Below are 60,948 nucleotides of genomic sequence, written 5' to 3' on the forward strand. Positions count from 1 at the left end.
CTGAGGTGCAGCAAGTTAATGTGTGCCAAGGAGTAACATACTACGAGGCAGTTAAGATCCATATCAACATCCAAATCAGTTTACAGAGAGAGAAGTGATAAGGTGATAATAAATGAAGATACTGTCATAGTGAGCAAGAGTGACTATATTGTTTATGGTGGATGTGATAAACTGCTCAGCACAAACTGAAAGGAAAGCTTAAAAGATTAAAATCATAGTAAGCTCAGTAGAAAAATACCTTGGTGTGAAAGGACTAAGCTGGGAAACAGTGGGACTTTTAACAGGGGTGGTTGACTTTCTGTTTGGTAGGACCATAGAAGTCAAAGTAGGGACAGAATATTCTAGTAGATATCCGGTAGAGAATGGAACTCCACAAGGTAGTGTGTGCAGTCCATTACTCTTTAACATAACGATCAATGACCTTTTTGAAGAGACTGAACAGAATATAGGGAAATCACTTTACGCTAATGACGGGGCACTGTGGGTCAGGGGTCATAATCTGGAGTACATCAGTAAGAAAATGCAAGCAGCAATAAACAAATTGGAGGAATGGTCAGACAAATGGGGTTTTAAATTGTCAATAACTAAGTCACAAGTTATATGCTTCGCAAAGCAACACAAGACAGTAAACATAAAGCTCTATGGCCAAGTACTCGAGCAAGTAAGGGTGGTCAGGTTCCTTGGACTTCTGTTTGATGAAAAGCAAAAGCAAAACAGCACTGCTAAACATCTATCGGGCACTTATGACAGCAGCCCTAGATTATGGTTTAATCGCCTATATGTCTGCAGCAGAAACTCACTTCAAAAAGCTTGACGTGGAACAGGCTCAGGCTCTCAGAATTTGAAGAACAAGAACACTGGGATTCGAGCGACACAGGGAGACATCTCTACAAAATACAAAAACATGTCGGGGTTGGCGGAGTCAGGAGCAGGAACACAAAAGAGGAGATGGCCATCTCACGCTTTAGGATCGGACACATGATTAAACCAAACACTCCATAGAATAGGCAAGCACCCTACAGGGCTTTGCAGCCACTGCAATGAACCAGAAACAGTCAAACATGTGCTGATAGAATGTAAGATGTATGTGAGTGAAAGAAAGAGACTTGTAGAGGATGGGAAACACAGCAACACCGTGGAAAGTCTTCTTGGGAAAAAATCAGGCAAATAAAACAAGCCCCTATTTAATTATCTGAGGGAAACAGGACTTATAGAGAGAACTTAGTTATGTATTTAAGTATTTATATTTGTATTGTAATATGCTGTTATTTACACTATTACACTTCCCCCTTTTCCCGTTAAATAATTTATTTATCTTAATATTGTTATTAGCATTTTTATTATTACTTATTTTAGTTTTTTTTTCCTTATTATTATTTTTTTATTAGTGTTATTATTTTCTCTCCTTATTTTCCTGTCTATCTACTGCTCCACACACCAGTCCAGTAGGTGGCGGTAATGCACCTGTACGTTGGTCTGCCAACCGCCAATAAAACTCAAAAGAAGAAGAAGAACATACAAACGCAGTTTGCAAATAATGACAGTCGTAACAGTGATTGATTTGCATTTGATTTGCCTATACTGCCTTTACCACGGGCCGGCTCTGACCGGGTGGAGCACAAGCTCTGGGGACAGTAGTGGAAAGCAGGCTTGTTAGTCCATCTGAGGAAAGATGATCGGTGGATAAGGACACATGACAACTGATGAGCAAGAAGGGGAGGAAGAGGAGGAGGGATCAAAGGTAAAGAGATAATAAAACAGCAATAAGGCTAATTAGTATGGACACTCTTGAGGAAAAAGTGTCACACCAAAGCAAGGGGGAGATATGTTGGGACAGCCTTTGAGGTCACTATACTATTTGTTTTTCACTTCATTGTGTCTGGGGACCGTGCTGACCATTCTCATCTGGCACACGAGCAACAACAAGTAAGTTTGTAACTATTTTTCCCAGTCAGAAAGGAGTGTGCTGCTGACAGGACGACAGGCAAGAGTCGCAGATGACAAGGACATAGCAGTTGAGGAAATAGTAATCGAGTCATGAGTCATGTCAAAAGATACAAAGCTGTGAAAATGTGTAGTAAGTGTGAACTGATGGTGTGGATGTGTCTTATACGACACCATGTGTATTCAATTAAATGTTTTTTTCATCTTCATTTAATTTATACAGCCAAAAACCAGTCTGTACAGAATATGACACCTTCTGTCCCTTAACCCTCACTTCGACAAGGCAAAACTCTTTTAAAAACAACCCAAACCTTTAACAGGGAAAATCTGTGCCTGTATCTGTAATTTACCCCCAATAAATACGGGCATGTTATTGCCTTTGTAAGCAAATTTATGAATCTGGTTGCTTAGAACTTCGACTAACACACAGACACACACACATTCATCTGACGACGTCACACTTGCCTGGTGTGTTGAGAAACCAAGGAAGTGCAGTGCTGATTGTGAAAATTAGAAAAGCTTATCTTGTGGCTAAAATATTTTTTTTACATTTTTGCTATGGCACTATACATCTCAATGAAGTAGGCTGATTTTGTACGTACATAGTTTTATGGCTATAAGTTTAACTTTTTCCTTGTTAACAACACAGCAAAAAGAATGGCCACCCCTGCTCCAGATACCATTCACAGGCCATATGATGGAAGTTGAGACAAAATAAAAATAGCAAGAGGTACGAGATTGTAGATTAGAGGCTTAATATTGTTAGAGCGTAAAGCTTTTACAGCTTCTACCTCTCACCCGGGTTCTTTTTTCTAAACTTGGTCTTACGAAACACTCAGAACAAATGAATAAATTTAACCATTTATTGAAAGAATCATAGCCAAATGCAATGCTCAGCGCTGGACTCTGCCATGTGATGGCACCACAGGGCAGAGTGATTACAAAAAACCTTGATGTTACACACAGCTTCTTGGATTTTGGCGAAATCCCGTACAATGGGTGGGCTCTTTAACGCAATTGGTCAATTTGTAAGTGATATGCATTGGTTACCACCCCTGAACCAAGCATCTGGGGATTGAACATCTCACTGATCCTTCAAACTTTATGTGTGTGTCTGTTGCCCGCTGACGCCTCCACATCCTATCCTCTGCTCCACCATGCATACCTTTCCCTGAAACTCTGACCTCTCCTAACCGTAAATGACCAGTCCTGTCAGTGAATGACCAAGGTAAGAATTTTAGTCTCAGGCAACCTGAGTATCCCCCGCTCCCACAATATCACATGTGAAATTGTTTGGTTGAGCACTTCTGCACAAAACTGCACATTGCACCTGCCCAAACGGGCACTGCAATTATATAGTATAATGACAATCTGTCATAGGTTTTTAGTCCCACAGGTGCAGACATGAGGGAAAACTGGGACTCATACAATACAAGACTCCAACTGGACTACATCAGAGTTCTTTTACAAAAAATTAATTTCGTTCTCATGTGATGCTGACAATATAATGTAATACTAAAATATCCACTTGTTCCGTCCACAGCAATGTGGAACCTTACAGACCACCTCGTCATAAGAAAAGTCCTCCTCGACTTTCTGAACTCTGCAAAGGCTGCAGGTGAAAGCAGACATGCTTCCCCTGTTGTTACTGTCACTATTTCTCTTATTAAAAAATTTTATTTTTTTTTGCTGGTATCTGTATTTGAATGTGTGTGTGTGTGTGTGTGTGTGTGTGTCACAGGGAGGTCATTGCCAAAGTAAAAGAGCGTTACTCTCAAAACTGGATGAAGCAGGAAAACAATTACACAAAGTTCAGGTAAAAAAAAAAAAAGTTTTGATTTTTTATGAATACATTTTTTTATTTAGTGAAGCTAATTGTCCTTGCTTGAACATGGATATGCTGTTCCTCCAGTGTTCATAGTCCATGCAGGCAGGAATTACATACAGTTCATGAACAATTACATTATTTAAGAGGTTTTTAAATACATCTGAAATTCTGATATGAAAGAAGAAACTTTTTATTTATTATTATTATTTTATTTAAATAACTATTTATTTGGCAACTTACATTTTGAAGGTCAGTCAACACTCTTGACCATCTTGTCTTATTAAATAAAGTCCTTGTGGTTCCTCAGATCTGAGCTGAGCAGCAAGTGTAATGGTTTTGACAAGGCCATCATTACCCAGGCCAACACTCCAGTGGGTTCCAAGATTGTGTACGATGGAGAAAAGAAGAGCCTCGAGGTGACCCCGGAGATTTTCAGCACCTTTGCAAAGGTCTGTTGTGTCTTATTCATTGATATTTCCATAATTAACATCTGTCACTATTTTGGTATCATGATTCTTCCTCAGATGTTTTACCACAGACATTATTTCACTGCTTTGCTCTTGTAACTTCTGCTACAAGTCAAGCAGGTTACATTTCTTTAATCCAATATAATGTGACTTCAATACAGTGACCTACTTTTAATGACATAAATATTGATCAAAAGGAGCAAAAACTATTGACTTCTTAAATTTATTGGTCAGGAAATGGTGGCAGATTTATGTATGATTTATGGTAGAACCCTGAACTCACTGAACAAAGTGTGGCTAAGGTGGACAGGGTTTAACAGGACATTCTTTATGACTTTGTACACTTGGAGAGGTCAATTAAATTCAAATTAAAAGTACATGTGCTGATGATCCTTTGCCAATTCAGCATCAGTATAAGGTTAACTTTTCAACAAATATTATTGAAAGCTTAGTTAATAACTGCAGGTAAATTATGAGGAGGGTTCCTTTTAAAATCAATGAATAACTGAAGAATGAATGAAAGAATGACTAATGATTAAATGTGGGTTACAATTGCTAATTGTCGAAAGAATAATCACGTAACCACATGCACCGGATTTGGATATAACATAAAATAAAGATATTATACATTTCTTTTTCCTAATAAGGCTCTTTAAGAAAGCATATTTTCATAAATGTTTTCTGTTGCTGTTGATTCCAGGAGCATCCACTCCCAAATCAAATGTTGGACACATGTGCTGTTGTTGGGAACGGAGGGATCCTGACCGACAGCGGCTGTGGAAAGATGATCGATTCAGCTCAGTTTGTTTTCAGGTGAGAAAGTTGTCCAATGTAGTGGCTTGACAGGCGGTCGCAATTCCATATAACATTCTCTTTATCTTCTTCTTGTTCAGGTGCAACCTTCCTCCTTTGGAAGACGAAGATGTGGGCACCAAGACTGACCTCGTGACAGCAAACCCAAGCATCCTCACAGATAAGTGAGCGAGATCACAAATCTCACTGCACCTTAAAATATTTCTTTAGCTTTGTTACAACACATCTGCTGTTTATTTTCAGGTACGGGGCTCTACAGGGGCGTCGCCGTCCGTTTGTGGAGAGCCTGGGAATCTATGGCAACTCTCTTCTTCTCCTTCCCGCCTTCTCATATGGCCAAGACACTTCTGTGTGCCAGCGGGCTGTCTACAGCATTGAGGAATTTGAAAGCCCCATCCGACCTGTTTTCTTTAACCCTGAATACCTCCAGAAACTGGCCATCTTCTGGCGCTCCCACAGCGTAAAAGCAGCACGGCTCAGCACCGGCATAATGATGACTAGCCTGGCACTGGAACTCTGTTCTAACGTGCATCTGTACGGGTTCTGGCCCTTCAGTAATCACCCACTTGGACTCTATGCCCTGACTAACCACTACTACGACGATGTAAAAGCTAAGGCAGGAGTCCATGTCATGACGGTTGAGTTTGACCTCTTGTTGCAGCTGCACAGCCAGGGGGTGCTCAGGCTTCACCTGGAAGATTGTCAGCCAGGTAAAACGTAGTTCCAGGAACTAATGGAAGCGGACGGGACAGGAGAAAAGTGGTTTGTCCAGTCACTCATGAAGTCTGCCATACTTTTGAATGAATCGACAGATGTATTTTGGTTGATGACACAGATTAAATGTGTCCAAGCAAGGTGCTCAGACTTACAGTGAATACTGAGTTGGCCAATCAGCAGCCAAAGTGTCTGCACTGAAACTGAAATCATGCATTTTGCATTTGCATCAAGTTTTTGGTGGGTCTTGTGTAACTGGGAGTATTGTTATTCATATTTCTAAAGTCTTAACAGTGATCTTTTTCATCTAGAGAAATGTGTACAAGCTGTAAATGACCAAACTTGATTACTCAAGTGAGCCAATTTTAAAATTCCATTAATGTTTGTGTTTTTTTTATTGTTTTTTTTTTTTTACTTGTGAACAGCGTCAATGTAAACAAATTACATACAAGTCTTTGTATGTAATTTGTGGCTGGAGTGGAATTCTAAAGCTTTCCCTGACCCATCCCTTTTTTATTGATTTAGTGTCTTTAAGCCACTAAGTGTCCTAAAACCTACCATGATAATGCATCGACAAAGTAAAAGATTATAATATTGAAACTATTTGAGACTAACATAAGGTTTGAAAATCAAAAACAGTTTTGATGTTGGTTGTAATCACATAGCATCAACATAGTATGTCTGGTTGGTAAAAAAAATAAAAAAATAAGACAGCTTTACATGTATGCTACAACTTTATTTGACTGAGATGTCTGTGTTCTTGGTACTACAACTAGATGGTGCCAAGGGCAAAACAGGTCAAATACTTCTCAGTGCTTTTAATGTCACAGAAAGAATATTAGGTCCAATCGTGGATTCTTGGTTGGGGGGCATTTGTTTCTAGCATGGTGTCCCCATGTTAGAAACAAATTGGAGGCCCCTAAATAGTGAAGAGTTGATGTAATGCCGTAGAACAGCAGTTCCCAAACGTTTTTAGCCGGGCATCCCCTTCTATGTCCCAACCGTGTTGACGCACCCCCAATCCCCCACACCTTCAAAAAAAACAAAATGCAATAAGCTTTTTTATAGCCATATTTAAGGCGGCATGTTTAATCATGCTTAAATGAGAACACAGACAATAAAATAATCACCATCACAACAATGCGGTCTCGCATTTGAATTAACCTGAACACAGTTTCAATATAATGCAACAAAGTTATGCGCAAGCTTACACTTTTAAGAGCAAAGGGGATGATGACAGGCTCAGGATCAGAGGCAGAAAGCACATAAGTTGGGGAAAATGTTATAATATTTTGAGCCGCGTTGAACAAAAATTGCAGCAAGTTTAAATGAGTGTGGAGCTAAACAACCCGTCATAATCGTATCATCATCATAATCATCAATCATAACACAGGTTGAAAAAATGGAAGAAGATAACTTCTTCTACGCTTCATTTGAAGATGAAGTGCATTTTGAATAGCCTGCATTTATTTATTAATTAGGGCCTCTGGGCAATCGCACCGAGCACTGGTCCCATACAGCAATAGCTGTATGTGCTCGGGGCACTGCCCAAAATTTTGCATTGGAATGAATGGAACAGCTGATAAAAAATGAGCGAAAAAGAACACTAATTGGAGATTTTTAAATGTCTACTTCTCCGGCATAATTGCACCTAGAGACTCCATTTAAACTTTAAACAGTAGACACAAGTCTTGTGTATTGGTGTATTAATCCACGTTTCGATAGGTCATATAGTTTTTTATCAATCCCTGTTCAATGACCATGATCATTTTTGGAGAAATTCTGAGAATATAATGGGTTTGTATTACACTGAATGTTCGTGTCACAGTGTGTGACATCATCGCCAGAGTGTAGAGGGAGAGAAAAAATTGTCAAAAAATAAATTTGAAAACTGCGCTCCAGGCCGCAAATTCCACTCTACAGAAATAATTTATACATAGAAATGTAGGAAAATTGGACTTCTCACTCGCAATCCTCTGGTAAAGCTGTCAGAGTTTTAGTTTGGGCGTACGACGCACAGATGCGGCACCAACACCACCAACAGCCTCATTGGGTCCCATATTAAAAACGCAGAAAGATTTCGGAAAAAAGGAAGATGGAACAGTTTTTTTAGATCGCTCTAACAAAGCTATTTTTTTTAATTTTCTCAAAAAAAAATCATATGTAGACGTTCAGGAAGAGCTCGGGACGCTCAAAGTGAAGTTGGATCTATTATAGGCATTATGGATTTGCCAAAAATGCTTTCTGTTCGAGGCCAGAAATTCCACCATTCCATCAGTGTTCCGGGACATTAACAGGTGCCAGTTAATTCTGTTGATTGCTTTGATCTGATTGCCTTTGATCTTTTTTTTTTTTTTAAATGTATTTTTTTGGGCTTTTTTTCATGCCTTTAGTGGACAGGATAGTTGAAGAGTGACAGGAAACAGAGAGAGGGGAATGACATGCAGTAAAGGGCCGTCCGATGCGGGACTCGAACCGGGGGCAGCTGCAGCGAGGACTGTAGCCTCTCCCCTTGATGTGATCACAGTTACAGATACACATACACACACACACATGCGCGTAAGCACGCACACTCCTCACACATGCATACACATGCTTCAAACGCACGCATGTACACGCATGCACACACACACACACACACACACACACACACACACAGTAACTTTATGTGATTTTAATTACACACACACACACATTTTGAGGTTAAAGGGCATAGTTTGAAATCTCTGAAGAATCTCATCATAGTGTACACACATCGGCAGTAGCCCCCGTGGCCCTTTCAAAATTTCCCCAGAGGAAATTTTCTAGTTAATATTACAGTTTTTGATTTTACATTTTACAAAGGAAATGTTAATTTACACTTATTTATTGTGTGGGGGGAAAAAATTTAATTGTGTTATTATCAGACCGCCATTACATTTATCATCTCACGCACCCCCTAGCGGCAGCTCATGCACCCCCAGGGGTGCATGCACCACACTTTGGGAATCCCTGCCGTAAATGCCCTTCCTGTAGACAAAATGTTATAAAGTGGCACCTTGGTTCATACCCTTACATAGGGTGCTCCAGGAATGAGTTCTTAAACCCTGAAGTATGTTAGCATTTTAGCACACTAGGGTCTATCCTCAATTTGCAAACACCACCATTACCTGTTTCCTTCTCTTTTGGATCTCATAATAACAATTGTTATTGTTGTTGTTGTTGTTGTTGTTGTTGTTGTTGTCGCTGTTGCTGTTGTTATTACCAAACATGTCACCTTCACATGTGACTTTATATTAATTGTGGAGTCTGAGGTTTTGTATCTTCATGAACCCCAAATGCAGATAGATTCCTCATTAAACAAGAACAAGAAGGAACAATATTGGGAATTCTGAGCCAATGACTCTGCTGTGAAACCTGCACTTAAAGTTCACTTGCTTTAGATTTTACAAACCATGCTTCCCATGTTATAGATGTGTAAAATTAACCAGTAATCATTCACACTGCAATACCATCATCACATTTGGAGACAATCTTATTATGAGATCCAATGAGATACACCAACTCCCTCAGCTCCCTCATCCACTCGCATGGCTTCTCCTATCATAGCTATGTCGACGACACCCAGCTAATCCTCTCATTTCCCCAGTCTGAAACATAGGCAGTAGCACGTATTTCTGCATGTCTGGCCGATATCTCCCAGTGGATGTCCTCGCACCACCTCAAACTCAACCTGGGAAAGACTGAGCTACTCTACCTCCCAGGGAAGGGCTCTCCCACCACTGACCTCCACATCACTGTCCAGAACACAGTGGTTGTCTCCAAAAAAAACGCCAAAAACTTTGGCGTGACTCTTGACAACCAACTGTCCCTCTCCACAAACATCACCGCTACCACCAGATCTTGCAGATTCTTGCTGCATAACATCAGGAGAATCCGCCTGTTTCTCACTCAGAAGGCAGCTCAGGTCCTTGTTCAGGCACTGGTCATCTCACGCCTGGACTATTGCAACTCCCTCGTGGCAGGTCTGACTGCCAAAGCCATCCGACCTCAGCAACTCATCCAGAATGCAGCTGCTCGATTGGTCTTCAATCTTCCTAAATTTTGACACACAACACCCCTCCTCCGCTCCCTTCATTGGCCACCGGTGGCTGCATGGATACGCTTCAAGACTCTAGCTCTGGCGTACTCCGCTGCTAATGGTTCAGGTCCTACTTACATCCAGGACCTTGTCAAACCCTACACCCCTGCCCGTCCTCTCCGCATCAACCAAACAGCTGGCGACTCCCACCCAGTGTCAGTCAACTCGCCTCAAAACCACCTCCAGACTTTTCTCTGTCCTGGCACCCAAATGGTGGAACGAGCTCCCCACCGACATCAGGACCTCAGACAGCCTGGACATCTTCCGCCGCAGGCTGAAGACCTATCTCTTCCAACAATACCTCGGTTAAGTCATATATATATATATATATATTTTAAAAATGCTCTTCTTCTTTTCTCTTCTTCTCTTCTTTTCTTCTTTAACATATAGCTGTAGCGATGACAGTTATGTACTTACTTGATTCCTGTGGTCTAAGTCTAGTACCATCAGGTTGAATGCACTTATTGTAAGTCGCTTTGGACAAAAGCATCAGCTTAATGACATGTAATGTAATGTAATGTAACTCATTTTGACAAGTACATTTAATCAATGTGACAGCCCCCTCTGGTGGATATATATGAAAACCTCAAACAGTTCCTTCTGGAGTTCCCGAAAGCGCCGGAGTATGACTTCTTCATGACGTAAAAACGAAGCAGCATGGATCCTGCTGTCAGCTTCCCTCTAAAGTTTTGGCTTTTCCAGAAGTTTCCATGTCCAATTTAGCATGTCAACTCTTTTTCAGCAAAGGTAAAAATCACCACAACCAAGTGTAACATGCTTTTACTTTTTATACAGAGATTTTCCAGATTTTGCAATGTGTGTTTCAACATTTTTAATGCAATCTTTTGTGTTGACTGTTATTTTGTGTGATTTTGGGCCATTTTTTGTGTTTTTTGTAATTTTTGTGTGTGTTTTTATGTGTGTTCTGTGTGTCTTTATGTTGGGTTTTTTTGTGTGTTTCTGTGTTTTTGTGGGGTTTTTTTTGTAAAAATAAAAAAAAATTTGTTTTTTGTATTTTTTTGTGTGTCAAAATGTTCATCCAGTAAGTAAAAAATGACAAAATAATAATCAGGTGAGGTTGTGTTGAAAAAGATGATACCAGCATGGCATGGTGATCATTATTTAAGTTGCAAATACAGGCAGAATGAAAAAGAGTCGAAAACAAAATAGCCCCAAACTCCAAAGGGTTAATAGCAGTAGTTTGAAATTGTCCTTGGTTTACCCTGTTTTTATGAGTTCCTTTATTCTGTGTTAATCAATAAATAAATTATTTTGGTTATTGCCATTTAACTGTTATTTGGTTTTCAAAAAAGTCACAGTTAATCAAATAAACCATGGCACCATTTGATTCATATCACAGTTGGATTTAAAGTGTCTTTACTGAATTATTAGGAAGGACTGAACAGCTACTCAGTAATGCAAGGCCAAAAAATATTTGCAGAGAGATTTGCACCCCCTCCTTTCTCAGACCAGATGAGTGTATGAAACTCAGCCTGTCCAGTCAAAACAGCCCAACATATCAGCTGGAAACAGTGTTCCTCAAGATCCTCAAGTGGCTGAAAAAAATTGGGATCACACATATACACAGGAGCCTGATCATTAATTAAAAAAAAAGTAGTCTTTGTAAAAAAAAGAATAAGTGAGATTAAAGTGTACAGCTTCATACCTACAAACACTCCATCCTAGCATTGTGCTCACACTGCAAAAAAGGTGTGTCTAAAAACCAGATAAAAACACTAAATCTGATGGAAATGATCTTGCTGCATGGACAGATAATTTCACTTGACAAGATTTCTTAAATTAAGATTGTGAAATCTAGAAATGCATGAAAAAAGCATGTTGAATGCTTAAAATAAGAAATTAACTCTTAAAACAAGATAAATTATCTAACACTTCTAAATCTAAAGTTGTTTTTTTTTATCTTGGTAAGAAACAAATAATTTTCACTGCACTTTGCTCGGGCCAGTTCATCGCTGCTTGCAGCTTTAATTTATCTTGATTTTTTATTCTGACTTACTGGATCAACGTTTTGAACCAAAAAGAAACAAAGACGATCCAACATAAATGTGATCTTGTGATTGTGTGTGATCCTGTCATCCAACTCTGGTTTTTATTTGACTCTTTTTTATTTGTGTCTTGTGTGTTTAGCGTAGCAATTTCGGTCATTTTGTGTCTTTTTTAATCATTTTGTGTCTTCTTCTGTTTTTTTTTTTTTTTAGTCAATCTGTCTTCGCATTTTGTGTCTTTTTTGGTCATTTTGTGCCTTTTTTTGGTCTTTTTGTGTCTTTTTTTGATAATTTTGTGTCCTTTTTTTTTTGTCATTCTGTGTCACTTTTTGGTCCTTTTGTGTCTTTTTTAGTCTGTTAGTCCAACATAAAATGTGATTTTGAATCTTTTTTTAACTTTCAAAACACAAACACTTAAAAATTGAAATGTTGCAAATGTGAACAAAGGTTGCAAATACAACATATGAGAGGGTAACATCCAGGGACCCCAGGAAGACTAGCAGTCGCCAAGGTGTCAACTAATGGGGATCCATTCAACAAACAATAAACAATAAACATCCAGTTCTATCATTTGATACTAAATATATTTGAGCTTGTCTCCAGTTTTACTTGGTATATCGTCATCAAACTGAAACTGGCCTCATGGAGTTTACAGCCAGAACTTTAGAGGTAAATTTACAGTAGGGCTCCACGCTGCTTTGTTTTCTTGTCTGGATGTGATGAAGAAGTCATGATTTGGTGCTTTTGGAGACTCCAGAGGGGGCCTTCCCTGCAAGAGACGTTGTCGAAGTTGTCTGGATGGGAGCATGTTGCTCTAAAACCTCAATGTACCTGCCCGCATTGATGGTGCCTTTCCAGATGTGTCAGCTGACCACACCATAGGCACTATTGCAAAACCATACCATCAGAGATGCATGCTACCACAAACAGAATGAAAAAAGAAATAAGCCATGAGGAAAAAAAGGAAGGATTTCTCACCCGAGGCCCCCAGTGAGGTCCTCTGGTTAGCCAGCAGATCTCAGTGTGACAGACACAATCACATCCATCCCTCTTCTGCACAATGAAGCCACACTGGGGAGTGTGCATTGCCTTTCCTGACTGCACAAGAGTCTGTTTGTGAGACAAAGAATGAGTTTATGTTTTATCTAACATGTGGAACTCAAATACACTGTAAAAAATATCTGTAGATTTTACGGTGAAAAACTGCTAAACCATGACAGTAAAAGACCGTAAAATGATAAATGGGTTAATTCATGTTTAGTAACAATGAAACACAGTAAATGTATATATCAGCCAAAACAGTATTTTTTAATTTAATTTTAAATACATTACTCCACTATATAATACACTGGCACCGTGTTTGTAGCAACAATATACTGTAATATATACAAGCCATCATTTTTGCATTTATTTTTTGTAAAAATACTTTTTCTCACTGTTAAATGTACTAAACACCATATCTCTAACCAAAATATACTGTAATATTTAATTCATGCAGCATTTATAAATAATTACCTTTTCAATTATATGGCGGAATAGCATTTCTTTTGATGGAAAAACTTTTTATTTTTACAGTAAAATATGTAATAAAATGGCAATCTTAAACGTGAAATCAAAAGTGCTAATATCCTTTCACCATAATATTAGAAAAAGTTGCACCGGTAAAGTTCTGGCAACCACAGCTGCTGGTTTTTTATTGTAAAAACAACAGTTGTTTTTTTAGTGTACAGGTAATACTAATAATAATATGTACCAGTAGCTCCAAACACAGCCTAATTGACAGCTTCGAGGATGTTTCTGTTTCCTCCTCACTGCATACACATAAACATTATTGTATAAGAGCTCGTCTTGAGTAGATGTGTCGTCCTCCAGGCAACAGAGTCATTTATAGCATGATTATCATGGTACTGCTTACAGTTTATTCCCTCATGGATAGACTGAGGAGAGAGGAAGAATAGAAACAGGGACAGAACAAGAACATCAGTGAACATCTATGATGTATAAAGATAGAAACATTTCTGTCTTCAAAGAGCAGTTAGCTGGAGGGGACCAGATCATTTTAAAACATGTGAATCTTGTGATGTGTGTTTATGTTATTAACTTATTTTTTTAAATACATTTTTATTTCTTTTATTAAAATTATTATTTTCAGGCCAAGCAAGAAAACAACAAACTGTACGTGAATGCATAGAGTTTAAGTACACTGAGACAATTTCCTAAAAATGATCAGAGTAAATTTACCTAAAGCTGTTATTATTTGTGTATATACTTGTATACATTGCAAACAATAATTAAAATATGCAATGAATAAGATTATTGTATATGATGGAATAGTGTTATTAGAGTGTGCGAGAGGCCACAAAATTTGGGCTTTTACAGCTAAAATTACTCAAGGGGGGCATGCACGCGGATCCCACTAGCTACTTTTCCCCACTGGCTGGCTGCTCCATGTCTGGAAAGCATGTTGACGGCAATTAAAAATGTCACATTATGATAACAATAAAGATTATAAAATACTGTATATTTAACTTAGAAAATGTTATGTGAGGTGTTTGCTCACATTTAGCTCTAAGATTTGTATTTTACTTTAAATTTACACATTTTCTGTTCCACGTACCTGTCTGAAAACACGTGGTGATCCATAATTTGAATATGTGACATCCAAACTTTGGAACTCTCTGCCTCTCTCCCTTCGGTCTGCTGTTTCTGTGGACTCTTTTAAAAATCACCTTAAGACCAGATATCTTTTTAGACAGGCAATTGGATGACCACCATGCATAGTACATATTATTTTATAATTTTTATGTTTCATTGTGTTTTAACTGTGTTTTAATTGTCTTATATTCCCTGATCTTATTACTTTATTTTTATCTTCTGTAAAGCACTTTGTGATTTTATCTGTGAAAAGTGCTGTATAAGTAAACTTTACTAGTCAGTAAAGTTTACTTATACAGCACTTTTCACAGATAAAATTATAAACTAGGACTGCGCGCAGTACTAAACGGGCCCTCGCAGTACACGCGTGTCGGGGCATGCTGCCATCGGGGTTTGTGCATTACAGGGGCCAGTCTATACCACCCCTATGAATTTCATTGCATTAAGTCTTATGATCTGGGCACAGTGGCACTCATTAAATTAAACTGCCGCCAGAGCGCCACCTAGGGGCCGGTCAATAAAATCTTCAAGGGTTATCCTCAGGAGGACATTGACAATGAGTATACCAAGTTTGGTGTTAATCTGACCAACCGACTTGGAGATATAAAATATTTCAATTGAAAGAGCGCCACCTAGTGGTCATCGCCCAAAATTTTGCAGAGAGCCTCAGGGGCTCATGGGGAAGTAGTAACCTGAGTTTCATGTCATTCAGACACACTGTTGTGTCAAAGTCCAATATTCACAAAACACAAAAACAAAATGCACTCCAGACCTGCAGAGGGCAACCACACACAAGAGGTAGTAGGAACCAAAATAGCAGGAAGTGATCCCAGGGGGACCATATTCTGCTGCACACCAACTGGGAAGGCATGATACAAAATGTTTGGTGGTGGTTCAGTTGGCCCTTTCACCTGCTGCTGGAAAGAACAGAAGACCACAACTCCTTATCTGATCAGAGATGCAACTGGTAGGAGAAACCCACTTTAAATTGTGAACAATATGTTCAGGTCATGCTTTTTGATGACTGTTTTGATTTTTTTGATTTACAAAAAATGTAAAGTTTGTTTAAGTAAACCTTATGGTTGAGTATGTAAATCATTACTTTAATTGTTTACTTGGTTGATTTTGAATGACTTTGTTTGTTTTAAAGTAATGGTAAAAATTATTTTCTAGAAAAACTGTTTAGTTAAATGTTTAGTGTTTTGCTTTCAAGACTAATGCCTGTTTTTCTGTTTCTTTAAGGTTATCAACCTATTTCTAAACTATTTCACACCACTCTGTTTAACCATAAATCACCAACCATCTGCAAGAAAATAAAAAACCAAAGAAAAGTGGAAAATGAGTTGTTCCTTTGTATCCTTCGAAAACTGATAAGGCCGTTTTTCAAGTTTGGGCAAAGTTGTGGTGAAAAAAGAAGACAGAACTTGACAGTTGATAACCAACGTGGCAGTGAAGACTAGGATCAAAGGCCTGAAGTCAAGCTGTCGACGCAAAGGAAGAAGAATTGACTGAAAACTCTTCACCATGGCTAAGGAAACTCTTGGGAAAACAGTCAAGCAACTGAAGCAAGAGAGGACCTTAGCTAAAACTGCCTTCACCAAGCAAGCCAACTACCTGAGCAGAGCTGCAGATGGCATGATCAAGCATGAGCTACAAGAGGAGTTCATCAAGCTTAGTTCCCTGGCAAGGCATGTCAGCGACACGAATGATGAATACAGGGCTGGTCTACTGGCAGACAGTGAAGCTGAAACTGATGAAGGCGAAGAAGTCAAGCTTGGCAAGCACCAACAGGATGAGCTTGAAAAGACAATTGAAGAGTGTGACGCGAGACTGGATGAAGTCCGGAAAGCAGTCCAATCCAACCTCTGGCAAAGGTATGGTGAAAATGAGGTAACCTCTGCAATCCAGGAAGCAGGGAACGCCTGTGAAAGAGCTCATGCAAGCCCCATCACTGCTGTCAATAGAGATGGCTATGAACTGCAGCTGGAAGGAGTGAGGAGGCTTGTCCATGATGCAATTGCAAGCCTGAAAGACTGGGAAAGATGGATCCCACCTGATGAGACGGCACACCTGGAGGGCAGAGTAAAGGACCTGAGAGGGTTTGGCAACAACCTCGAAGCCAGAAGGTCAGAATTCCTCACAGCACAAAGAATCGCAGAGGAGGAAAGAAGAGGAAGAGAGCCTCAACTGATGACAGTTCCACAACCAGTGCTGAGAATAAAGCCAACCAGTCTACCTAAATTCACTGGGTTCAAGAGGAATTTCCACAGATGGAGGAGAGACTGGGAAAGCCTGCAAAGACAGGGAGAACCGACTGGCTCAGTGGAAGTGAAGAAGTTCCAACTCCTGGACAGTGTGGACGAGAGAATATGCGGAGACCTGCGCTTGTCAACCTACAACAGTGCTGAAGACATATTTAGAGTACTTCAAAACAGGTATGGAAACAAGGCAACAATCACCTTGGAAATAATTGAGGACCTGGAGAGGATCCCTCCTTCACACCAGCCAAGGAAGGTGATTGACCTAATTCAAGCTGTAGAAAAGGCCCTGGATGACCTCACCGAGCTTGAAAGCACTGGAGCCATCAAGAATCCCCTGGTGATCAGATCCATAGAGAGCAAACTGCCAGACAATATGAAGAGAGACTGGCTCACATTCATGGTCAATCCAAGAAACGGTGTCACACCTGACAATCACTTCGACAGCCTTCTGACATTCTTAAAGACCCAAGAGGACATTCTAGAGAAACTAGACCAACTGGGTGTAAGTGGAAAATCTGAAAAAAAGCCTACTTACCTGGAAAAGAAGTATGCCTCCACAAAGTCCACAAGGAAAGGAGGATGTGTTGTCTGTGGGGATGAAAAGCATCGTGAGAAGATCTTCTTCTGCAAGCGGTTCAAAGAACTAAAACCTGGCGAGAAGCTAAATGCTGTTGAAAAGCTTGGAGCATGCAGAAGATGCCTCGTATGTCATACAGAGGATGAGGAATGTGTGGACACTTACCTGTGCAGGAACAGAGACTGCAAGAGAGGAACCTCTTCAGACCACCATTTCTTTCTTTGCCTGAAAGGAGGATTCAAAGGGAAAGAACCTGAGAAAGTGGGAAAACCCAGCACCAGCAGGCAAGCGCTCACAGAGGAACAGGAGAAATTAATATCTGAACTCACCCCAGGCATGGCAGAAAAATTCAGGAGAGCTTTCACCAACATGGCTGCAAAATCACACTGCACTGAAAAGGACTTACCTGGAGTGATGGACTCAAATACACGTGAGTTACCAGTTATTCTTATGCTTCTGGAAGTAACTGCCAATGCAGGACAGAAAATTGGAACTCTTATTGACTTGGCGTCAGATACCAACTACATCACTCACAGAGCTGCCAGAAGACTGAAGCTGCGGAGTGAAAAGATCACGCTTGTTGTCCATGGAGTCGGAGGCATGGCCATGAAGGTAAAGACAAAGAGATACTCACTCAAGGTGAGAGTCAAGACACCTCGAGGCACAGAGAGAGCTCATGAGCTTATCTGCTATGGCTTGGATGAAATTGCAAAAGTTCACAGAGTAATCAAACCACAACAGCTCAAGAAGTTCTTCCCTGACACCAACCTGGAAGACCTTCAAAGACCAGAGCATGTTGAGCTTCTCATCAGCCATCGTGAAGGAAGACTCGCTCCACAAAGAGTAAAGGTAGTAGGAGATCTCGTCCTTTGGGAAAGCCCTTTAGGAAAGACCGTTGGCGGAGCACATCCGGATCTCTGTGAAGAAGTGGACATGGCTCTGCACAATTCTGAGACTCACTTTGCACGATCGATGAGAACCACAGCAGTGAAGTATCAAGAAATTGCTGAGATGCAAGAAATCAAAGCTGAAACCAAAAGCACAGTTGCTGGCAGGGAGTTCTTAGACTGGTGGAAATGGGACAGCATTGGAGCAGCCTGCGAACCCATGTGTGGAGGATGCCGATGCGGCAATTGTCAACCAGGAGGCAAAGACATGACTCTGAGTGAGGAAAGAGAGCTGGAGATTATCAGGCAAGGCCTCACCTATGTGAAAGCGGATGCTCACAGTCAGGAACCCCACTGGGACACAAAATATCCCTGGATTGAAGATCCAAGTTCCCTGCCCAACAACAGGAATGCAGTGGAGGCCACCTTTCTGAGGACAGAGAAAAGACTCAAGAAAGAACCAGAGTGGCGTGTGGCATACACGACTCAGGTCCATGAGATGGTGGAGAGGAAAGCAGCAAAGAAACTGACCAAGGAAACCATCGCCAACTGGAAAGGCCCAGTATGGTACGTCAGCCACTTGGTGGCACCAAACCCACACTCCATAACAACACCTGTGCGACTGGTTTGGAACAGCAGCCAGAAGTTTAAAGGGCTCAGTATGAATGACCTCCTCCTGAAAGGGCCTGATGTCCTCAATCCCATCAGAGCAGTGCTACTAAGGTTCAGAAGAGGAGTCCATGCTGCCCTTGGCGACATCAAGAAAATGTACAATTCTGTGTGGCTTGAAGACCTGGAGATGCACCTCCACAGATTTCTCTGGAGAGACGGTGAAGATGGAGAAATTGAGGAATACGCCATCACCAGAGTCAACATTGGCGATCGACCAGCAGGGTGCATCGCGCAACTAGCCATGAGAGAGACAGCAAAGCTGCCCATGTTCACTCACCTGGAGGAGGAGCGTAGAATCCTTGAAGAGGACTCCTATGTAGATGATATCCTGACATCCCATAATGACCTGGAAAAACTAGACAAAACCACCAGAACAGTTGAAGAGATCCTGAAGGCAGGTGGATTCTTCCTCAAGCCGTGGGTCCGGTCAAGCCAAAGTGGGAGGCAGAAGGATGCATCAGAAAATCCAGCATCACCAGATCAGGTCCTCATTCTTCCCAACCAAATGAGAGAAGGAGACAACAAAGCCCTTGGAGTTGGCTACCTGGTCGAATCAGACAAACTATACCTCATGACCTCGATCAACTTCTCAAAGAGAAAAAAGAAGATGAGAATGAGCCAAAATCTCCTTGGAGAAGAGGTGAGAGGAAAAACTCCAAACCCACTGACAAGGAGACAACTGCTTAGCCAAGTAGCTAGCTTGTATGACCCAATAGGCCTCGCAACACCTGCCAAACAGAAGGGGGCCATTCTGGTCAGAAAAGCTTTTCAAGAAGCTGGAGGCAAAACTCTGACCCGAGATACATGGGACAAACCTCTGTCTGAAAGACTGAGGGAAGAAGCCATCCACTTGTTTGAGGAATACACACGCCTCAACCAAATAACCTTCCACAGAAGCCTCACACCAGTCAAAAGGATTGGAGGACCCTGTGGAATAACATTCTCTGATGGAAGTGACCAGAGCTATGGAGCTGTTGCATACTTCAGGTGGGAAACCGAACAAGGCATCCTGGTCCGGCTTGTTGAGTCCAAAGCAAAGCTCACACCACTTGACCAGAAGGGAGAAGCAGTGAAGGCTGAAGTCTGTGGTGCTGTCTTTGCCGCAAGACTCAGACGATACATCGAAAAGCACAGTCGGATGCAAGTTGAACGTTGGCTCCATCTCCTGGACAGTCAAACCGTGCTGGGAGCAATCCAAAGAGACAGCTATGGGTACCAGACCTTTTTCGCAAACAGAGTTGGAGAGATCCAGAAGTCCACATCTGTTGAAGACTGGAGATGGATTCCAGGTGAGCAGAACATTGCTGACCTCATAACAAGAGGAGCAACCCCAGAAGACCTTAAAGAGGACTCTGTGTGGCAAAATGGACCAGCGTTTCTGAAGCAACCTGTGGAAGAGTGGCCGACAAAATCAGCCAAAGAGATTGCTGCGTATGCCAAAGAAGGTATAAACAAGCTCCAAAGGAAATGTTTCACCGCAGCACTGACCCGAGCACAGGTCAAAATGGTTCCAACCTCCACTCCAGCTAAAACTGACCAAAGCAAGGACCTGCAAGGCAGCCTGGGTGGAGAAGAACACCAAATCCAAGTCCGGAGACCTGCTGGTTCTGCTGTGAGGAAAATCCTTGACATCAGCAAGTTCAGCAGTTTAACCAAGCTGACCAGAGTCATTGCCTGGGTGTGGAGAGCTGCCACAAAATGGAGAAAAGTGCTGGCCAAAACCTCATCCACAAGTAAGACAAAGGGGGAGGGAATTCCTTCAGCCCAAAAGATCAGGTCCAGAGCCAAAGAAGCTGCACTTACCGTCAGGGAGTGTGAAGATGCGCTCAGGGATCTCTTCCTTGCGGCTCAAGAGGAGGTAACCTTTCCAGACACCACACTCAACCGACTTGCTGTGTTCAGGGATGAAAACACTGGACTTGTGCTCTGTGGAGGAAGGTTTCAAATCTTTAATGAGGATAAAACTGCAGTACCAATCTTGCCTTTCACATCATGGATATCCACTCTTCTAGCTCAAGAAGCCCACAATGCAAATCATGAAGGAATTGCAGGTACACTCCTCCGGATGAGAAGGAAAGCCTGGGTGGTAAGAGGCCGGAAACTAGCTCAAAAGATTATTGACAACTGTGTGACATGCAAAAAAGCCAAGGCCAGAAGATGTCAGCAGATCATGGGTGACCTACCATCTGAGCGAATAACACCAGCCAATCCATTCGAGTACACAACAGTGGACTTATTTGGACCTTACGAAGTGAAGGATGAGGTGAGAAAGAAAGTGAGGCTCAAAGTGTGGGGAATTGTCTTCTGCTGCATGGCATCCAGAGCTATGCACACAGACCTTGTCAGTGACCAGTCAGCTGAAGGCTTCCTGTTGGCCTACCAACGATTCACAGCACTGAGAGGGCATCCAAAGAAAATGTGGTCGGATCCTGGAAAGAACTTTGTTGGAGCCAGGCCTGCCCTCAAAGAGCTCTACCTGTTTCTGGACCAGCTAGAAAAGTCAAAGCTTGAAAATGAAGCCTCAAAACACGGCACAGAATGGAGCTGGAAAATCCATCCAGCAGACTCGCCTCACAGGAACGGAGCTGCCGAAGCTGCTGTCCGCACCGTGAAGCGGGCTTTGCACAATCTGGGAGGTAATGGAGTCTTCACATGGGGTGAGTTTCAAACCTTCCTTTATATGGCTTCCAACCTCGCCAATGAAAGACCTATTAATGCCAGGGATCAAAGCGGGGAGGACTGCGTAGAATACATCAGCCCAAATTCACTTCTGCTTGGAAGAACTGGACCCACCGGAGATCCAGGGACCTTTGACTTTGAAGGCTACTCTTACAAGAGGCTAAGAGCCATCCAAACAGAAGTTGACCGGTTTTGGAGGAAATGGAGCCAGTTAGCAGGACCAAACTTGTTTGTCAGGACCAAATGGCACACAGCACACAGGAATGTGGCCATTGGAGATGTTGTCTGGCTGGCTGACCAAAACACCCTGAGAGGTCAGCTTAGGCTTGCCAGAGTCGTTGATGCCAACACTGACAAGAAAGGAGTTGTAAGGGATGTGCATGTCAGAACCTTCCCCAGCTACCCAGTCTCAACTGTGAAGCCCACTCAAAAGGTGAAGAAGCCAGCAACCAAAATACCTGCAACAGTTCTTCACAGGGATGTCAGACGGATAGTTGTCCTGCTTCCAGTTGAAGAGCAACAACAAAATTGAAAATGGAACAGATTAGTACATTACGAACTGGTGTGACCTCCTTGGGTTGGAGAACCAGGAGGTCAAGTGGGAGGTGTTGTGTCAAAGTCCAATATTCACAAAACACAAAAACAAAATGCACTCCAGACCTGCAGAGGGCAACCACACACAAGAGGTAGTAGGAACCAAAATAGCAGGAAGTGATCCCAGGGGGACCATATTCTGCTGCACACCAACTGGGAAGGCATGATACAAAATGTTTGGTGGTGGTTCAGTTGGCCCTTTCACCTGCTGCTGGAAAGAACAGAAGACCACAACTCCTTATCAGATCAGAGATGCAACTGGTAGGAGAAACCCACTTTAAATTGTGAACAATATGTTCAGGTCATGCTTTTTGATGACTGTTTTGATTTTTTTGATTTACAAAAAATGTAAAGTTTGTTTAAGTAAACCTTATGGTTGAGTATGTAAATCATTACTTTAATTGTTTACTTGGTTGATTTTGAATGACTTTGTTTGTTTTAAAGTAATGGTAAAAATTATTTTCTAGAAAAACTGTTTAGTTAAATGTTTAGTGTTTTGCTTTCAAGACTAATGCCTGTTTTTCTGTTTCTTTAAGGTTATCAACCTATTTCTAAACTATTTCACACCACTCTGTTTAACCATAAATCACCAACCATCTGCAAGAAAATAAAAAACCAAAGAAAAGTGGAAAATGAGTTGTTCCTTTGTATCCTTCGAAAACTGATAAGGCCGTTTTTCAAGTTTGGGCAAAGTTGTGGTGAAAAAAGAAGACAGAACTTGACACACACCAATGTGGAGATATGCAACACTTTGTGTTTTGTGTTGATAATAGCGCCACCTGCAGGAAGTTGTTATTTAATAACTTGAGTATTCTTTGGGTAATCAAAATTCTTTTAATAACTTTTTGTCATGAGGGTCCATAGATGCTGTGTGCAAAGTTTGGTGCAAAATGATGAAATTGCCTTGGAGGAGTTCGAAAAAGTAGGTTTGCGACATTTTGCGAATTTGCGGAAAAAAACAGTAGACGAAAATGGGCGTATATCACGAGATTCAGCACAACTCAGTGAACGCGTGGATATAAGTTTTTTGAATGTGCGATAAAGTATGTGGGAGTTATTAGCCTAAACGCACTTTCCTTTATTATAGCGCCACCTAGTGGTGAAAATTCAGGATGACAATAGATTATAAAATTTTTCGCCATGTGTGACTTATATTTAAAGTTTCATGAGTTTTGGGGTATGTTCAGGCAGTGAAATATGCGATCATTTGGGAAGAAGAAAAATAATTTAAAAAAAAATTAAAAAAAATAAATAATCATTCGAAATACAATAGGGACCTCGCAGGTCGTTGCCTGCTCGGGCCCTAAAAATACTGACTTACCATAGCAGCAGCATCACTATTCCCATTAAAGACCATAGACTGTATATAAATAGACAACAGCAGCCTCTCTCCACACGTACAGCTTCTAGAATGAAAAAAGAGATAAAGAAAGGGACCACTAGATGGCCCCATCATCCTGCAGGTTGGCTGGTTAGATTAAACAAAGAGCAGCTGGGATGAGATCATCCAGTAGACCAGTGCACACTTCTCAACATAATAATGTTTCAACTCTAAAACCTACACATAACAACAAAAAGACATTAAATGTAGTCAGTACAAGCATGTGCATGCCAGTGTGTGATGCTACATTTGACATCAGATCAAATAAACTGACACTGAAACAGACTGATAAACAGACAGAAACACAAACACTTACATTTACATGATTAGGCTGCTAATAAATATATTTTGAGACACTGTAGAAAATAAAGAACGAGAAAGAAAAAAAGGGAATACAATGTGGCTTTTTCCGTAGTAGGCGACACTCCAGTTTTTTAAGGGTTAATATGGGTATAAATAGAAAAAACTTTTTTTTAATGTTCGAGCGTTCTGTGTGAATTCCGGCCTAATGAATAAAGTCATTACAAAAGAAGCATCTCAGGAATGTACGTTATTATGTATGTTATGGCACATCTCATTGTGCCTCCCTGCTATTTAGAGAGAAAAAAACACACATGAGTCAGTTATATAATTTGTGGACTTCCGAAGCATTCATTCAGTGATTTTCCTCTCTCCACTGCGTACGAGAGGCGCGCGTCCGCTGCTGCTGCTGCTGAAGCCTTTTTTTTTTTCATTTAAAGAACTTTATTGAAAAAGGTTGCACATACACACAATTATATATAGAACAACGGACAGTGCTCCAATATATATGTATCATGAGAAATAAATAAATAATAAATAAATCATAGTACATCAAGGTTATTATTAGTAATGCCAGTAAACTTAAAAAAGTAGAGAATATACATAAAATGACAGGAAAAAAAGGGAAGAGAATGTAAATACATTATTCTTCTTTGAAAAACCTCTCGTATATATCTGTAGATGTAGTGCTTTGTTTAGTGTCAATTAATGTAAGGGATTTCATGTACTCTTTAAATCAGGGATGGGCAACTTAAATACTGGAGGGGGCCCACAATATTTCATAGACACTACCTATACTACTCACTATGACGAAACTGCAATTTTAAATATGTTTACAGTGCAGTAATTTAACTCAAATGCATGTATAACAGTATAAATAGGAATACAAAAGCAAATAAAAAATAACCACTTACTGTGATTTCTTTTTTTTTTCCAGTGCAAGAACAGCAGACCAACATTAATTGCAAGAAGGAATTTTGTGCATTTTTACACTTCACTTTTAAGATTTCATGCTCAAATGCAAGTGGTTGTACTGAGGTCCACTTCAAGAGAGGGTGCGGGCCGTATGCGGCCCCCGGGCCTCCAGTTGCCCATCCCTGCTTTAAACTCATGCAAGAAACTTCTAAAGTTGGCTGGAGTTTTGGAGTATTCGCATTTGTGCATGTTAAATTTGCCATACAAAATGAATAGGTTTGTAATAAAGGTGATGTCATTTAAGCCATGGACAAAATACATGATCACACTTTTATAGTCAATTAAGAGGTATAGCTTGATTTTACACACTATATATTGTTTAAATTGAGTCCAGGAATTGATAGATTGGCTACAGTGGTAGAATAAATGAGCTATGCTGCTGCTGAAGCCGCGGGAGCGAGCTGGAATGTATTGACGTCAGAAGGAAGCCGTGCACTCGCACTCGCGCACGAGATGTTCCGTCCCACTCTGTCTTCTTTCTGCGGCGCGCGCTCACACGGCTCGAGACTGAGGAATGAAGCGAGGCGGTCATGAGAAAAGTATGTTACACATGGAGCTGAACATGGAGTATTATAAAAGAGAAGGAGAAGGCGGCGCTGGCTTTTTCTGCGTCTGAATCCATCGGTGAGAGGCTGTGGAGTGGCGGGGAGAACCGCTGGCTGAACAGCTCGCAGCTACGGGATATTTACACAACAATGGTAAGTTGGACCGAGGTTACGTGTTGTTGTTGTTTCTAGGTGCCTCTGGACGGTGGATTCTGTGGCTGTCAGTGTCGGCTTGTTTGTAAAGGTGTTGAACAGCAGCAGAAGGATGACTACATACGTATGTGCCAACTCGGGACTGCAGTTGAGGCCAAGTAGAGAACAGCTGGCCTTACTGCAAGTGTATAGCAGCCAGTAGACAAGATTACGCAGTGTTATGGATCAGATAGAACTGTAGAGCCAGGGATATCAGCGTATATTAACACGGCGAGGCCTGATCCTGTACACTTGGCCCTGTGAAGCTGGGAGAGATGCTTTAACCCTTTGATGCACAACATGGCTCTAAAGTGACCTGACTAAGTTTTTATATTCTATATCTTTGCTTTGCTCTTTGTTTTTTTTTATCACTACACTTCTAATGCACAAGGTCATTTTTGACCCATGTTGTGCATTAGAAGGTGTTTATATATACATCTGACAAAGAAGACACAAATATTAACTATCCTATTTTGTTAAATTGGTGTTTTTCCAATGGAAATTGTCATTTGGTGTCTCTAACAAGTCTCAAATGTTAAAATATGTGATTTTCCAATGTAATCTGGTGGTTCTAACAACTCTTTTAAAGTAAAAAAATAAAGACAAACAAAGACGAAGACAATAAGACAAACATAGTTACACATATACTCGAATTGTTAATTTAGTGTATCACTTTTTGTATCACTACGCTTCTGATGCACAAGGTCATTTTTGACCCATGTGTGTAAACTTGATGTAATAATACAAAAACTATTTTTCTTCATAGAGTATGAAAGGAAAAGTGGATATAATGATCTGTTGTAATAAAAAAAAAGATATTCAAACACACAGCCAGCATTAAATAACATGGGAAATTAATGCAGGTCATATTGGACCAATGTTGTGCATCAGAAGGTGTTTATATGTTGTGCATCAAAGGGTTAAACATGTGGGAAAAGGCTTAATGGGAATAGTGATGCTGCTGTCATATAGTGATAAATACACTCTTAAAAAATGTCTGTAGATTTTACGGTGAAAAACTGCTAAACCATGACAGTAAAAGACCGTAAACTGAAATATGGGTTAATTCAGTTTCAGTAGCAATGAAACACTGTAAATGTATATATCAGACAAAACATTACTTTTTACATTTTAATTTAAAAAATCCCTTTCTCCACTGTAAAATACACTGGCGCCATGTGGGTAGCAAAAAATATACTGCAATATATATACAAGCCATCATTTTTGCATTTATTTTTGTAAAAAATACTTTTTCACTGTTAAATGTACTAAACACCATATCTCCAACAGAAATATACTGTAATATTTAATGGTAAAATGTTTAATTTATGCAGAATTTATAAAGTATTTTCTTGTCAATTATATGGCAGAACAGCATTTCTTTTGATGGAAAAACTTTATATTTTACAATATGGACTAAAATGACAATCTTAAACAGGAAAACAACAGTGCTAATATAATTTTACCGTAATATTACAAAAAGTTGCACCATATTTACTACAGTAAAGTTTTGGCAACCACAGCTGCTGTTTTTTTATCGTAAAAACAACAGCTTTTTTTTTTTGTGATGTTACACATGATAAGCTGCTGACAGTGATGAAGGTGAATAGGAGGAGGAAGAACAGCAATGAAGTTGACAGTGGTAATTGTATTGATGACATGGTGATGAAGATGATGATGACAGCTGAACTTGTTACCCAGGGGAAGATCTGATGATGACATCATTAGGTCTGATGCCACCTTCTGACCCTCTTAGACAAACTAAATACGCACAAACTCACACTCTTGTGTACACTCACACACATACATACATTATGGTTTCCTGTTACAGTATTGATTCGGGGTGCCATTTGTGCTGGATGGGTGTTATTTGAGATAGAGCCAAACAAAGCCCTTCAACATCACAGACAATAACAGAATATTTGACCCTCTACTGCTCTCATTGTGCCACAATATAATCTTGTACATTGCAATCACGACTTAATTTAGGTTTGTTCTGTCTTCTCCTTGTTCCTTCGTGAAAGATATGAATAATCAATCTATTTCTGGTCCAGTACTTGACGGGATGAGGCATTAGCTGCAGCTGACCTCATCTAAGCTTTTTTCCCTCTGGGCCAAGGCCAAAATCATCAACACTGTCATTTTGGCTCATTGCGTTGTCTTTTTTTTGTCCTTACAGGCAACCTGTCATCAGTGAGGAACTTTGCTGCCCTGCACCCCTTCCTCCCTCTGACCCTGACACCTTGAAATAACTATTTCCCGTCTCCTGTTTCCTTTTATTCATCCTGACGCCCTCCCGTTCAATTCCTCTTTCTCTCTGAGTCCCCGCTTTGTTTTAAACATGGACTCCTCTGGAGAAGTAACCTCAGTTCGGGATGGACATCTGGACCCCAGGAGCAGCCCCGGTCGCTCTGATCTCAGCGGATTGTACCACCTGGGTCGGACGTTGGGCAGGGGCCACTTTGCTGTGGTCAAACTGGCTCGTCATGTCAACACCGGGCAACTGGTTGCTGTCAAGATGATTGACAAGACGAAACTTGATGTTATGGCAAGAAGCCACCTCTTACAGGAAGTGAGGTAAAGAATACTAATTATTATGAAAGACAAAGGTTGAGGTAAAAATGGAAAAATAGAAGTGGGAGCACTTTGTAGCTATTTTATAGGTCAGATTTAATTGGATTTCAAACAGACATACTGATTTTAGACTGTGTGTAATCCATTTGAATCTTATCTAAGCCAAAAATGGAACAAGAAAAAGATATATTAAATTTAGTCTTAATTCTAAGATGACCTGAAGGAGTTGCACTGCAAAAAAGGTGTGTCTAAAAACACTAAATCTGAGGGAAATGATCTTCCTGCATGGACAGATAATTTCACTTGACAAGATTTCTTAAATTATGATTATTAAATCTAGAAATAAGCATGTTGAATGCTTAAAATAGGAGAAATTAACTCTTAAAACAAGATAAATTAAAGCTGCAAGCAGCGATGAACTGGCCCGAGCAGAGTGACCTGACAATTATTTGTTCATTATTTGATCATTTCCCTCAGATTTAGTGTTTTTATCTTGTTTTTAGACACACCTTTTTTCCAGTGTGCACCACTCAAAGCATCCTTATTTAAAAGTCTATTAAAAGCTCATATTCTATATTCCTCAGATTACCCCAAAGATTATTTTACCATACTAATGATTTCCAGGTGCATGAGGCTGGTGCAGCATCCCAACGTGGTTCGCCTCTACGAGGTCATAGACACACCCACCACCCTTTACCTGGTCATGGAGCTGGCTGAGGGGGGCGACCTCTATGACTACATCCTGCGCCATGAGGGGGGTGTGGCTGAGGAGACTGCCAAGCGGCATTTCGCCCAAATTGTGTGTGCTGTAGGGTACTGCCACCAGCTCCACGTGGTGCACCGGGACCTGAAGCCAGAGAATGTGGTGTTCTTTCCCCAGCAAGGGGCTGTGAAGCTGACAGACTTTGGGTTCAGCAACTTATTCCAACCCGGAACAATGTTGGCCACCAGCTGTGGGTCGCTGGCTTACTCCGCACCAGAGATTCTGCTGGGAGAAGAGTATGATGCTCCAGCAGTAGGTAAGAAACAGAATATATATATATATATTTTTTGCATCTGGTAATGTTGAAACTTAGCTGTTGGTTTCGATCAGTGGTTCCCAACCCTGGCTTGGGTTAGGGTTAGCAAGAGAAATCTGAAGAGTTGCAAGGTAATTAGCAAAAAAGAAGAGCAAAAAATATATACTTGTGCTGAGATTTTAATTTAGAATTTTAATCGTGATCGCGATTTTGGCCGCCACGATTAAATTAACCTGATCGTCGGCAATATTTCCATTTTAAAATGCGGCTCTCCTGCATATTTAATCAAGCACTTTCTACACCAGTAGTCCACTGACCACCAGGGGGCAGGGCCGTTTTTTCTCCCCTGAAAAAAGCCTGGTTGCTGATTGGATAGAACACTAAGCAGGATGTGACGTAGTACTCAATGCCACAACAACACACGCCATTTGTTAAAGCCGGCGAAGCAGTGTTGCCAACTTAGCGACTTTGTTGCTATATTTAGCGACTTTTCGGACCCCTTAGTGACTATTTTTTTTAAAAAGCGACTGGAGACAAATCCAGCAAATTCTTCTGGTGTTATTGGAGACTTTGGAGACTTGTTCTTACTAAGAACGAGTTGAAGCGGCACAGTCCCCCTGCAGCAGTCTTTCCCAGCTGCAGAGCTGGAGGGGATGTTAACCCCTTAGCGTCCAGTCTGCAAATTGCTAATAGGCTAACAGTTAGCTCTGTAGCAGTACAGTGTGTATGTGCTGCTGCTGCAGGAGGTGTTCACTTAGCGATCTCTGTTTGTTTACAACAAGCACCTGACACTCTGTACACACACTAAAAACTGTTCCTATTGTTTGTTTAAAAGTAGTGCAATAAAAATACAGATGTTTTCCCTAACATGATGAACTAGAAAATTTCCTCTGGGGAAATTCTGAAAGGGCCACGGGGGCTACTGCTGGTGTGTGTTCACTATGATGAGATTCTTCAGAGATTTCTTATGCGCGCATTTGTGTGTGTGTGTAGCGAAAATCGCATAAAGTTACCTGTGTGTGTGTGTGTGTGCTCGGTGCGATTGCATCGTGGCCCTAATAATCGTGATTAATAATCGTGATTACAATATTGATCAAAATAATAGTGATTATCATTTTGGCCATAATTGTGCAGCCCTACTTGTGCTGCCTCCGGTTATGTTTATTTTATCAATATTTCCTTGAAACATATTTTTTAAACACTAAACACATGCAGCCAGTAGCTGTGTTTCCATTGACGTATTTCATGCCCATTTTAAAGACGGCAAAATTCAAAATAACTTTCTAAATGGGCATAATAGTTTTTATGCTCTCTTGTGGTAGTTTTCACTTCTGTAAAAAAAGACTTAAAGCACTAAATGGGATATGGAAACACCTTTCTGGTGTAGTGAATATTTCACCCACATGGCCAATCAGCTGTTTCTGCTGTCTGTATTATATTAATAGGTCCATTCTCAAATGTTCTGTTGTAGAAGGGTTAGATGGCCAAGGACACTTTCTTGTACTTTCTTTTTTTCTTGTTGTTTCTTCTTTTACTGGTGGATTACAGCCAAGCTTAGCCTAGATATGGCAAACGACATAACCCAGTTTTTACACTCCAGAACAGCTGGTGGAAACCTAAAATCTTACATTAACTGCTCCGGTGTTTTTTTTTCACATGAGGATCACAGATAGTGCAGGCAACAAAGAAGTCTTATGTTAGGGTATATTTAGTAGCTGTCCTGGAGCTTTTGGTCATAGAATAATCAGCAGATGAGGTTAAGTTGTTTGGTCATGTGGTGTTTTTTGATACAAGAATTAATTCATGGCAAGGAGTCCATATGCCAAATTCAGTTGGAGGGCTATGTTGTTTTTTAACAGTGCCTGTGTGTGTGTGTGTGTGTGTGTGTGTGTGTGTGTGTGCATAAAGGTTATAATAGTTTTGGTCTTTTCATTAGTTTTAGTTTTAATTTCATTGTCAATTTTTGTTTTCAAATTCAGTTAGTTTAAATGAGTTTTAAGAGTGAGTTTTAATTAGTTTTTATTTTTGGGAAAATGCTTAGTTTTAGTTTAGTTTTTATTAGTTTTAGTGTTAGTTTTAGTTTTTTTGTAATGGGGTATTTGTTGGGTGTGAGATTCAATAAGGTCACAATAAATGTTTCCTTGATTTCCTTTGTCTGATCCATCTTAGCCCCAATAAGTTTATTAAGTCATAAAACCAGATGGATGAAATAGATTTAATATCAAGCAAAAAGGTTTACGTATGAAAAAAGTTGACAAAGAAGAAAACGAAGGACATTTTCACTATAATTTTAGTTAGTTTTGTAACCACAAAATTCAGTTTCAGTTAGTTTTTTTTAAAAACTCTCGTTTTTATTTTTATTTCAGTTAACGAAAATGTTTTTTCAATCCTAGTTTTCGTTATTTCGTTAGTTTTCATTAACTATAATAACCTTGGTGCGCATTCATCACTTTCTGTATGGCCACATTTGTCCCCTTGACCCTGTGTGTATAATCCTGCCCATTTTCTTGCATCTTAGTGTGTGTTCTTGTGCTCCGTACCATTCCATATTTGTGTGTGTGTGTGTGTGTGTGTGTGTGTGTGTGTCCAGAAAGGATTAGTTCGTGTATCTGGGTCAGTCTGAGCAAGCCATCCAGTCTAGAGCCAACCGGGCACGTTTTGCAGTGAAACCAAACACTGCAGCTCACCACACCACACGCATAGCAAGCATTGTGTGTGTGTGTGTGTGTGACAAGGGACACACAGCATGTCCACTTGAGGGAGGCTGGTGGTCCTATCTGCTAAGCTGGTCTAGGACGGATTTTGGCAGGGTTTGGGTGCCAAAACCAAATACTATTTATTCTGGTGAACACAAAAGAATCCACACTGAATGATGCATCCCAACTGCAATTAGTAGCTGCTCTTGTGTAAAAACCTGTCACAACCAGTGCATGTGGTATTAAGGTAACTAGAAATCTAGAATATTTATTTTTTTCATATAACCTCTTGCTTATAAAAGTCTTGGTGGGATTGTCTTCTTTTTGAGTCAGGGACATGTAAAGGAGTGGTGATGTACACTGCTCACACTGCAGCCCTAACATCATCATGACTTATTTGTTGCAATAGTTCATTTCTTCATTTTAGTTCCTGTTTCTAAAAGTGTCCACACGAAGGGCGTCCATTTAAATCTACTTGTGTGTGTGTGTGTGTGTGTGTGTGTGTGTGTGTGTGTTTTTATCACATCCTCCAAGACTCTAGGCCCAAGTGCACGTTCTATTTTAACACCATTCAACCTGTAGATATCACAGTTACATCACTTTGTGAGAAATATACACTCCCATCACCCACTCACACAGCCATAAATATATGTGTGTGTGATAATCCTGAGCTGCACAGAGGAAGAGATGTCCCTTAGTGATCTCAGCTTAGGGAGGTGACTCATAAGCCCGTCTACACACACACACACACACACGCACACACACACACACACACACAGGCACACAAACACACAGTGCTCTGTGTCTCCTTGATATTTCTGTCTGTAAACAGAGTGCTGTTTTATTCACTGCTGAGTATCTATATATGTGTGCTCTGTTGTAGGACATGGTGTGTTTGATGATAGTCATATGATGTGGAGGAGAGGGTGAATTCAGTCTCTTGACAAAGGCAAACACTGCCTATGGTTACATAATATGGAGGTATTATGTATTACTGTGGGCATTGCATGTGGGTTTTTGGCATTTAAGTGTTAATGTAAGGCTTCATGTTAGATACATAGACTTTAGACAGTGGAAGGTCATCACTACTGGGCGTATTACATAGTTGCCTTAAATTATAAAAGTTATTTATGTAAGATTTGGATAGAACAGGGTCAGCATGGTCTGTAATGGACTAAGGAGCAAGGTTATTATAGTTAACGAAAACTAACAAAAATAACGAAAATGAGATGGTTACAAAACTAACTAAAATTATAGTGAAAATGTCCTTCGTTTTCTTCTTTGTCAACTTTTTTCATACCGAAACCTTTTTGGTTGATATGAAATCTATTTCATCTATCTGGTGTTATGACTTAATAAACTTATTGGGGCTGAGATGGATCATGCAAGAACCCTAAAAAACTCCACAATTGACTTGTGTTACGGCTCAGTGCCTGGTGCCTTCAGGTCCCTGTCCATGCCTCCGTTTGGAGCATCTTACCACAGCAGTGTCCATGGAAAATGTCTAGATATTATCTCTTAAATTAAACTCTTGTCAGCTGTTTTTGTTGTTATCATTATATTTGTCCAGACAAATGTACCTTTAGTTGTACCAGGCATTAAAATGAACAAGAAATTGAAGATCCTCTAATAATTTTTTCCATGACTGTTACCTTCAGTGAGGACAAGTAAGTGGTTTTCTGTCCGATTTTTTGTAGCCAATCACATTTTAATGACAGAAGTTTACGTTAAGTGAGGCTCTTAGCAGGAGGAAGTTCTGGATTTGGCAGATACTATAAACTCTCTGGGCACCAGCTACACACTCGAAAAACTCCATGATGTGCAAATAGCATTTAAAGTGACTGTGACATATGGTTTTGATATAAATATTCATCCTGAAGTGCATTAACTTCCAGAAGAAAAGCAGCTAATAGTGACGACTGGGCTTTTCTGGGCCTTTTTGGTTGTTATGTGGTCCACTTGTCTTATAAACTTGGATAATTGACTCAAGCAGACATCGTAATGTCACTTTTATATTTTTTTGAGTCCAGGAAAAATGTAGTTGATGAAATAAAAAGATGCTTTCAAAAACAGTAAATGTCAGATTTTGGTGTCAGAGTATTTACAAGATGAAAAAAGTCAGACACAGTATGAAGTCTGAGGTCAAGTTGGGTCAGAGCTCTCTGATGTGCCGCCCAGTGTCCACAGAGTGTGATGAATGGAACCACAGCAAGAAGTTTTATTGAGAATAATGACTTTCCATGCCTCCTCTTTGGCTGGCCGCCACATCAAACACACCACTCATGTCTCTGCTCCAGGGTGATGGTTGCTTGTTGTCCAGCTCAGAGCAGCTCATGGAAAGCCCCCTAAACATTCTGTCTAGATCAAGAAGGAATAGCTGAATAACGGCAGAGGTTTTTCAGACAAAACCTCTTTGTCAGTGTTTTCATATCAACCTAAAGGCTGCTGAGCTGTTTTTATCAACCAGGACCTTTGCAGAGCTTGCAAAAGTCACATTGCGGATTGCACAACATTTGTGCAAAGGTGCTGTGAGGACACATGAAGTGGACATTAACTGGCTACCTAGTTGACAGTGAAGAAATGTATTTATTTTTGTCCTAAAATCTGATGCTTCATCTAAACCCATTTTCCATAAGAAGGTCAATTTACTTGTCTTAGGCCCCGTTTACACGAGGACACTTGCGGGTAAAAGTGACAAAATATTTTATCTGAAGTGCCTTTCGTTTAGACGGTGATGCCGTTTTTGGGGCTTAAAAACTCAAAAATCTGAAACTAGCCTCCAGAGTGTAAAACTGTAATCGCTCCACCATAGCGTGTCCGTCTACACTGCCAAGACACAAAACTCTGCTCAGATCTGCTCACGTCACGTACGCATTTACGTCACATACATGCTCCAGTACAGGGAAATAAACAAACATGTGGGATTATTTCCATGCGTCGGACCTTCAAGCTGCTCTGGCAGCTCTAATAAACTTACAGGAGTCTTTCCACCAAATGTACAGGATATGTACAGATAGTATTAGTGAACAGAGAAGGATCTGTAATTACCTCTATCACATTTTGGATGCACCAATTGGTCGGAGGCGAGCCAGATGGCTTTGGACGAGACCTGGGAGATCTAGTGGATGGTGGAGAACTTTGTGGAAGGAGTAGCTGATGAAAATGTGTGGCGTGAAAACTTCCACATGCCCAAAGATGCTCTTATCGCTTTAAGTGATGCTGCCTGGCATGATACCCAATCCAATTCACACACATTTTCTTTCCCTGCATGCACGCAGATTTCCTCCCTAAAACGATCGTCTAAACGTGGAATAAAAAGTGAAGACATGACACCACTTTTAGGTGTTCTGTTCAGACGTCATCATGTAAACGGAGCCATACACGGTACCTATCAGCGTGTGAAAACGGTTGTGTACTGTCTTCTTCTTTTCAAAGTTTGAGAAAATATCCCTGATGATGTCATCAGGGAGAATTTAATAAAAGATGCTATAGTGTTGCATTATGGAAAATGTAGGATCCAGTTTTTTGGTTGAATCTGTATCTCACAAGTCTTCTATGTAATTGCAGCATTAACATCAACTCCTGCAGAGCTCAAATCTTATATGATTATAATTGCTAGTTTTAGAGATTATAAACATATTTTTAGGGCTTTGGTGAACTTTTAAACTGCACAGTTAATGTATAAAAAAGTTCAAAATTAGAGTCAGCCCTTATGAACCAAGAGAAATCTTCATGTTTAGAAAAACTGTCTCACTGTCTATTTTTTCATTTATTGATTGAATCTATGTATTTAAGTTGAACAAGTGGAAAATGACCGAAGACTAAATCATTTAAGAAAATTTAAGTTGTCTTATATTATTCAAGAAGTTCATCTGATTCCTAAAGCAATTTCTAAAGCTACCACTGTCAGTAGAAGGTGACTACATAAAGTCATACAATTAGTCACAATTAGGCCTAGCTCGGTTAAAGAAAAATGCACATCTGCATGCAAAGTAAATTGACATAATGCTGTGTTTCCCAGATTTTCCCAAATGATTATGTCAGAGGTAGAAGATAATCATATTAGAATAATAAGATTTATCAAGATCTTATAAAAAAAATGGCTTCATGGTCGAGTTCATATGATATATTATGCTTATCAGTGATTAATTGAACCGTTTAATCGAACTACTGCTGAGTAATGAATGCTGGGATACTCTATTTTTGTCCTCCAAATGTGGTCACAAAAGAGCTGCATATTTTTGTCTGAACTTGGAGGTCCCTTTGGAACTGGGGCTGCCCTTGTTGACCTTTTATGACGTATTTGGTCTTGAAATGCGTACTTCAGAGGAGCAGAGTCTAAAAAGGGCCACAGCCCACCACAGAACCAGGATCCGTCACTCAGCTCCTCAGGTTATTATAGTTAACTGAAACTAACGAAATAACGAAAATTAGAATTGAAAAAAACATTTGTGTTAACTGAAATAAAAATAAAAACGAGAGTTTTTTAAAATACTACAACTAACTGAAACTGTATTTTGTGGTTACAAAACTAACTAAAATTATAGTGAAAATGCCCTTCGTTTTTCTGCTTTGCAACTTTTTTCATACGTAAACCTTTTTGGTTGATATGAAATCTATTTATCTGGTTTTATGACTTAATAAACTTATTGGGGCTGAGATGGATCAGACAAAGGAAATAAAGGAAACATTTATTGTACTTTTTTTAATCTGGCACCCAACAAATGACCCATTACAAAAAACTAAACTAATCAAAAACTAAAACTAAGGATTTTCCAAAAAATAAAAAAGGATTAAAACTAGCAAACTCACTTTAAAAACTCATTAAAACTAACTGAATTTGAAAACAAAAAACACATCACAACGAAATTAAAACTAAAACTACTGAAAAATCCAAAACTATTATAACCTTGCTCTGCAGTACTGCTTAACTCTGTACACAAGGTTTTGTATCTTAACATCTGGTTTATATATACTGTGTGTGTGTGTGTGTGTGTGTGTGTGTGTGTGTGTGTGTGTAGTCAATGTTTGTACTGTCAGCATGCCACTAATGCATGGTGAGAATGTGTGATATTCCCCAGCGAGCAGAGAAAAGTACACTCCCAGCACTCAGTGGCTTCTCCTCACTGTTGCATAACACTTCTCCACCAGACTGAAATGAGCGTGCCCGTGGGCGTGCACGTGAGCGTACATTGTATGGTGAGAACTGAGGGCCGTTGTTTGGACCATCATGAGTATAATGTGGGACAATGGCTGAATGTTTATCAAACATGGGGCTGGTACGTGTCAGAATCTATGCATAGATACAGATCTGTGTTTGGATGTTTATGGTGTTCTGAAAGACTTTTTCCATACCGGTCTACCTTATCTGCTTTGGATATTATAATGATAAAGTCGATTTACAATAGCAGGTGTTTGACATTGTGCTTTTGCTGATACAACTATTTATTATTGCTCAGTAATCTCACTGTACTAGTACTACTACTACTAATAGTACAGTTTATTTGTATAGTACCTATAAATAAAAAGCAGCATTACAAAGTGCTTTATAAAGCTTAAAAAACAACAAAATACACAATAATGTTTGAATAACTAGACAAGCAAAGGAAGGAATAAACTTGAAAACTACACTGCCCTACAAAGTCTCACTGCAGTAACTACGCAAAGGGTAAAACTGAGAAAAACTGCTTTTAAGTTTTTTAACGTTTTTTACTTGGCCGGCCAAATGGGTTATAGGTAGGTAAGTGATATGACACTTATTTCTACATGTATTGATGATGTCATTTTTATGCTCAAAAATCATGATGATATATTTGACCTTTGACCCCAAAAACATAGTTACTACATTGCTGTAAAAGGTTCTAACAGTAATGATAAACAGAGTGCAGTAATTTATAATTATCCCTTTGTGTAGTTACTGTAGAGAGGCTTTGTAGGGCAGAATAGTCCAGATCTCTGCAATGCAATGATTATTTGTATCCTTAAAGCTGTGCACATTGCACAATTACATGTGTTATTTTAAATAGCGTGAAGTAAGTTGGCAAGTTGATTGCACAAACAATAATGCTGCATTCTTCTCTGATCTTATCCTCTGTACATATGCTCTCAGAAAAGCATGATGATATCAACTTTCAGAAAACAACAACGAAAAAACAATTCTGTGGCACAAATAGCAAGATTTTGCAGCAAGGTAATAAATGTCAGAATTATGAGTTGTGCTCACACTGTTCCAATGCAGGCAGCTGTGAGGCTGCACTGAGTCACAGTGGTGCTTTGAGATAAATGCTAACGTCAGCACACCAACATGCTCACAGTGAAAACACAAACCTGCTGATGTTTAGCACATATAATGTTTACCCTGTCCACAATATTAGATAGATTACTTTATTCATCCCAGAGGGGAAATTAGGTTGTCATAGCAGTCCCGTATTTCAATACAATAAAAAGGATACAATGGAATAAAATACTGAGGTAGAAAAAAACAAAAACATAAATAAGAATAGCACAAGGACATTTAAAAACACATGATAAATATATAAGGTGCAGTGGCAGGATGGTGATAACGATATTGATATGATAGTACTGTTATTGTTACTGAACAGTATAAACAGTATATGATAATATAATAATATTACAGTACGTATGGAATATGATATAATCATATATAATAGTAATAAAAATATGACCCATATAATAACGGCATATAGTAAAAAATAAGAATGGTAGCAACAATATATAATAATAATAATGATAATATACACATATAAATGTGTCATGTATTTAGCCTGTGCTAGGTGTGCATGTTAACATGGTAACATTGAAGAAAAAAAAAACTGAACGCAGCCAATAACAAATAACGAAACAAATGTGATGTTAGCATTTATTAGCTATGTGCTTAGTTTCTAGTGTTACATCACAGCTAACACAAACGGAACAACATGTGCAGTGTTTTTTTTTTGTGTTTGGGAGAAACACAAGGACAGAGAGAAAAAAAAAAGAGGGAAAGCAAAATCATTCTCAGAATATCACAACACCACAACAAGCTCTCTGTCTGCTATGGCCTTCAGCCCTCAGCTCCCTTCCCTGTGTGTGTGTGTGTGTGTTTCCTTGAATCGGTCGCCATAGAGTTCTCGCCTGGTTCAGGCTGTTCTGAGTCTGAATGATCCTCCTCTCACTGCATCTGCATGAGGATGAGGGAGGAAGGGAGGGGGGAGAGGAGGAAGGAAAGGGAGGAGACACTAAAAGAACACACTGTCAGCAGTGTCGGTCGCCACCAGGAAACGTGTTTGTGTGTCAGCGTGTGTGTTGAGTCAGGGGGTCAGGTGCACATGGCCCCGCCGTCTGCAGATTAGGCCTCAAACTTAGAACACATAAATCCAGTCATCCAGCTGTTAGTCTTGCACTTTCCTCTTATATTTTCACTTCACTGAGGAATAACCTAATGTAACCTAATGTAACCTTCTGTACCGTGTGGCAGGAAAACCACCTGATCTCTGACCTTTCCGTCTAGGACAGGGCTGGGAAATTAATTTTCCCAAGGGGCCTCATGAGATACTGTGAAGTAGAGCTGCAACAATTATTCAATTAATCGAACAATAATCGATTATTTAATTAATCGTCAACTATTTTGTAAAATTGGTTTGAGCAGTTTTTTAAGGACAATAAGTCCAAATTCTCTGATTTCAGCGTCTTCAATGTGAATATTTCTGGGTTCTTTGTTCCTTTATGATAAACTGAATATCTCTTTGGTTTGTGGACAAAACAAGAGATTTGAGGACGTCATCTTGTGGTTTGGGAAACACTGATTGATATTTTTTAACATTTTATTGACCAAACAACTAATCGATTAATCGTTTAAATAATCAACAGATTAATCGATAATGAAAATAATCGTGAGTTGCAGCCCTGCTGTGAAGGTTGCGGAGGGCCGGACCAATACTCTGAACTAAATTCTGCTCAATATGAATTTCATCCCATTATAAAATGCAGTAAACAATATGGTTTTGAGCTGTTAGTGGTAGGAATATACATTATGAACAGACTATATTAATGTGGAGTTAGTCAAATGTAGCAGTAATAAAATGCAAACCACAAAAACAATAAAGAACATGTTAGGCAGTAGACAAACAATTTAATTACCCTGTGCAAAAAGCACAAGTGTTTTTAACAAGATAAATCTGTGCAGGCGCATGTGCACGCACGCACATACGTAAATCGCCTTCAGAATAAAAGCACTGCAATCGTATTGATTTCTAATTTCTGGGTAACCTCACGCGGGCCGGAAAGGGACAGCCAACGGGCCGGATGTGGCCCCCGGGCCGCCTTATACCCAGGTCTGGTCTAGGATGTGGAGGAGGCAAGAGAAAATCACATTTAAAAGGGACTTTTAATTTGAAATGTCTCTTTCATATACTTGCACTAATTTTGTACTGTTTATTATGCACTCCCTCATGTAAACATCGTACAGTATTTACTTTTGTATATTATCTATCTATCTATCTATCTCATGAACTACGAGGCTCACAGAACTCTAAATATGACCTGATAGCAGAGAGATTTTAGGCTTTTTTAAGGTTTGACATGGTTTGCTATTTAAAGTTGATTTTTTTTGCTTTTCTGTGTGTTCCAGATATCTGGTCTCTTGGGGTGATCCTGTACATGTTGGTGTGTGGAGTCCCTCCCTTCCAGGAAACCAACGACAGCGAGACTCTGGTCATGATTCTGGACTGTCGATACTGCGTCCCCGAGCATGTTTCAGACGACTGCAGAGAGTGAGTCCTGCTGAATCACGCAAACATACATCACACATGATCCAGCTTTACTTCCTCCACCCCGATTCCAAAATAGTTTGGATGCTGTGAAAAACAGAATTTCAATGATTTGCAAATCATTTTCAACCTACATTCAGAATTTGATGCATTTTTGTTTTTTTTTTGTTTTCTGCAGCATCCCAACTATTTTTGGAATTGAGTTTCCAGTTGACAGGTCTGAATCATATCTAACAAGCAGAATCCTCCCTAAAGCAAACTCTTGTGGGTGTGTGACATAATGTGAATCAGCCCTTGACATGAAAAGGGTTGAGAACCACTAGGTTAGACCATAGTTATTGTTATTGCAGCTTCAGGAAAAAAATATATTTTTCTTCATTGTTAATGAATTGTTCATTTAAAGGCCAGAGATTTTCTGCTGTGACATAGTTGTCGTGGTTTAAGAAGCTGCTGACCGTAGAATCATCTCATTTGTGGCGTTTCAGTGGATAATATCAGTGTCCTAGTCAACTCGGAGACTCCTCCGCCCTGCAGCAAGCACAGTTCTTGCTAAAATGGTGAACACTCTTTTGGTTTTAAACAGTGAGTCAGTGCATTTACTTGCAGTTTAATTGAGCTATGCTTAAGATTCAATTTTGCATCGAATCGCACTTCTGTCTCTGTCCCAGTTTACATGCAACTGAGAAAATCGAATAACTGACGGGAACGTGTCCTCCTCCTCAACACTAGGTGGCAATATGCGTCGTTTCAGCGGGTTAATACGGCCCCCTTTCCCATTGACCTATTACGTCATAATAAACAAGTGGAGAAAGGCAGGAAACTGGCATTTTTGAACAACAAGATGTTTGGTGATTTTGATGCTGTTGGAGGGCTACAACGTCTTCAGTTCGACACTTTGTGCCGTCGCTAATAATAATAATGACCCGGACTTCTCGTTCTTGCCGGATGGTGATTGTCTTCTTCTTCTGCGACCGGCTTTCTCCGATGTCTTTGTTCCGGGGTCATACGCCAGTGAGGGGGGTGGGGGGTGGAGCCCACATGTGTTGTCTTGTCTTACATGCCAGTGAAAAAAATCGAATTCCAATCACATTATCTGGGTCTCTTAACTCATTTACATGCACTTCAGTTGTTCACTTATAGTCGGATTAAGGCAATAATTCAGTTTTTCAAGTGTCATGTAAACATACTGATTGTTATGAAAGTATGTACAAAGTACAAGTAGAAAACATCTGTCTCCTTAAACTCTATTTCAACCTTGCCAGTGGCACACAAACACACCCTTGGAATGAAATACAACTCACATGCACTCGTGTGTATTCTCACTTCACTTTAACTCCTCACACCTCCGACCAAAACACACACACTGTGTTCTGCAGCTCAGCTCCCAGGACTACAGCGTAAACACCAATAACTGAGGATCTGCAGGTCCTAAAAAGTCACCTGAAACAGGCCTTGGGAGGTATTCAAAAGTAATATACAAGTGTCTTAAATGTATTCTGCTGCCCATCATGGACAGGGATGCCAGTAATAAAAGTATTATTCTTATATCTGAATGCAGGCTTTACTATAAAAGTGGGATTGTTTTGACAGTTGACTCATGCACAGGAGATTTCAGTCAGTACCCTCAGACCTCAGCAAGCACTGTCACTACTGCCAGCTGTGAATTAATCATTTTTAATGGGTTAATCCCCTCACCCATTTTTTTCTGCTCATCCCGGTTCCATAAATGTAATTAATAATCATTAGGAAGTATGTATCCTGCCCGGAATGACTGAAAAAATTTTAATAATTCTAGGTCATATTTTCTCTACTGGTTTCCCAACATGTCTGACTGTTAAACAGAAATGAAACATCTAATATGTTGCATTTCTGCATTAAAATGTCTCATAACAGCTGTTATTTTGAGTTGGTTACCTATATTATCACAGATTTACACAATGTTCAAACCTTGAGGAACTGTAATTGTATTCAAGGTATCGGTCTGTTACATCCAGTCACTGTCAATGGAAAAATCCAGTCTTGAGCCTCATTTTGATGATAAACTTGTCACATATTGATGGGTTGGACGTTTGGATCTCAAGTTATCAGAGAAACAAGCTGAGCAAACATCAGCAGCCTCCAGCCTCTCCACCAACAAGCCAAACAACATCAGAGAAAGACACATTTTAACATGAAACAGCTTTATTCACTGTTTTCACTGATTTGAATCACCAAGTCCATTTGTTATAAAGAGGTGGAGGCATCTGCGGATAACGATGAACACAGGGGAAACTACTGTGTCTTTTGTTACTGTTATTGATTGAGAGACCTCTAGCAGCAGAAAATTACAGATATGTTTAAGTCACATTCAGTGGTTTTACAAAGGTCTTTAAAAATCGTGCATGTATTACGTTGAAGCCAGCAGAAAACTATGATATAAAATGAAAATATTTAGATTAAGTCTACATGGTACAGCAGGCTGCTCCATGCAAATCAAATGAAAAGACCCAAACCAACAACTAATAGATATATCTGATTTCTCTGTGCCACAGAGCTCCTTTGTTGTCCAAAAACAGCTTAAAACACATCAATGAGCCACACTGTTGCTGTGGGTGGCATGCTCCTTGATTAATAAGAATACATACTGTGTTTGTTTTAGTCAATTCTACACCATTATAGCCAAGTCATACTCTGCATCCGAAAACATTCCCCACAAAATGTCTAAATAATATTTGATAAAACCAATAGAGCAGTGAAATTACAAAGCATTCATTTCATTTTTTAAATGAGATGAAGTGAGCCATTAAAAAAAAATGTTTTATGCAGGAAGGAATGGGCTTCAGAACTAAAACACAAAAGACAGAAAAGTCAGACAGTATTTAGTGACAAATGGTTTTCTTGGTCTAAAATAAAGAAGAAACCCAACCTTGTCCTTTTAAATATGATTGTTTACACTGCCCTACAAAGTCAAACTGCAGTAACTACATTTTGGCGAAATTGAGTTAGAATTAAAAATGAAATCCTTGATGTCTGTTTTATCTTGTGACAAAGTTTTAGATTTCAATTTTTCTTCATTTCAGAGAAATAATGATATAAAAATTGCAGTAACTACAAAATAAAACTCAAAACCAAAGCAGCAGCAGTAAGTTCACTTTGACTGTGATACAGTGTAGAATGATAGAATGAAATAAAATATAAAGATAGTGATCAAGTCAAAAAGTGAGATAAAATTATATTAAGTCTAAAATATACAAATATTTGAATAGAGTTGTTGAACACTTTTAAATACACTGATAACAAAATCAATTTAAAAATGTTTATTCACTGAAAACAAAATATAAAAGCTGAATGAAGACAGCAACATTGTAGTTACTGCACTCATTACTTTTAGAACCTTTTACAGTAATTCAAAACCAAAGTGCAGTAACTACATTTTTGGGGTCAAAGGTCAAATGAATCGTATGATTTTTGAGCATAAAGATCATCAAAGTAGAAATAAGTGTCATTTCATTAACCTTCCTATAACACATTTGCCTGGCCAGTTAAAAAATGTAAAAAAAATAAATAAAAAACTTTAAAGCAGTTTTTCTCAGTTTAACCCCTTTGTGTAGTTACTGCAGTTAGACTCTGTAGGACGGGATGGGGGAATCAAATATGTAAAAGTACAGATATGTGGCTAAGTGGTTAGTGTAAGGCAGCACAAACAGAAGAGCAGCAGTGCAGGTCGCATGTGTAAAACAACAGCTGTATCTGCATGCAGTTCTTGCTCTGAAAGCCTCCCGAATGAACGCCTTTATACACTGATTTCCTGTTCTCTTGAAGACGTAAATACTCTCAGCCAAGTGGTTTGTTAGATTATCTGCAGCTGCAAACATTTCCTTGAACATCTGAAGCAGCACTTGTCATATGACTTAGCCCTAGGACGCATGACGGTGTAGCTGATTACATGAAAGGAGCAGAATAGAACAGAAAAACCTTCTGGATATTAGAAACTCATACAGGTTTTAACTTAAGATGACCTATACCAGATCTATATCAGATAATTCTCCATGTCAATTGAGTTGATCACAAAAACGTGATGCAAAAATGAAAGCAAGCAAAGAGCAGCTTCTATCCTTTCTATTAACCCATAAGAATCCATGGTGACACCCGTGTTACAAACACTTTAAATCTTCTAGAATCTCCCATATTCAGCTTTATGCTTCACCTTAACTCATTAAATCCCTAAGCGACGTATACTCAACAGCCTGGTGTGGTGGTCATGTGACTGTGACAGGAAGTGACTTCTCCACAATGTGGCTGTGACTGGAAACAGAAATGTGAAAAAGTAGCTTACTTTTTGTTACCAGGCTTAGTTTAAACCCATTTAACAAATCTAATCCATTTATAGGATGTCCTGTATTGCATTTAACTTGTTCTGACCATATTTCCTGAACAAATTAAAATCACAATTTTGATATATGTTATGGAGATGCAAACAAAAACTCAAATGGTTATTTGTTTTTATTTATTATTATTTTGTTACTTAAAAACAAATCTGAAAAATAATTTATTGTTAAACAGCACTATTAATGTCACAATTTTAAAATATATGGTGTGGAGATGCAAAGAAAAAAAGCAAATTTGTGTTTCTGTAAGCAGAAAATGTGTCTAGTTTTTTTTATTTTAAAATAAATATACCATACCATCACACCATAAACGCCCAATGTAACGTACATGTCACAGATCTTTGACATTTAGGGGTAGTTTTTTTTAAAAACATCATAGATTTGTTTTATGTGGTCCACTTGGTCTGAGGTATATCCCCCATCATTTTCCTTTAAGGATTACTGGGTCCAGGTTCTTATTGGTTAAACAATAAACCTCTGTGTCTCTCCCCGGCAGTTTGATCTCCAGGATGCTCCAGAAGGACCCATCTTGCCGTGCCTCACTCGAGGAGATCGAGGCTCATAAATGGCTGCAGGGGCTTGATGACCCCTTGCTCAGCCCGGAGGCCCCACCACACTGGCTATCAGGGGCCCTCTCTCCAAGCTCTCCCCGCTCAGGACCTGAGTGTGGGGACCTGCTCGCTGCAAGGCCCCCGGCTAGTCATCAGGCTTTCCCTGGTCCCTGGCAGCCCAGCCTCAGCTTCACCCTCCGTCCACCTCCGGCTGAAGAGCCTCCGGTCACCAAAAACCTGCCAGCATTACAGCAGATCTGTGAGGAAGAGGAGGAAGAGGAAGAGGAGGAGGGGGAGGGCAGTTTGAGAGAAGATGTTGAAGGATCTTTGTTAGTCGAAGTGCCAGAAGAAGCTGAGGAGATGCTTGATGGTGCAGATGATCATCAAGAAGAACAAAAAGAAGAATTAGGAAGCTTCGTAGAGATAATGGAGGAAGAAGAGGAGGAGCAGGAAGAGACGAAGATGGAAATGGAGAAAGAAGATGGTGGCTGTGTGATTTCAGATCAGCCAGTCAGTTATGGAGACAAGCCGGTGAGTCCGACACCTGAAGTCCCACCATCGTCTCTGCCTGGTTTGAGGGTGCCGTGCTGTCAGGGCCAGCCGGACTCCACAAGCCCAGGAGAAGGACAGGACCAGGAGACAGAACCTAACAACAACAACAACAAACCTCCTCCTCTCCTCCCTGACTCCTCTCTTCCCTCCATCCACGAGTCCTCTTCCAGACTCATCCTGGATGAAAAGGCAGCGCAAAAAACAGGAGATGAGAAAACAGAGGAGGCTGGCAGAGATGACCTCTTGACAGACAGATGTCAACCCCACAATGCCCCGGGGAGCAGGGAGGAGGCTGCCCCGAGGCTGGAGCAGGGGAAACGGCACAGCATAAAGCTGCGTGAGAGACTCTTTCAGTTCCCTCTGTGTGAGAAAGCTCTGGCCTTCAACATACCGACACACAACAAGCCCAAGATCCTGCCGCTGGCTCAGTACAACTGCTGCCATGTGCTGTAAGTGAAACACGCTGCCTGTGATGTGATGTCGTGCTACTCACTCACTTGGGACATGCAGACGTTATAACTGGTGGCTGGCTACACAGAGCACACACACACCTTGTGAAGTGGCAAAATGCAGAACTCCCTGCTGAGCCGTTCTGCTGCAGAGACCTTGAGGCAGGTTAGCGAAAGGCCTCTCAGCATGCAAACACCCAGCGTGTACAGCTTCATACCTACAAACACTCCATCCTAGCATTGTGCTCACACTGCAAAAAAGGTGTGTCTAAAAACCAGATAAAAACACTAAATCTGAGGGAAATGATCTTGCTGCATGGACAGATAATTTACCTTGACAAGATTTCTTAAATTAAGATTGTTAAATCTAGAAATAAGCATGTTGAACACTCAAAATAAGGAATTAAATTTAAAGTGTTTTTTATTTTGGTAAGAAACAAATAATTGTCAGGTCACTCAGCTCGGGCCAGTTCGTCGCTGCTTGCAGCTTTAATTGATCTTGTTTTAAGAGTTAATTACTTATTTTAAGCGTTCAACATGCTTTTTTCTAGATTTAATAATCTTCATTTAAGAAATCTTGTCAAGTGAAATTATCTGTACATCCAGCAAGATAATTTCTCCAGATTTAGTGTTTTTACCTTGTTTTTAGATACATTTTTTTTTCCAGTGCATGTAATAAACATCGTGTTAAGCTAGAGGTGGTGTACAGCACAGTGATCAGACTTAGTAGAACCTCATGCATTTGCTGCTGCTACAGGAGCAAACCATAGAATAACAATGACCAGACTGGGTCCAATCTGTAGTTTAGAAACAGTACTGGACCTACAGGAAGTAAAAACACCAAGGGATAGACTTAATGACTGCAACAGTTTTTATTGAATAAGCTATAGTCTGTTTTGTTTGTTTAAAAGGTGCCTACAACGATGAACTGGGTTTCATACTGTATGTGGCCACTGTGTCATTTTGTTTCTGACTGTAAAAAGCTCTAAAGTCAGAATGATAGCACTCCATGATTCCATATTTTATAATATTAGAATAAACTTTGAACCAGCTTCTGCTACAGAGTAGCACTTGTTTCCTCCTCCCTTTGCACAACCTGCTTCTCTCATTGCTCCTAATATAAGCTCTATTAAAGAAAGACTGAGACTGTTATGATATGATATATGATATGATACTGTGTAATATATGCCTAAGACTGAAATGATGAAATGATGTTCTGTTCTCTTAATCCTTAAGTCTCATTGATATCATGACTTGTCCTAACAGTGTATAATGCTATTGATAGGATCATTGATTATTGATTGGGATGCAGGTCTTCCATTGTATTTGAACTTTTTATTCATACTGAACAGTTCAATAGTTGATCATAACAGTTATATTTTATGCAGATATTTGCAGAAGTTTCTTGATTTGTTTATAACGTGACAAAGATATTAATTCTCTGCAGAGATATGTGACTTTGTGCATGTTGTTACTGTTATCACAATATACCTCCATGTGTCTTGGATGTGACAGGACATTGCTCTTGTGTACCCTGAGATAACCCACTGATTGATGATTTGCACACAGTACGACTACTGTAGCTGGTAGCTTTCTACAAGCAGTATCCTTGGACTGATGGAGAGATTTATTGCTCTCCAGACCGAATGATGTGATATGTTATTGTGTAGCTGAGGGGGTCCCTCTGTATGATAGTATTTTACCATACAATGCCTGTGTGCTTCTATATTTTCTCATACGCACTGTGTTTTTCTCTTTTAAAGCTGAGACAGGAAGTGTAAAAGAAGGCCAAAGCTGTACAAAGAGCTAAATCTTTCAGTAAACAGAGCGTATTCCTGTCGGTCACTACAACAAATTGGATTTTTGTCGTAGGGCCTGTAATCGCACACTGCAAAAAAAAGTGTTTTCTAAAAACCAGATAAAAACACTAAATCTGAGGGAAATGATCTTGCTGCATGGACAGATAATTTCACTTGACAAGATTTCTTAAATTAAGATTGTTAAATCTCAAAATAAGCATGTTGTATGCTTAAAATAGATAATTTATCTTGTTTTAAGAGTTAATTTCTTAACACTTCTAAATCTAAAGTTTTTTTTTAACAAATAACAAAAACAAATAATTTGCAGTGCACTCTCCTCGGGCCAGTTCATCACTGCTTGCAGCTTTATTTTATCTAGTTTTAAAAGTTAATTTCTTATATTTGAATTTCTTATTCAACATGCTTATTTCTAGATTTAACAATCTTAATTTAAGAAATCTTGTCAAGTGAAATTATCTGTCCATGCAGCAAGATCATTTCCCTCAGATTTAGTGTTTTTATCTTGTTTTCAGACACACCTTTTTTGCAGTGCACAGTCCCAGCCTATATAAGGAGAAATCTGATTATCACTCATATTTCATCAGCCATGGAAGCATAAAATCTGTGCAGAAGTGGGATTAAATCTCATTATTTGTTCCTGTGTGACGGCAGCCTGACTCTCCTCAGTGTGTCTGTGTCTACTGACCTGCATTGTAGCTAGGACCACGTCTCCATGGAGCCATGAACCTATTTTTCTGTATTTATTTATTAAAAATGGATTAAATCAACAGGGTGGTTGTGTGCAGTGTGCTGTTATTGTAGAAAACATGGATCCATTGCATCGTTTGAAAATGTGCACCACTAAAGAACATTTAAAAGAGCACACAGTTTGTTTTTGCCCTGGGGTCATGTTCTTTAGCCCAGAATACCTCAGGCATTCTCTGATAGACGATGACAGACGATGTCATGATAGACGATGACAAGCTGCTCTGATAGACGATGACAAGACAAATGTTGTTGTGAGGACTAAAAGAATATTTATTATATGAACACAGACTGGTAGAAGAAACATTTACATTCTTTACTTTAGTAAAAAAAAAATAGCAATATCACAATGTAAAATACCCCATTTCAAGGTGTAAGTCTTGCATTCAGATTCTTACTTAAAGGGGGCATAGAATGCTCATTTTCAGGTTCACATTTGTATTTTGGGTTCCTACTAGAACATGTTTACATCCTCTAATGTCTTGATTTTTTCTCATACTGGCAGTCTGAATTTTCACATACATGTGCATCTCAGTATTAGAATATCATAGAAAGTTTATTTATGTCAGTTATTCAATTCAAAAAGGTGAAATAACACATTAAATAGATCCATTACACACAGAATGAAACATTTCATGTCTTAAATTCATTTAACTTCTTCTAATTATAATGATTATGGCTTACATTTAATGAAGACCTAAGATTCAGTGTCTCAAAAAAATGTAATATTACAAAAGACCAATTTGTATGTTTAATATGGAAATGTTGTCCTCTGAAAAGTATGTCATCTATATGACTCAATACTTGGTTGGAGCCGTTTGACTTGAACTACTGGAAATGGACTTTTCATCATATTCTAATGTATTGAGATGCACCTGTATTCCCCTACTGTCTTACGTGCCTGTCTCTTGAAGCCACTGTCTAGAAAAAATCCCCATCTGCTCTGATTGGTCAGTGTTTCCGCAACATCTGCATGTTTAGGGTCTCTGCACCATCATGCAGCCGGGGAATTATTTAAAAACACCAGGGAGCAGTGAAGTGTGTCTCATCGCAGAACAGTTTTCTGAAGCTGGGATGTGTTCATGTGTTTCAGGACATAGGTCAACAAGAGCTCTATGTACCAATTGGCTGAAGGTATTCTCTGGCTGCAGTTTGCTGATAAAAGTTAAACTCATCCCAACTTTTAGTTTCGCTAAACCTCGCTACGGAATGACAGATGTCAGAGAGACATTGCATGCAGCTCTTTGCAGTACTGTACTGCCCTTCAAAGTCTAACTGCAGTAACTACATTTTTGGCCGAAATTGAGTTATAACTAAAAATGAACTCCTTGATGTCTGTTTTATCCTGTGACAAAGTTTTAGGTTTCAATTTTGCTTTATTTCAGAGAAATAATTATATAAAAACCACAAAATCCAACTCAAAACCAAGCAGTAATTGCACTTACCACAGTCTGCTTTTGATATATATACTAATTTAAACATAAAAATAATATAAATTATAAGTTTATTTAAAAGGGAAATTATTATCTATATCGTGATGAAGTAAAAAAAAGTGAGATAAAAAATAAAAATAAGACTAAAATATAACATTTCTTTATAATATTAAGTCTAAAATACACAAATCTTTGAATAGAGTTGTTAAACACTTAAATACATTTATAACAAAATCAATTTGAAAATGTTTATTCACTGAAAACAAAAAATAAAAGCTGAAAGAATACAACAGCATTATAGTTACTGCACTCTGTTTATCATTACTATGAGAACCTTTTACAGCAAAACCAGAGTGCAGTAACTATATTTTTTGGGGGTCAAAGGTCAAATAAATCATGATTTTTGAGCATAAAAATTACATCATCAATACAGATGATGTAGAAATAAGTGCCATATCACTTATCTACATACAGTATAACCAATTTGGCTGGCCAGTTAAAAAAAGGTTAAAACACTTTAAAGCAGTTTTTCTCAGTTTTACCTCTTGCCTAGTTACTGCAGTTAGACTTTGTAGGGCAGCATAGTCTTCGACATTTATCATGCAGCAGAATGGATCGTGGATAGTATATACATTTGTTATTGGATTATTATTATTTTGTGTGCTTGCTTGTGTTAGGGATTAATAAAAAATAGCAATAATCACATTATGACTTTTAGCAAGAATGCTGCTTGGACACATTTATAAAACACATTTATATGCCAGGCACAGCACACAGAAATAAGGAGTATCAACAGAAAGGATATACTGATAACACTTTGCACATCGCCACATAATTTGAGGGCAAGCAGATAAAAAACTGATGCACTCTTTGTGCTCCAATTCAAGGCCACAGGGCCAGGTGGAAATAGATACTGACGAACACTAGACAAGATACAGAAGTGTGCTGTTAGACCGGAAGCTGAAGCACCAAGAGGCTAGGACTAGCCTGCGTGCCAACGAAATGGGCGGACCGAGTCTAAACCATGGTGTGCCCCAACAGTTTTGACCAATCAGATAGTCGCACATTTACATTATAAAACTCTGTAAAAGTAGTAGTAACCACCTCCCTTTTCTGGGAGGTGGTTACAGCTAACTGTTTTGCAGCCTGTGATTTCTGAACAGAGAAGGTCGATGTACATCATTTACTCTTTCATTATTGTATTAAATAAATAGTCAAAAGGATTTTACTCTCCTCTCATCTGTTCTGCAAAAAAAACGAACTCTAACACTTGCAAAAGCACACTAATTGTTATTCCGTGGGCTTATGTCTCTTTATTTTGTGTGCTTGCTTGCAAAAGCACACCAACTACTATTCACCATGTGAACCGGTGACTCTGTCGCTGAGACCATGCGAACCAGTAACTCTGCCACTGAGACCATGCGAACCTGCGACTGCTACTGAGACCATGCGAACCTGCGACTGCTACTGAGACCATGCGAACCTGCGACTGCTACTGAGACCATGCGAACCGGCGACTGCCACCGAGACCATGCGAACCGGCGACTATGTCGCTGAGAGACCATGTCAACCGGTGACTCTGTCGCTGAGACCATGCGAAGCAGTAACTCTGCCGCAGAGACCATGTGAACCTGCGACTGCCACTGAGACCATGCGAGACGAGGAAGACCACTTGCATCATATGAAAAATACTATATAGTATCAATTTCTTTAAATGAGATTCAAATTTAAAGTAAAAAAATAAATATTTCACCTGAAATTAATATATTATTAATGTGGGCTTATTAAGGATGTTTAACCCATCATTTCAGGACTGTCAATAATTTTTTATTTTATCCAATGAGACTTGAAGTTTATTATTATGTTTGTGGTAATCTACATTTGAATGTCATTATAGTTATGTTTTAGAAGATAAAACTAATGTTAATTGCAAAATGAATGTCATTGAAAATATTGTTAATGTCATTGAAAGGCCTTGAAAATCTACCATTGCTTTTTTTGTTTGTTTGATGTGCTTCTCTCTGGGTCAGGATTTGCAAAACTATCGTAAAATTTTGAAGCAACCAAGTAGATTGATAGTTGTGTATACAGATAGCTTTCCCCTGAGACGCCGGTGTTGGTCTCTTGCATGCAATGTTTAGACTTACCTTCTCCGCCCCCTCCCCAGCAACAACAATTACAAATCTCACAAAAGTTTTGTTAATCTAAAAAGTTACCATCAAGATGTAACCTCTCATTGGATGTAAGTGTGTGCAATGGTTGGTTAAAAAAAAAAGATGATGTTTAGTATGATTGATTTGCATTAAGTCATGTATTTAAATATACATTTCATGTTTGTGTTTGTTGAAATGGAATACATACAATGTTTTGTGTATCACTTTGTGCAGAATTAACAATTGAAGATTTTTTTAAAAAGCCTATCTTTTCAACTGGTGAACGGGGGCAAGTGGGTCCAGAGGTCATCCAGCTGTTCTTGGACTGTGGGGGTGTCTGTATTTTCAGAACCTGATGACACACAATACCAAATGTATTCATACATTATAAGTACTCAATTGTGAATTAATATTTTATTATTCAAAGGAAGTAGTTAAGACAGCAGATTGTAACATCAGGCCATGTCTGTGTCCACTGGGATGGGGAAAAAACAAACCCATACCTTGTAGACTGGAGAAGGAGTTGTGGGTGCGTTATCCATCATCCACAGCCGGCTGGTTGACGGAGGTCTTTGAGGTACCCCATGGTCGGAAGTGGTTGGGCTAAGTGGGGCAGGATCTGCAAGGTCGAGACTTGTCCAACGCACTTTCTGAGCGCTGCATCTTGGAAGCAGTGGTCTTCCTCGTCTCACTTGGTCCTGCAATATACAATAGCCTGTATAACAAAAACTCACAAAATAACTCATTTGTAACAATAATATGCAACTGTAAGTGATCTGAACTAAATGAATTTGCTAACTTAACTGTCCCTAGACCAGCATAAAAAGCTAAACTATACAAACTAAATACTCTATTATAAACCTAACCTACTCCTAACCTAACCTAAATATAAATGTGCAAAAAATATGAAAAGTTAGCTTAGTCTGTCTTGAAGATGCTGGACACAGGAAACCTGGAAGAGTCAGAAAATGCAGTGACTTCTATACTATATATTGAGGACCACGTGCTGAAAAATCTGCATAATGTGAAATACAACAAACAACAACATGGTGATGGCTTCTCAGGTTTTAGCCTACAAAATAAATAAATACAACATGTTAATGAGACAGCAATACTTAATTAGATGAGAGTTTGACCAAGCGTCAATTAATGAATGAACATTATTGTAACCAATTTTTTTTTTACTAGTTACTAGTTTTTGTACTAATAATCTATTTTTCCCCCATTCTCGGATTTAAAAATAAATAAATACATGAATACTAATAATATTGATTATCCCAAATACACCGTTCCTTCAGATATTTTTGTATATCACTATACATGACATCACAGAACAGTGGTTGAAAGTTCTTTATGAATAATAATTTCAGTTTTTCTCAACATTACAAAAGCAATTTTTTTAAATTGCTTACCTGAAAAGGTGAAGACAAACAACTGAATGCTGAAGGTCAACGAAGAACTGGATACTAAAGTCTCTTAGGTGAAGTAGTGTTTATCTAGAACAGGATGACAACCGTGAGCATTGCAGCAATGTAACAATAACGTGTTATTAATGTTTTAAATAACTGAATTAATGTATCACTTATTCATAAAAATCAGTATGAAGCTGAATATAATCATTTGAATTAAATACACACATAGCACCTCTAGAAACATAGCAACATTTTTAGCATATGTGCCCCTCTGCATCCTTTATAGATAATATAAATTTTAACTATCTTCATACATTTTTACGTGTTTAATACATTTTTATAGCACCCATGGTCCTCAGGGGTCAAAAAGGACCTCATGACATTAGACTGGTTTTAGGAAATGTAGAAAAAAATATTACCAACTTTTTTTTCACTTTTTAAGGTAACTCGTGACCAAAAAAAATATATTTCATTTTAAATTTATTTTTTTTCATTATTATTGGTCAATTTTATTCAAAAATATACAAATATCAAAACATAAGTTTCACTCAAAGTTGACATGACCTACTCTGTGCATTCCAATCAAGAATTATTTTTTTCCACTATTACTATTGAAAAAAGTATTCAGGTTTTTTTTTTTTTTTACTTTTTTCTCTCTTGAAATGAGGCCTAATTTTGAATATTTGACTAAAATTGACCAATAATAAAGAAAAAATTATGAAAATTATGCAATCAATCAATCAATCAATCAATCAATCAATCAATCAATTTTTAAATGATAAAATGATTTTTTTTTTAAAAGTTGGTAATTTTTTTTTTCTACATGTCCTAAAAACAGTCTTGTGTCATGGGATCCTTTTTGACCCCTGAGGACCATGGGTCATATAGTCGACGGGAGGACCACACAAGGGTTAAAAAAAATAATAATAATAATTTATGAAAGTAGTTTATGTTAATAACAATCTTTGACAAACACTCACCAGTAAATAAATGGTCAAGCTGTAAATGTGTGAGGTGAAAAACAGGATTAAAGCTTGCAAAGAAGATGAATATGAATGGATAAGTTGATAATTCTATTGACTCCACAGCTCGGTAACACCATGGTAATAGTTAGGTAATAATCTGATAATAGTGGCGAATACTTTCAAAAGCTTTCAGTGTAATAGTACCCAAATGCACCCTATAATAAATTTAAGCCATTAATGGCTATGACTCTGGTATTACAAATACACCTTATTACATAATAACCTCTATTATCAAAATAGTACTGCAGTATTAATATCAGAAGAAAACAGGATTAAAGCCTACAACGAAAGTGCTTCACAGCACCACTTGAGGACACACACACACACACACACACACACACACACACACACACACACAGAGAGAGAGTACATCAATATTAGTCACAGGAGCACATACTTCAGGTACCAGTTGACATGACAAATTGGAAAAAAGAAATGGTAATAGTTTGGGTAATAGTCTGCTAACAGTAGTGAGTAACATTGACATTGACACAATGTAAATCTTAAATGGTGAAGTAAACTACCAGTTCATCATTACAATACATTTTTACAGCCCTGACTCCATGGTTAAATGTATAATAATTATCTTTTCTTTTTAACCTCTCATTACCAAGTGACATGAGTTTCAGTTTAATATTATCCAAATACACCGAATGTTCAAATTTAGCCATTGATGAGTATGACATTGGTATTACTATTACACCTTATCACATAAGAATACCAAAACATCCTCACAAAAAACAGGACTATTATCAAGAAGCTACCATCAAAATCCACATACAATTAGCTACATATCACAGTTAAAAAAAAAATGTGTCAGGCCAACATTGTACACAAACCCTACATTAAAAATGGCATTTAGACAACATTAATCAAGGAAAATAGCATAAGCTAGCAATTTTTTTAGCATTATTATATTATTATGAGCATAATGACACCTTCCCAGATAGACACAAGACAAAACACAGCAATCATAAACTGTTGTGGCCTAGATTATCAACCCACAATGCATTATAGGCTGTCTGTCAGTAGCATCAAATCAGTCAAACTATGCAATGCACTCTTAGAATCAATAGTGTTCGCTAACACCAGACACATCTACTGTTATAACAATTGTTAGCATCGTGGTAACTGTAACATGGAGTAACTGTGAAGATATTCTGCCTCAACTGACCATTTATAAATTGCTTCGACATGATGCTAAAGCTAGCTCGCTAGAGAGCGCTAGCTCAGACCTAAGACCAGTACCCGCGAATAAATTAGCAAAATAAAATTACAAACATCGTCCAAAAGAAACTCAAATAACTTGCATTTACATTTCACAAAATCGTCTTCTTACCTCAGACGAAAAGCCAGAGAGGCCGAGTCCCGCCAGTGGACAGGATTTACATCAAGCCAAAACACAAGGAGCCAATCAGATTCGCCCCATAACTGCTCCAATCCAGTGATTCCCAACCGCTATTCCGCGGCACACAAGTGGAGGACAAAACAGTCCATTTTCACAAACTTCGGAGAGCAGTACTGCTGCGCTGACTGGTGGTGAACTTAGAAACAGCCAGAGCAGCTCCAGGCTTTAGTCTGCTGGTCCGGCGTACCACGAGCTTGCCAAACTCAAAACTCTTCTGCTCTATGAAATCTTCCTCCAGAAAATGCTAAGTACAGACGCTGGAGTGTTTTTAATTTCACCGCCGTTATAACCGGAGCTCGACTGAGAGCACAACACTCTGTCATTGCGGTGGATTGATGCCGCTGTACTGTACTGACAGGCAGTGAGACAGGTCAAGTTAAGTCAGCAGGTATTAAGTCATCAACTATGTCCATACTCCAAAACAAACCGTATACACAAACACAATAATTGAAACGTAGCTGTCCGACTCTCCCTCTGTGAGCCTCTTATTAATAAACACACCTTTCCCCTCAAACAGCAGCCCTCATAAATACCCTCACCACTCTGAGCCTAAACATGAGCTCAGGATTGGTCTGAAATGACTGTCAAAAATTAAAAAGTAACCACAATAATATTTAAAAAAAACACCTGTCTTAAAACCCAAATAATTCCACATCAACATAATTTAATTCGTTGGCCAGAATAGCTCATTACAGCTGATGCAAAACTCTAAAGAAATTATTATTTTTACTTATTTCTTACCGTGACTCCACGTCAGTCAGTCAGGTTATCCTAAATTCCCTCACCACATCTTGCAGGCTATATTCTTGTGATGCGCGCAGTTTAGCATGCGCTATTCCTTTACTTGGCCTAACTGCTTCAAATGCGTCTCCATGTGTAGTGGCAGATTTTAAAAATTAAAAAAAAGCTTCGCCAACACGAACCAAAACAATGCACAATCACTTACTTTTGGATAAATATTTTACTCAACAGAAGTATTGACAGTAGCTATCTTAAAAAAAAAACACTTGAGGCTGACCTTAGATCACATGAGTTCCTTCGACCCTTGATCCCCGTGTTCCGTTAAGACCCGCCCGCTCCTGCCTCTGATTGGCTCTGACTCTGACAGCTCAACAACATGAACCAAAAGTAGCGCCAGTATACCAAGTATATTATATTAATCAACATGGCGAATTTTCAGTATTTGAGCCTAGTCCAGCTTTTGTATTTGAGATTCTATCATAATCAGTTTCTGTAACTATTACTAGCAACTTTTACATCACTTAGTAAAAAAACAAACAAAGTGAAGAGCAGAATACAAACCATTAATAAAACATTATACAGTAATTGATGCAAATGGAAATGTTTTGAAAAATAATTGGATATAGGGATATAACCATAACTATGCTACACTATGTGCTGTATACAGTGCACAATTATGTTAATATGTTATACACTGTACATAAGTGAAGCCAGGTGGTTATGCGAATATATTAAGGTGCATGATTGTCCATAAATGTTAGAAGTAACTGCATATTGATACTTTTGATATTCACAGAAGAATAATACCCTGGCCTGAATGTGACATTAATATCATTATGTTCAACATCCCTCAGAATGCCAATCAATTTCATGCAACATTCATAAATCATCATAAGCATACTCAAATCCATGATATACCAGGGGGAAACAGCTCTGATGGAGTGAATGACAGGCTGGAATCAGGATCCTGTTCTTCTTCCCTAAATGCCCCCTGGCCCAAAGGGTTAACTGCCTGGATGCAGTCAACCCGAAAGAGACTGATAAAAATATGTATTGGTTAGATTTAGTTTTACCACATGTATTCATACATATCAACTCCAGAACTGCTAGTCATGCCGTCTCAAATGATTACATTCATAAAATAGTTGTGTGTAGTTGTGCAACAAGCTAATATAAGGTTACTTTATAGGGTGACAGTCCCTGTATATGGTGCTCTGTACCTAACTTTAGCTGGTGCTGTTACCACAAATGTTCCTGCCCCCTCCCCTCCTCATAACGTGGTGGCCGATACAAGATAAACAAACAAGCCAAACAATGCTTCATGTGTCATCATGTTGTCACCCAGACTTCTCAGAAATGTTTTGCATCACACTCTTTCGTCCACAAGAAAACGTGTTCTTTCAACCTAGCCGGCCATTTGATGCCATTGTTAGCTAACGCTAATGTTAGCTAGTAATTAGCTATTACCGTTAGCATGGAGCGACAAAAAATTAAAACGTTTTCGTCTGATAACTATTGAAAATGGAAACATTGTTCGCATCTTCTCCATCATATTCCTGTCTCACTATAGCGTTTATTTATTATATTTTACGTTAAACCACCGGCGATTACTGACGTTAGTTAGCTTGACCTAGTTACCTGCTGTTGACAGGACGCTCCGGTGTCTCCGCTCGGACATCCTTCAGCTCGGACATCCTTCAGCTCGGACATCCTTCAGGGACAGCACGTCCTCTTCCCGGCACAGTACTCCAAATGTGCGAACATTTGTTACACATGCTTCACCACGCATGGTATGGTCCAGGTCAGCCTCCTGACAGCAGATAGACTCAGGACACAACGACACCAGGTGCTGCCGAGCTCCGCCCCCCAGACGAGCTCCGGCTCCACATCCTCCTCTCTCCGGACCACCGCTCCAGTCTCTGATCAGAAAGTCTTCCATTGTTTGTGGGCTGTCAGAGAAGACTGACATAAATTAAGACGACCGCCATCCTCTGCTTCAGAGAGACAGCCTGCACCGCTGGACTGCAGGTCTCTGCTCGGTGTCACGGCAAACCCATGGATCTAACACTTTAACCACTGTATGATCATTTAGAAACAAGAAACAGCATTTTTTAACCTTTTTATTACCAGTGATGAAGCGTAGAGCTGTGGTCGTGAACGTCATGAAACAACCGTTGTTGTTGTTGTTCTTTAATTGATGCCGCAGCTACCAGCTGTCAGCAGTAAACTGAAAAGGCACCCACGTGGAGGGCTGGAAAATGACCAATCATAAGAGGCCTGGGGTCAGCCTTGGCCCCGCCCCCAATGTGTATAAAGTCCTCGCTCCGCGCGAGCAGAGCTCCACCCCGAGCGAGCACGGGGGAGAATCTGCTTCACTCAGTTGCTGAATATGTGCGCGAAGATCAAACAAGTGCGCGCGGCAGTTGAAATCTGCGCGCGTGACACGAAATAAATGCGCGTGCAGATGTGTTATCGCTCGCGCGACTTTTGACTCAAATATGACGCCATACTGCTCTAACTCAACAGACATGACGTTTTTTCATAAAACATGAGAACTTATAACTTGACCATAAATTGTCCAATCTGCCTCAAACTTGTCATGCATGATGATGGTTCATCACTGACCAGTTCTACATAACAATATTTCATAAAGTCCCGCCCCTTTTGATTAAGCTTTGTTTTTTTTTTAGTGTCTGTGAACTCAGGACAGAGTCCCTGTTTAACTGCTGATTTAAGCAACGAGAATCAAGGGCCAGAGGCAAGCACACAATCAAATTTCTTTAGAAATGTTCTAGTTATTTTGTGTGCTTAAAAATGCTTTCTGTTGGAGGCCAGAAATTTCAGTTTTTCCACCTCGGGCCACTCTTCCGGAACATTCCGTTGATTGCTCTGCTCTGATTGGTCGACCCCACCTACCTGGTTGCTTAGCTACCAAAGCCTCCCCTGTCCCTGACAGTCTGATAAACATTGTAAAGTTTCAGCCTTCAATCTCAAAGCTTCCATGAGTTAGGGAAGAAAAGGCTTGAATAAAGCATCTTTGCACAATCAATGCCCCCGACAGTCTCATAAACATATTAAAGTTTCAGCTCCCTGGGTCAAGGTCTTGGTGATTTATGCAAGAAAAGATGGCCTAGAAAGTGACATTTCACACTGAACCGTGACCCCTGACCCTTCTGAAGATCCCACAGGTCTGAAACTTTGCACAATCAATGCCCCTGACAGTCTCATAAACACAGTAGAGTTTCAGCCTTCTATCTCAAAGCCTCCATTAGTAAGGGAAGAAAAGGCTTTAATGAGGCAGCCCCGTTCAAATCAGATCCAGGATCATTGCTTTTTGGTAATGTTCTTTCACCTCTGAAGGTCCGAGAGGTCTGAAACTTTGCACAATCAATGCCCCTGATGCTCTGATGAACATATTAACGTTTCAGCTTCCTGGGTCAAGGTCTTGGTGATTTATGCAAGATAATATGGCCTAAAAGGTGACATTTCACACTGAACGGTGACCCCTGACCCTTCTGAAGGTCCCACAGGTCTGGAACTTTGCACAATCTATCTATGCCCCTGACAGTCTGATGAACATAGTAAAAAAACAAAAAAAAACATAGTAAAAGTTTCAGCCTTCTATC

General features: G+C 39.4%; 2 protein-coding genes and 1 long non-coding RNA gene across 4 annotated transcripts; 2 read left to right on the forward strand and 1 right to left on the reverse strand.

Moving 5' to 3' along the window:
* The first annotated feature begins 1,825 nt into the window (after positions 1–1,825).
* On the forward strand, positions 1,826–5,773 carry LOC131973079 (alpha-2,8-sialyltransferase 8F-like). Its single transcript, XM_059334926.1, has 7 exons — positions 1,826–1,926; positions 3,488–3,562; positions 3,686–3,760; positions 4,080–4,221; positions 4,940–5,052; positions 5,133–5,216; positions 5,296–5,773. The coding sequence occupies exons 1-7, from the start codon at positions 1,826–1,828 to the stop codon at positions 5,771–5,773; spliced, it is 1,068 nt and encodes a 355-aa protein (XP_059190909.1).
* A 19,633-nt stretch (positions 5,774–25,406) lies between these two features.
* snrkb (SNF related kinase b) lies at positions 25,407–49,169 on the forward strand. The gene is made up of 5 exons (XM_059335321.1): positions 25,407–25,571; positions 27,790–28,187; positions 28,809–29,203; positions 40,529–40,670; positions 45,531–49,169. The coding sequence occupies exons 2-5, from the start codon at positions 27,952–27,954 to the stop codon at positions 46,588–46,590; spliced, it is 1,833 nt and encodes a 610-aa protein (XP_059191304.1). The 5' UTR covers positions 25,407–25,571; positions 27,790–27,951; the 3' UTR covers positions 46,591–49,169.
* A 3,598-nt stretch (positions 49,170–52,767) lies between these two features.
* Positions 52,768–59,386, reverse strand: LOC131973345 (uncharacterized). 2 transcript variants are annotated; one of them, XR_009394558.1, is made up of 3 exons: positions 58,961–59,386; positions 53,240–54,232; positions 52,768–53,088 (listed from the first exon to the last, which is right to left on the reverse strand). It is a non-coding gene; the product is annotated as an uncharacterized LOC131973345 (long non-coding RNA). The 2 variants fall into 2 exon arrangements; XR_009394557.1 differs by lacking the exon at positions 58,961–59,386 and adding an exon at positions 55,129–55,854.
* Between the last annotated feature and the right edge of the window lie 1,562 nt (positions 59,387–60,948).

The sequence above is a fragment of the Centropristis striata genome, chromosome 6 (assembly GCF_030273125.1).
Source record: "Centropristis striata isolate RG_2023a ecotype Rhode Island chromosome 6, C.striata_1.0, whole genome shotgun sequence".
NCBI lineage: Eukaryota > Metazoa > Chordata > Actinopteri > Perciformes > Serranidae > Centropristis > Centropristis striata.

Bases quoted from the DNA above. Each gene is read 5' to 3' on its own strand.
- LOC131973079 (XM_059334926.1), top strand. From the start codon at position 1,826: ATGTTGGGACAGCCTTTGAGGTCACTATACTATTTGTTTTTCACTTCA. The intron at 3,563-3,685 runs GTGAAAGCAGAC...TGTGTGTCACAG, and splicing joins GAACTCTGCAAAGGCTGCAG to GGAGGTCATTGCCAAAGTAA. The intron at 3,761-4,079 runs GTAAAAAAAAAA...GTGGTTCCTCAG, and splicing joins AACAATTACACAAAGTTCAG to ATCTGAGCTGAGCAGCAAGT.
- snrkb (XM_059335321.1), top strand. From the start codon at position 27,952: ATGGACTCCTCTGGAGAAGTAACCTCAGTTCGGGATGGACATCTGGAC. The intron at 28,188-28,808 runs GTAAAGAATACT...AATGATTTCCAG, and splicing joins CACCTCTTACAGGAAGTGAG to GTGCATGAGGCTGGTGCAGC. The intron at 29,204-40,528 runs GTAAGAAACAGA...TGTGTGTTCCAG, and splicing joins GTATGATGCTCCAGCAGTAG to ATATCTGGTCTCTTGGGGTG.